The sequence below is a fragment of the Erigeron canadensis genome, chromosome 1 (assembly GCF_010389155.1).
Source record: "Erigeron canadensis isolate Cc75 chromosome 1, C_canadensis_v1, whole genome shotgun sequence".
Taxonomy (NCBI): domain Eukaryota; kingdom Viridiplantae; phylum Streptophyta; class Magnoliopsida; order Asterales; family Asteraceae; genus Erigeron; species Erigeron canadensis.
The window spans coordinates 11,778,679-11,850,767 of record NC_057761.1 but is presented as its reverse complement, the minus strand read 5'-3'; the positions used below and the strand labels follow the sequence as shown (position 1 = coordinate 11,850,767).

General features: G+C 34.8%; 3 protein-coding genes and 1 long non-coding RNA gene across 4 annotated transcripts; 2 read left to right on the top strand and 2 right to left on the bottom strand.

The window, feature by feature from the left end:
- The first annotated feature begins 27,010 nt into the window (after nucleotides 1–27,010).
- On the top strand, nucleotides 27,011–27,544 carry LOC122598787. Its single transcript, XR_006323724.1, has 3 exons — nucleotides 27,011–27,075; nucleotides 27,171–27,249; nucleotides 27,455–27,544. It is a non-coding gene; the product is annotated as an uncharacterized LOC122598787 (long non-coding RNA).
- Nucleotides 27,545–28,459: 915 nt separating this feature from the next.
- Nucleotides 28,460–37,646, bottom strand: LOC122585589 (uncharacterized protein At1g03900). The gene is made up of 8 exons (XM_043757713.1): nucleotides 37,403–37,646; nucleotides 36,806–36,837; nucleotides 32,105–32,205; nucleotides 31,593–31,665; nucleotides 31,271–31,302; nucleotides 30,491–30,581; nucleotides 30,237–30,348; nucleotides 28,460–28,867 (listed from the first exon to the last, which is right to left on the bottom strand). The coding sequence occupies exons 1-8, from the start codon at nucleotides 37,499–37,501 to the stop codon at nucleotides 28,559–28,561; spliced, it is 849 nt and encodes a 282-aa protein (XP_043613648.1). The 5' UTR covers nucleotides 37,502–37,646; the 3' UTR covers nucleotides 28,460–28,558.
- Nucleotides 37,647–40,329: 2,683 nt separating this feature from the next.
- On the top strand, nucleotides 40,330–43,816 carry LOC122600593 ((E)-beta-ocimene synthase, chloroplastic-like). Its single transcript, XM_043773343.1, has 7 exons — nucleotides 40,330–40,682; nucleotides 41,245–41,536; nucleotides 41,791–42,166; nucleotides 42,278–42,496; nucleotides 42,585–42,723; nucleotides 42,855–43,103; nucleotides 43,198–43,816. The coding sequence occupies exons 1-7, from the start codon at nucleotides 40,470–40,472 to the stop codon at nucleotides 43,492–43,494; spliced, it is 1,785 nt and encodes a 594-aa protein (XP_043629278.1). The 5' UTR covers nucleotides 40,330–40,469; the 3' UTR covers nucleotides 43,495–43,816.
- A 1,012-nt stretch (nucleotides 43,817–44,828) lies between these two features.
- On the bottom strand, nucleotides 44,829–46,622 carry LOC122590772 (ABC transporter G family member 10-like). The gene has a single exon (XM_043762947.1). The coding sequence runs from the start codon at nucleotides 46,620–46,622 to the stop codon at nucleotides 44,829–44,831; it is 1,794 nt and encodes a 597-aa protein (XP_043618882.1).
- Nucleotides 46,623–72,089: the final 25,467 nt, after the last annotated feature.

Here is a 72,089-nt window from a genome sequence, read left to right as displayed (position 1 = left end):
GGGTTTGACGAAGTATGAGACTCAATTCCTGAAGATCCGTTGATTGAAGAGAATAGGGTGATGGATCAGCAAAGATCAGATGTTAGAGAAAGAATGCTTCAAGTCCCATTCAGCAGCCTAACTCAAGTTCTACATTTTGTTGTGTATGCTAAGAATGGTGATGTGTCGATTCCATCTGAATATGAGATTAATGTGACAAGACCATTCAATTCAAATGATTTTCCAGTTCCTCTCAGAGATGATGATTCATTACATATTGTTGATCGACGTGTTCCCGAGAAAAGAGTAAATGATTGGATAGTACATAGGGAAACGTGGAAACCGAATTTGTATTGGACTCATATCTCAGATAAAGATGCTGCAAAGTACAAGACAATCATCTGGAGTTGGTTTTATGATGATGAATTGAAGTTGTTTGTGCTTAAAAGACCAGAAGGTTGTCAGTACTTAGCATGGTGTGAGAGACATTTCAGAAGTTTGTGTGAAGAAGATTTACATGAGCTTGGAAATAACTGGATTATCAATCCAAGCGATGATGGCTTAGCTGATGTTGTTGGTAAGAATCTCAGAAAAGATTTCTGGTTAAGGAAGAACATGAAAGATTCTGATAAACCACAATTTAAGATTGAGCCAAGATCGAAGAAAAGAGTGGTTAAGCCAGATAAAACAGTTGAGTTTGTTCAACATAATATTAAATGCATGATCAAGGTTCCTGCCAAGAAATGGGCACAAGATGTCTTGGACAAGATGGATAATTGGGAAATTGATCGAAATTCTGGTGAAGCCAAGATGTATGCAGATTCAAAGAAGCAGATTTTGTTGAGAAGAGTTTATGATCCGATGCAGCTGGTGAACTTCTCAAGAAATGATCTGAGAAAGCTGTACGATACAGAGTGTTCGTTTTTGCCATTTTGGAAGCATGAAGAAAGTAGATATCGTAAGATACTTCAGCTCTGCTTACATGAAGATATTCATGCAAATAGCAAAAGATTGTTGTTTGATGAATGATCAGATTTTGAAGACTAAGAAATCGAAGGTGTTGCTGTCAAGGGGGAGTTTGTTGATGCATGTTGATGTGACAACAGCAACTTAGATTTGATATGTCGTTTAGATTGACACATTATGTTAATTTATGTTGTCTCTATATATGTAATTGATAGATTATGGACTTTATGTTTTAGTAATGATCGATTACATGTTTTGGTGTTATATATATGTGTGTTATGTATGATGTTTGTTGTGTGATATACAAGTACAAACATAATATGTGTTAGGATTCCTTAATATGAAATACTTAGGAATATAACTAAGTCCTGTATCTAACGAAGATAAGGTATATCTTCGTTAGAGGCAAACGAAGATAAACTTTGTTTGGTACAAACGAAGATTAACTTCGTTACATGGGCTGGGCAGCTAAGTTCGTAAGAACAAAGCCCAGCAAGCCCAGTTCGACTCTAAACATATATATACGAATGAATACTCTAAAATAAGTAACACATTCGACATACAAGTACACCAGACACCTAAGTTCGTTCTATATCTTATAGAAACGAAGATAGCATAATACGGCTGATTATTTACTTGATAATTAGCGATATACCCATTTACTAATCAAACTAGTTATCTCGTGAGGATTCCGCACTCACGATATAATCATAGACGCTCTCGAGAGCGATCTGTAGCTATCGAGGGATTCACACTTGATAATTCTAAGTTAATGTGGGAAGAATTGCTAACACAGTTTGAAGGAACAAAGGAAACTGTCACCACTAGAAAAGTTTCTTTAAATAAAAATATGAAGCATTTTTTGCATTACCAAATGAGTCTTTAACTGAAACATATCTAAGATTTACAAATTTGGTCAATCAATTAAAAGCTCTTGGTGTCACAAAAGACAAAGAAATTTTGCTTGAAAAATTTTGTGACATTTTACCTTCAAAATGGGAAAATTTGATTATGGTGTTAAGACAAGGCAACACCCTTCACAGCCACACTCTGGCCTCTCTGTACGGTACATTTAGATTTACTGAGGAAAACAAAGCAGAGAGAGCTGTGGCTGAGCAAGATGCAAAAAATCATTCATCTACCAAGACAGCTCTGGTTCATTATTCTGAACCTCAAGACACTACCCTACTATCTTCTGAGAATGATCAGTCTGACTCTGTGACGAAGATAGTAGCTGAATTGATGAAAGTTGATATTTCTGATTATGCATCACATGAATGTGATGAGGATGATGATGATGATCTGATTGTTATGATTGCCAAAACCTTTAATCGTTTTAAATTTAAAACCAAAAGAAATGGCAAACAATTTTCTTCAAACAATACTGTTGATAAGTCCAATCTTGAATGTTTTAAATGTGGAAAGAAAGGACATTTTATGAAGGAATGCAGATCATCACAACCTTCCTCATCACACACTGCCCCTAACCACTCTATCTTTCAAAAGCCAGATGATGGGTACAAGGCTAAGTACAAGAAGCTAAAAGCCCATATGGCAATGATGGCACAAGAAGAATCCAACAAAAATAGCTGCATGGTAGCTGATACTGAAAAATGGGAAGATTCTGACGAGTCATCTGATGATGAAGAAGAACCGAACTACAATTGATTGAAAATCATTGGAATATCATCAAATGTGTGTATGAAAATGTTTAAAACACATTTTAAGTTTTAGAAGTTTTTGAAATCACAAACTCCTCCTTAATTTATACAAGAATAGATCAAAATGTTTTCCATATAAAGGTGGAGCAAAAATCGGTTTTTTTTGTGAAATCAAAAGGAATAAAATCTTTGTTGTGATATTTTCGGAAAACTTGAGAGTCTATTGTGAACAAGATTTTTCAATTGAGGAGCACAAAGTTTTGCTTCAACAACAATGTTCATAGTAAGACTGCTAGGGAGTACAACAAGGCGTTCAATCCATCACATCTTACATCAACAAGTTTGAGGTAATAAAACAGTTAAGCAAACTTTAACTCAATCAATTGTTCAAAATGAGACAATTAGGGAGTACACAAAGGCGTTCGATTTTTCGCTTCTCATATCAACAATTGAGAGTTCGAAAAAACTTTATTTGAAAGCAATTAACTGCTATTACACATATCATCACGATCACCGCAAAGAATGTCAACTCCATCTAGAGTTTGGACTTTACAATGAGATTGTCGAAAAAGAACTTGAAGATTATTGTCAAAGAATTGTCCAACACTGAACAAGTTATGACTTAATCCTTCAACATAATGAACTTTCTTGATGACAATTCCATTTCTTTCAATGTCTCCATAACCTAAGATAGGAGCGAAATTGTTGTTTCCAAAGTGAACTGTTCCCATGAATCGTTCAACAAAATTCTTGAGCAAAACTTTATTTCCAGTCATCTGCTTCGAACACCCGGAATTGAGTATCCAAACACATATGGTTATTTCCTGCAATCAAAGATATTTAACCGACTTTAGGTACGCACTTGAAGACGGGTCCTTGATGGTTAGTTAAAACAGGCAGGGTAGATAACTTAGGAAATGCATTCAAACATGCTTTTGAATCAACATAAACATTAACAAGCACATCATCAATAAGCACATTTGGATAAAAAGTACGAACATTCACATGAGAATTAAAGGTAACATGTCTACCAGCATTCACATCAACCACACGAGTACAGGAATTAAAATTGTTTACAAGCTCACAAGGCCTTGCCTTGGCACTTTTAACATTGTTCAACAAAGATGAATTGTTTGAATTAATAGGAACACCCTTCTTCCTATTACCAGCCTTTCTCCTTCGTCTTTTCTTTTTTTTCTCCACATGCTTTTGATTACTAGTGAACTTAGGTACTAATGTGTTAGCAACCCATTTAGCACCACTATTTATGCTATTTCCACCTGTTGAATTGAAACTAAGAAGATTAGAACGAGGGGTTTTAAACACTTTCATCCTTTTAGGATCTTTTGGAGGTGAGGAAACTCCTTGCTTCTTTGGTTTATCATGCGAGAACCATCCATATCTATCCCTATATCTAGTTGTACTATTAGATGTTTCCTTAATTAGCAAAACTGAGCTAGATTTAGACACCTTAGGTAAAGAACTAGATTGAGAGTTAGATGAAGAAGCATTAGGATAGTCTTTTGGAAGTTTCACTTTGATGTACTTTGATCTGGGTGTAGTCTCAGCTTGTTCCTTTTTGACATGTTTAACCGAGTAGGAATCTTTGGTTCTAACTTAATGGTCTTTGGTTCAGTCTTGACGAGTTTGGACTTAACTCGTTCCTTTGAGTAATATGAAGTTGGAGCTTTGGACAATGGATTTTGAGATTCCTCTTTTGTTTCAACTTTGATTTTGGTAGATTCAATCTTTTTTTCAGTTTCTGAATCAAAAACATATTATCCCTCGGAAATTAGGTCAACTTGAACTGACACATCTTTGGTCTCACAAGAAAATTGAGTAGAAGTATCAACACCTATACTAGCACTAAGCTTAAGGTTAACAACTAACCCATCATTAGTATTGCATGTGAAAAACCTAGAGAAGTACCATATCAAAACTAAACTATGCGCAAGTTCTTCATCAGATAAATCAGATTGCACATAATAATTAGCTCTAAAGGTAGCAGTATTTTGACAAGTACATTCAAGAGAATCAGTCAAGGTCTGAGTGGAGGTATTGGTAGATGAATCACAAGTAGTCTGGGTAGAATGGTCTACTAAATTACTTAGGTCAGTTTGAGTAGAAACATTCACACAAGCTTTCTTAATATCAACAACACTAAATTTATCCTCTGAATTCGGACTTTGAGACTTTAGGTGATTAATAACTTTTTGTTGAGATTCCACCTTTTATTGTAAACCTTCTATTTGTTTTTCTAAAAATGTGGTTGGAACATACATTTTAGTTGGTTTAGGTGGAGTACCGACAGACTCTTGGTTTAGAAAATTTGATGCAATCTCTTCCAATTTAAAACTTGAAGATTCTTTATTTTTGTATGAAGCATTTAGAGCATCATAATTAACCAGAAATTCATCTTTTGGTATTTTCTCAACTTCATCAGTCTCAAATTCGTCATCCAATGGACGAATAAATTATTGTATCATACCAAGTCGAAGGAATTTTTCATCATACAAAGGTTCAATTTCTTCTTTGGCTTTTTGTAATGGTGTGATATTCTCAAATCTCAACCTAAAAAGAAGATCCTTTTTGTCAATTTTTGACTTGTTGAAATAGGCAGTGAAATCCAAGAGAGGATTTTGTTCAACTTTGAAATCCAAGATAGAAAAGTATATTCTTTATAAATTCCTCAACTTGTTTTTCAAGATTCTCAATGTAAAACCTTGATATAATTCGTGTTATGATGCGGAAGATAGGTGTTCAACTATGGTGAAATGCGTGTGTTAGTGTATGTTCTTGAGAGAGAAAGGTGTGTATGTGTGGAAAATCTGATTTCATTCCATGAGGAAATGTTACAGAAAGGTTTCAAAAGCTACAGCAGGTGTTTAAGGAATGAAGGCTTGAGGGGTATATATACTCTAAGTATATTACATAAGCTCCCCCTCAACCTTACAAAAATACATTGTTTTTTTTTTTAAATACAACTAAGCACTATTTCCTATTTCTAACATTTTTCCCCTTAGTGCTTGGTTGTCCATCATCACTTCCTTTGTTGTCTTCTTCTTTTGTTTGCTCGTTTTTGCTTGTTCTTTTTCTTCTTGTATCTTTGAGCAGCATTTGATGTTGTGGGCTTGTCAATCTTTGAACTCCAGAAGACTCTCTTCTTGTAACTATTCCATGTGTCTTTCCAATACTTCTTGGGAATGAAATGCCAGTTATCACCTTCAGGACGTTTATCTGGCAACCTGATGTTATCTTGGAAATTCACAGGAGGAATGTTATGAGGAACAAGTTTATGGCTAGGATTCCAAAGAACCCATGAACCTGTCTCAGTATAAATAATTCCTTCTTGAGCCTTGGGAGTTCTTGCAATGATAAGATCTCTAATCCTTTGACGCATCTCAAGAGTAGTTTTGATACGTCTTATATGTTCTCCTCTTTGAGACTTGATGTTATCATCTTCTTCATTGTCAGAATCTTTAGCTAATGCACTCAGAATAGATAGACAATAATTCAAAGTACCATCTGAATACTTGGGAAAATCAGAAGCACGAATTAAGATCTTCCTCTTGAGTCGATTAATGAAGACAAACCCATCCAAGTCTTCAATCGAATCTCCAATCTGAAATGAATCTTTGATTTGGTCTTATGAGATTAATCTTGCTAGTTCTTCTTTCTAAGCCAATTTGAAAGTCATTGAACTCATAAAATCTGATCAAGGCTTGAATATGGCTTTTCAAAGCTTCATAGGCTTGGAGTTGATTGGGAGTCTTGATTATCAGATAAGCATATCGATTGTAGAGGAAAAGAATGTCTGCGATCATCATATGTTGAAAGGATTCTTCTCGAACAACATAGATCTTGCCATCAGCACGACGAACTTTGAATCGAACAAGTCTGAGATTGTTGGATATAAGAGGAACAAATAACTCAATAACTTCAGTGGTCTTTCAAATTGCTGGTACCACCATTCAGCTCTCACAGTATTATCAGCATTCATCAACTCCATTTATGCATCTCTTTGACCTTGATGTCTGAACATAAAGAATGCTCTTAGTCGGTTCAAGTTCATATTGAGTCTTTCATTTGGTGAGCAATAAATCTGAAAGGCTCTTTCTTCAAGGTATCTTGCTTTACACACAATCTCTTCAGGTTTAGTACTCAAATCCAAAATCTGTTCATAATTCTCAATAAAATAACCCACATTGATCTGCCAAATCTTATCTTTTGAGATCCTCGGGTGTCTAACTCCTTGTGCAAGCTCACTGGGAGTCTCAAGATTGTCTGTGTCTCTCAGATGATAGACTATCTCTTCAAAGATATCTTTTCCATATACTTCTTGAGATTGATGCTAAGATTGAGGAATAACATAATCAGGATCATCCGAATCAAATTCATCATTAGTTGCATCTTCTGGTAAAAATGGATCAGGATCACTTGACTAATCAGAACTTGATGTTGTAGAATAATAGTGAGAAATGTGTCTAACAAGCGGAGGTAAGTCATCCGAATCTGATTCATGAATGTGAGATGATGAAGCTTGGGTTTGATTTTGGATGGTCTGATCTTGAACAATTTCTTGAACAGTTTTTTCTTGACCACTTTGATCTTGTGTTTCATGACCCTCTCTAATATCCCTAATATTCTCCCCCTCGGGATGATCATCAGGATCTTGATCATCCCGACTCCTTGAGATATTAGCCAGTCTACATTGTTGGTCAAGTTCTCGGATTCATTTCTAAAGAGCTTCAACTTCAGCTTGATTTTCTTGTTGAGTACCCTTAGGTACTAGACACATGTGCAGAAACGAAATTGAAGAGAGGGGCAGATGTCACTTGTGATTCAACATTCACAGACTCTGAAGGACAATGGAATGGAGTACGTGGTTTTTGCCCGTGCAAAAATGAGACGTTAGTCTGTTGAGAGACTTTCGAATGGCTTGCGGAGGTTTGTGCATGTGAGAGTTGGGAGCTCTCGTCTTCTACCCTACGGCAAACCCGGCGTTGAAAGACGTTTGATACTAAATGGAGGCCAACGTGTACTTTTTGCCTTTCACCTAGCCCTGACCTCTCAACCTCTCTGGTATTTTCAACCCCTCCCTCATTCCTTCCTTGTTCCTCCGGGATGTCCATGACATCATCAGCAAACTGATTTGCATCATCAGAATCAGATGCATCATCATCTGAATTAATCACATCTTCTGGTCTGGTTTCTTGAAATCTATCATACTCAAAGCGAGATTTCTTGAATGTTTTTCGAATATTTACAGGAATAGATTTCTTTCAGCCTTGAGTATATGTTGGTTAAGGAGATCGAAGAAAAGATGATGATGAAGGTACGGTTGAAGATGGAATTTGAGATGAAACTGATTGAGGTTGTGGTTGTTCCATGGTTGGGGGTACAAGAGAAATTATTTCTGGAAGTGGTGAAGATTGATGAATTGGTGTTTGAGGTGTTTGAGGCAATTTAGGTGAAGATGGAGATGACGGTCTTTGAGGTGATGGTGTTCTGGGTGATGGTGATCGTCTTAAGTTGGTTGTTTTGGGAGGTGGTGATAAGATTGGCTTTGGAGACCCAGAAACAGATATCGTCTCCTCAGAAGATGTTGGAGAAGAAAGTTCAGCTGGAGCTTTTCTTTTCAGTTTCTTTGACGAACTCCCCTTCTTCTTCTTGTTATACACTTGTTTACTTAATTTCAACACAAACATTGTACCCTTCAGTTTCTTTCTTTTTGGCTCACTGGAACTGGATACACCCTCACGCTCTTTTCTTTTTCTCTTTGACCCCTCACTTGGTGTCCTATGTACAACTTAGGTAGGAACCGGGAGGCTTTCCGGTCCCAGAGTTGTTCTAATCCAGTCCAGATAAGCAATCTTATCCTCATTAGAATCAGAAACCATATCAAGCAAATGTGATGGAATCAGAAATGTATAGCTTGCAATTCTGGAATCTCTGACATACTTGTACTGATAGATGGAAACTTGGGTATCATCTTGAAGTCTTGGAATGCTTCTTACATGTCTGACTGCATTGTAGATAATTGTTGTGAGAAATCTGATGAATGGAATATACTTCTTGGGAGCAGAGGCTTTGCCATTAACCAATACAATCAATTGGTCCCACGGAAGTTGAGCAATGTCATAAGTCTATCAAAGACAACACAATAGAAAATGTGCAGCATAGGCTGAGTCTGATTATCCATTCCTCTTGTGTATGGAGTCAAGCAGTTGCTGGGATGGAATACACATAATACCAAATCTTTGGTAGATTCTTCAACTTGAAGTCTTTTGTCTTGGTTAAAGGACCTTCATAACCAAGAGAAATCAAAGCAGCAAACATTACATCATTGGACTCAAAAGTATCATAATCAGCATGTCCATTGAAGTTTGCTTCATGAAGCATCAGAATTCTTCTGAAGTCATCAAGATTGAACTCAAAATCATATGTTCTATCTCCGGAAGTTAATTGGTATTGGAAGTAGCCTTGGCGACGAAGTTCAGGTGATTTATATTTGGCTTTGGCTTTTGGAACAGTTGGATCTTGAGGTTGAATGAAATTAATGGTTCTCCACATCTCAAAGAGATAGACTTCAGCTAAATCTCAATCAACGGTAAGTACATATGAGAGTGGGTGATTATGAAGTATTCTTGGTACAATTAGAAACCCAGGAGCAACAAAAGGATCAAATAAAGCTCGGTTATTTCTCATGTTTCTTGAGTTACTGGGTACAAGAATTTCTTCAATCGACTCATTTAGAGCAATTTCTTCGTCATGTACGATTTCTTCTTAATGTTCCATTTTTTTTGTTATTTTTCTGATTTTAAGACATAAAACAGTTTAACCACACATAAAAAATTGTTTAAGCAGCAAAATCCAAGTTTCACACAAGTGATTTATATAAGATACAAAAAGGTTCACAAAGGCGATCAACTCAGTGTATTCTATATAAATAACTTGATATGAGACAATAAACACAGAATAGTTAAACATATATTTCCATATATAAAATTATATAAAAGTTCACAAAGGTGATCAATTCTCTGCACTTTTATATATTTTCATATGTAAATAACTTTGAAAATAAGGTAGAATCATATAAATACAAGATATTCGAGAATAGTAAGGAAGTACACAAAGGCGTTCAATTCCTCATATTTCAAATATATTGCAATTATATGACAATACAAAGCACTTTCTCACACCACACAAAAAAAATTTGGAAAAATTTGAAGAATTTTCTAAGTATAGAAAGCTAGGACAATCTTGTTGAGATCGTCCTGAGGTTGAACTCAGGTATTGAAAATAAGACGACTTAGAAGAAGATCATCTTTTACTTTGGTGTGATAAAAAAGTTTTAGGAAAGATGAGTGGGACGATCTTGTTAAGATCGTCTTAAAGTTTATGTTGAAAAGGTTTAAGTCTTGAAAGAGTAGTGAGACGATCTTGTTAAGATCGTCTTAAAGTTTGATATCATGAAAACTTTTGAAGTAAAGGAAAGAACTTGAGACGATCTTGATGAGATCGTCTTGGAAACAAAGTGATAAAAACTTCACTTCCGTTTTTGAAAAATTTCTAACCCTTAGAAATATAATTTGAGATTAAGTCAATTTCTGGAAAAAATTGGAGCATAACCTCCCCTTATATTGGTAAGTATTAGTTTTGAGCAAAACCGATCTCTTACGAGTTCAGTTACCCATGCAATTGTTTTTCTCAAAATCTCATCAATCACACAGCGTACAGACCCTAGGACGATCCTGACAAGATCGTCTTGGTCTCGGTCTCATGGGTTATAAGGAAAACACATATGAGAAACTAAGACGGTCTTGGCAAGATCGTCTTATTTCCATGTCGTTTTGGAACCAAGACAATCTTAGACAAGATCTTAGACAAGATCGTCTCAGAACCAAACCATCTTTAATCTAAAAAGACTTTGCCAGAATCGTCTTAAATCCAATCGGTTAACACAAATCACAAAAACATATCAACACAAAACGATCCATATCAACTTCAAAGCTTAACACAAACACTTATTTAAATCATTGTAAGCAATATTTCACTACTCAAATCACATAAATCAACAAAAATAACCTAGATAAATTCGAAGATCGTCCTAGGTCATCTTCTTCACAAGAACAGGGGTTGCATTTTTGAATTTTCAAAATCACAATTTTAGACATTTAAACATGTAAAAATCATATACACATATCCTAATCATGCTTCTAAATCATTCCAATAACATATAATCATCAACAGACGTAAGAATTTCGAGAAATAAAGAAAAATAAGATCTTCATTCAAGTTCGAATTCTTACTTGAAGACGTGATTGGATGACAATGATGTAATGGAATGAAATGCTCAGCGATTAAACGGCTACAAAACCCTTATCTTGTTTCAATGATCAACACTAATGCGATTTGAAGTGATTGTGTGAGTGAGTGTTTATGGAAAAACGGAATGGAAAGAAAGATAAAGAAAAGAAATTCCCTCCACCTTATAGGAGAAGAAACCAGATCGGGTCGGGTGGGTGTTTGACCTGGTTTAAAGGTATTGGACTCAAATATTAGAAATTGGGCTTTTAACATGGGCTAGCGGATTTTCTAATAACAATATAACAAAACAAAATTAAAAAAAAAATTTATTAAGAGAGAAAAAAAACTTTTTGTTTTGAATTTTTGATTTTATCATTTTTATGGATTTTTCATCTTTTCAAATTTTTATTTATTTTTCTAAAATTAGCAATAAGTTTCTCTTCAAATATTGCAAATACACAAACTTCCCCTAGATTCATGAATTATCATTTTTCTCCCCCTCAAACATTGCATGATATTTAAGCACATTGCACATAAACATAGCATCAATATTTGACAGATAATTAATGAAAGAGAAAGAGATGAAGGATTTGTACAAAACATGCAGAGGCAAGTAAGTGCATTGGTAATAAGCACTTATTCGAGATTGTATCTTGAAAAGAAACTTATTCCAGGATCATGTGTTGAACAGCATCCAAGGTTGGAATACTAAATACAGACCTTTATTACCTGCAAAACACAATTAAGTCTTCGAGGTACCCACCTTTGAATGGGTCCTTTTGGGTTAGTGGAATCAATCAAGGTATACAAATGAGGTATACGAACAAGAGGTTTATTCTTAAGATTCATCACAATCCCATTAGAATCAACAATCAAAGGTTTAGAAATCACAGTAGAAGATTTAGAATTTATTACAGACCATGGTTTAGCTAAATTACACAAATTTGAATCAAATTTCCTATCCGGAACTTTCTTCTTGTAATCATTAGCTATCCAACTTCTTCTAACTGGTGATTTAGCATACACTTATGTTTTATCATAGCTAGTAGATTTTATCAATGATGAGTTAGAAATCCACTTATGGTTACTAGATAAGCTCTTCTCTCCTGTATCAAATAAATTCTTAGAATTAGTTCGAGGAGTTAAAAACACATTTTGATTTTTGCTTTGCTTGGTTGAATGTTTGATATTCTGTTTCTTTGGAGTTGTAGCAGTGAACCAACCATACTGATCTCTATATCTAGTTATACCATTAGATGTATCTTTTGTTAGAAAAGTTTGGCTAGACTTAGACATCTTAGATAAAGAACTAGATTGAGAGATAGCTTTAGGAGCAAAGGTTCTAGAAACAGATGAAATATCAACCTTGCACTTTGAGGTAGAAATGGTCTTTTTACCTTTGACAGCTGGTGCAGGCTGACCTTTGGGTGAATAAAATGAAGTTGGAGCAATCTTAGATTTAGATTCCTTCTTTGGTTCAACTTGAGACTTCTTGGGTGAAAGTTTTTCAAGTTCTTTTTCAACTTCTGGTGCAAAAACATGATCAGTTTCCAAAAAATTATCAAACTCTTTAACAGAAAAATCTGGATAAGTAAAATGACACTTATTAGTTGAGAAAGAAAACTGTAAATCTTTTATTTGAACTTCTGGTTTAGAAACAGTTTTGTTAGTCAATTTTTCAACTAATGCTTTTGCTTTAGCTTTAAGATCTTTAGGAATCTCAATCTTGTGCTCTAAGTTCAATTTATTTTGGTCATCAGAGGTGATCACAGGGGTATCAAAAGAAAGTATCTATTTAACAGAAGCAAGATTTTTTGCTTTCAAAGCTTGAACTTTCTCTTCAATCTGGAAGAATGATGATAACATTGTGGTAGACATATCATGAATCTCTTGAGAAGAGATGCTATCACCCTACATATCTTTGTTAGCATTCTCACACTCATTGGATTGAGTGGAGCAATCAGAAGAAGTAAAAACATGCACCATTTGGGTAGGGGTGGTCTCACTTACCTTTGGAGAATGATCTTGAGTTTTCAGATGTTCAATGACTTTTTGTTGAGACTCAATCTTTTGTTTTAAACATTCAATTTCTTTTTCCAATATGGTAGTTGGTATATAAACTCTTTGTGAAATTGGTTTTGAACAATCTTTTTGAGAATCATTTTCAGGAATTGAAATGATGTCTATTTCTTCTAACTCATAGATGGATCTTTTATGAGTTTTCTTGTATGTATCATTTAGAGCAACATAATCAATACCAATCTGATTTGTTTTTGGTCTTTCAACATCATCTGACTCAAAGTCATCCTCAGATGGTATGATGAAATTTTGAATCATGCCAAGTCTAAGAAACTTTTCATCATAAAGTGGACCAAGGTCTTCTTTTTGAATTTTTTCCAAGTGTGCTGGATTCTCATAACCCAACCCAAGAAGAAGTTTGCTTTCAAATCCTCAACTTGTTTTTGAAGAGTCTCAATTTCAACTCCTTTGAGAAAACAAGTACTATTTAAATCAGAAATTTGTCTTTCATGTTTTTCACAGTTGGGTCTGAAATCTTTCATTTTGTTTGTGAAAAACTCAACATCAGCTTGTCTTTCATTTGCTCTTATCCACTCATTGGTTTTCTCAAGCTTTAAAGTCTCAATGGTTTGCTTGAGTGAATAGACAGTCTTTTGAAGATCTTGACATTTGTTAGTCAAATGAGCATTGGGTGAGACAACTTGAGAACTGTTACTTGACAAATGCATTTCTTTTAAAGAATCATAATTCACTTTGAGAGCTTCATGAGCTATTGAGAGTTCTGAAAAAATTTCATTAATTTTATCAAACTCTTGTTTAGCCATTTTCAAATTGTTTTTCAAAGTAAGATTTTGCTTTGTCAAAGTATCAGCAGTTGTTTGGATAGACAAGAAATCATCTTTGGAAATGCATTCTACCACACTTGTGTTTCTTGTGAAGTAGTTTGTGAAGAAGTGGTTGTTGATGTCATCAAGCATGTGAGATCTTCAGAATCAGCAAACTTTGTTAATTCATCCCATATTTCCTTGACATTATGATCATAATTAACAGCAGAGAAAATCTCATCAAGAAGAGATTGATAGATATAGGATTTAGCTTGCTTGTCAGCTTGAACTCTTTCTTTTTGAGCATCAGTCAGTTGCTCATTTGGAAGAAGAACTCCATTGGGATCTTTGAACTGAATTGGACCTTCAAGAATTGATTCTCTAATGAAGACACCATTTGGTTTGGTATCAAGAAAATCCATGAATTCATTTTGCCACTTGGCATAAGAATTTTTATGAAGAATTGGAGGTCTGATGATTGACATCATTGGATCAATGTTGATTGTTGTCATTGAAATGAATGAACAATGATTTGGAATCTGTTTTTGTTGTTTTTGGATTTTGGAAGACAAAAACGATCTTGGTTAGATCGTCTTAAGAAATGGAAGACGATTTTGTATTTTTGGAATTAGAATGATCTGGAGGAGATCGTCCTAGAAATTGAATTGAATCCTAAGTATTGATGAAAGAAAGGTAGGAAGGTCTTGTAAAGATTGTATTGAAAATTGACTTGAAAATTTTCTAAGTATGAGGAAAGAAAGGTAAGACGGTCTTTGGGAAGATCGTCCTGGAAAACTTGGGTGAAAAATATTCTAAGTATAGAAAATCTTGGAAATTTGGACAGAATGACTGTATGATTTCAGAAATGTTGAGCAAAACCAATCTCAAAGAGATTAGTTACCCAAGGAAGTGTGTGATTCCCAATCACAACAACTTCAAATGATCAAACCACAACACACAGTTCACACATAACCAAAAATGTTAGTACGATCTTGGGAAGATCATCTTAACACCAAAGTCAAATAAGCACTAGGACGATCTTGAGGAGATCATCTTAGGGACAGTATACAAGAAGTTCTTGTGAAGATCGTTTCAAGGCAAATTCTTCAAGAACAACTAGAAAATGACAAAATAGTCAAGAAAAACACTATTTTGCTTGTATCTCACTCAATTTTGAGAGTGAGAACTTGATTCAAACACAGAAATGATCAGTATTCAATCGCGCACAACCCTAACAACAATTTCATAGCTCAAATCAACTCAAAATTGAAAATCAAAATTTCATCAACTTTCCAAAAATTTCAGAAAATGATCAATACTGTGAATTGGATTCTGAAACTTAACTGGATGTTTTTAGAGGTGATTTAGAATGTATTTGTGAACAAAAACAGGAAAATTGAGTGAAAATTGATGGTGAAATGGTGAAGAATAAAAACGGTTATGATGATAAACACGAACTCTCAATTTTGAACCAAATTTACACAAATCTGTATGAAATTTGTTCTGGATCATCAACAGATTGTTGTTTGGCTCTGATACCACATGTAAAACCTTGATATAACTCGTGTTATGATGCGGAAGACAGGTGTTCAACAATGGTGAAATGTGTGTGTTAGTGTGTGTTCTTGAGAGAGAAAGGTGTGTGTGTGTGGAAAATCTGATTTCATTCCATGAGGAAATGTTACAGAAAGGTTTCAAAAGCTACAGCAGGAGTTTAAGGAATGAAGGCTTGAGGGGTATATATACTCTAAGTACATTACATAAGCTCCCCCTCAACCTTACAAAAATACATTGTTTTTTTTTAAAAATACAACTAAGCGCTATTTTCTATTTCTAACACTCAATCTCAATGCCTTTTAGAAAACAATTATGATTTAAGTCGGAAATCTTTCTTTCGAGTTCAACATTGTTTGGTTTAGCTTTTTGGAGCTTTTTATTAAGAATATCAACATCCATTTGTCTAGCATTTGCCCGAAGCCATTCATTGGTCTTTTGAGTTTCAAGATCTTGATTGGATTTTTCAAGATCATGAATGGTCTTTTCAAGATTGTGACATTTTTGTAAAAACTTAGAAACATGAGAGGCATTCAACTCACATTCTTTAACCAAAATTTTATCTTTATATGATTGAAAATCTTGTTTAATACATCATGTTCAAAAAGTAATTTTGAATGTTCTTCAAGAAGTTTTGAAAATTCACTTTTAGAAAATGAAATGCTACTTTTTAACTTTTTGTTTGTTTTGGCTAAAGATTTGATATGAGTTGTCAAGTTTGACAAAGCTAATCTACATGACTCTTTATCTTTAATTAATGAAAAAGTAGAGTTAAGATTTACCTCATCATCTGGGTATTCATCATCAGTGCTTTCTGCTTCAAAGACTTTATCCTTGGCCAACCTCGCCATAAAGCAAACATTAGCAGAGAGATCTTCATCCTCGTCATCTGAGAGTAATAGCCATTTGTCATCTTCAGCGAGCAATGCATGTCCTGCTTCAACTTGTTTGGCTAACAGCGTCTTTTGCTTGTAATACCCGTAGTTCTGCTTTCGAGGTTGCTTGCAATCAATAGCAAAATAACCAGTAACACCACAATTGTAGCTCTTTTTGTCTGATGCCTTACCCTTCTCAACAACTTGTTTGTCATTACCTTCCTTCTTTTCACCGTGCTTTGATCCACTTGCTTCACTTCGCTCATAACTCTTCGGATGATAGTGTTCCTTCTTGGGAAATGCACATGTAGAAGAAGTGCGGAGATTGTTGTTTGTTGGCCTTGCTTTATAAAATTTTCTCTTGAAATGTTTTGTTACCGCGGCAAGAGCTTGATATAGATCATCTGAGACACCATCTCTTGTAGCCAGCATATCATCTCCATCCTCATCTGATGAAGAAACAACTACCGTTTGCTTCTTAAGAGCTTTAGAAACCTTCCTCTCAACAATCAATGCCAAAGGATCAAGAGATACAACTTCTGTCATTTTGCTTGATGAAGCTTTGTTTAGAACTTGGTTTTCATTGAGTTTGAAGGATTCATAAAGAGTATGAATGGTGAACTTGGTCAGATTTTGGTGTTGCTTAATCTGTGTGGCAAAATCATCCCATTCTGGACCAAGAGCTTTGATGAATTTGATGTTTAACTCAATCTCTGTTTTCTTAACATTGTTCTTCCTCAGTTCATTTATGACATTGCAGAACCTATAGTAAACAGCCTCAAGAGATTCATTTGGCAATTTGTTGAAGTTGTCAAACTCAGTCAAAACATTGGTCAATCTTATTGTCGAAGTCATGTCAGCTCCTTCCATCTGTCTGGCCACCTCATCCCATATCTCCTTGGCTGTATCATAAGAATCAACTGAGCCATAGATTTCATCTGGTAGTGCTTGGTATAAGCATGATCTAGCTTTGTTATCTACAGATGTTCGATCTTTTTGTTCAGCATTCAAAAGATCAAGAGTGAGTATTGCACCAGTAGTTGGATGACGATGAACTGCAAGTCCATTAAGGATGGAATCTTTAAGCATGTGACCATTTGTTTGACGTTCCACATAGTCCAAAAATCTTTTCTTCCAGAGTCCATAGGAACCACGGTAGAGAACTGCAGGTCTTGTATCTGGACCCAATGCCAATGCTTCATGAGAAGCCATCTGAAATTGATTTGATTTGAAAATAGAATTGAATTAAGAGTTGAAGGAAAACAGGAATTGAAATGATCTAAAGAAGATCGTCTTAAAAGAGATCGTCCTGAAGGAGATCGTCTTAGAATTAAGGAAAGGTGAGACGATTTGAAAGTGATCATCTTGGAGAATTTAGGGGAATTTGGCTACGTAAGAAATGAAACTGAAACTGAAACTGAATATTGTTTTTGGATTTTGAGAAATGAGACGATCTTGAGAAGATCGTCTTGGGGATTGTTGATTTGAAGAATTTTCTAAGTATTTTGGAAAGAATCGGACAGAGTAACAGTATGTAATGGAAGGAATGAAATTTGAGCAAAACCAATCTATAAGATCAGTTACCCAAGAAGTGTGTGATTCCCAATCACAACAAATTCAAATGAACAACCAAACACACCAATTATCAAAAAAAACTGAGACGATCTTGAGAGGATCGTCCTAAGGTCAACGATCTGAGACGATCTTAAAGAGATCGTCCTAGCTTTCTGTCACAAAACTTTCAAGTGTAAAATACTTTCCAAGTATTTGAATTGACCAAACCAATCCTTACGGATTAGTTAGCCACAGTGAATTTGGTTCCCAACCAAAATTCTCAAACAAACACTTCACCACACACAATCTCACTTGTTAGAGCGATCTTGAGAAGATCGTCCTACAAGCTACAAAGCACAAGTATGTAACTTAAGCTTTCAAAGACTGAGACGATCTAAAAGAGATCGTCCTAGTCCAAATCATTCTGAGATCATCTTCTTCATCAGCAAAGCAGATTTATACAAAAACTCCATTAACGACTTCAAAAGGCTTCAATAACTTTCGAATTACTAGGAGTTAGAACTTGAAAGTAATTGCAAACTGCTCGTTTTCACTTCAGCTACACATCTACGAACAAAATTCAACACAAAATACAACATATTCGAATCCCAAATTTCGCGCTAAAAAGCCAAAATTCAAACTCGAGATTTATATCGAATTAGAACTTGAGACTTGACAGGATTATGTTATTAACTACTACGAATCTATTGGTGAACAAATAACTGTGATTTTATGTGATATGAAAGGTGAAAATTGAAGAAAGATGAAGATCGTTTTATGAATAGAAATTTTTTTTTTTAATTTTGATGAATCTGTGATTGAATTCAGTAATGGATCGATATCAGAATGATATTATTCTCTGATACCACATGTCATATCACGATTTCTGCACCGAATTCACGTCATCAATGGCCGATTTGAGGTGTGTGTGTTCTTGGTGTGAGTGTGTGTTTTGAGAGAGAAAGTGTGTGTGTGATTGGAAATTGGCTGATTGGAATTAATGTATATTAAAAGTTTTCCAAGGTTCTGATCTCTAAGGTGTGAGGAGGTATTTATAGTCTAAATACTCACATATGCTAAATATCACATTTAGCCTCTCAACCTTAGTGATCATTTATCTATGACTTAACTACAAGTAAGTCCGCTATTCTAAATTACGATTTATCACTACTTTTGGATTTTTAACACTTTTTATTTCCTAATACGCCTCCGTGACTCTGCCCCTTTCTTTCACAGACCAAAAATTTATCCCCCTTTCTTCCAAGATCCCCCTTTCTATTATCAATCGATTCATTATATTATTAATCATCAATCGATTCCACTCAGTAACTTCTTTACTTTTATATTATTGTTTTCTAATCAATTATCTTATACTGTATTTCTTTTATTTGCACAGCCAACAAGAGATTTCAATATACCTTTTATTTCATGTAATCGATATTAACTAACACGAATTCAGTATTTTTTTTATTTTATCAAATCTGTATGACTATATTAAGTAACACGAAATTGTTCTTAACATATTGTAGATGGATTCTGAACTTGGCTCTCAAAATAATGAGAGGATATACAAGTTGAAGAGGTCGAGTCCATGGATACGGAAGTAGGAGGAGGCAAGAGAAAACGTATGGAACGGTCAGTTGTATGGAAATACTTTGAAAAAGATAAGAATAGTATAGTAAAACGTAGAACCAAACTGAAATGTACATGCAACAAGTGTAATACTGTTTTCGTATATGATAGTATTCAAGGTACGGGTAATCTTCTTCGGCACAAAGATAGATGTTATGGTAAAAATTATCGTGATGTTGGTCAAATGTTATTTAATAGAGACATGGCGTTACGGTCACGTAAATTTAATCAAAAGACTTTGCGTGAGTTGCTTGTAGCTTGTACCGTTAGGCATGAATTACCTTTGTCATTTGTTGAATATAAGGGTGTTAGAGATGTGATTGAATACTTGGAACCTGAAGCTGATTCCATGACTAGGAATACTTTAAAAGCTGATTTAATTGACATGTTTAAGGTAGAAAAGGAAAAACTTAAAAGTATGCTTATGGAATCACCAGGAATGTTATGTTTAACTTTAGATTTGTGGTCTTCAATTAATACGGATGGTTATTTGGCAATTACAGTGCATTTTATTGATAAAGAATGGGTTTTGCAAAAAAGAGTCTTGTCATTTTCTCATATGCCACCACCTCATTCTGGTGTTGCTCTAGATTTTAAAAAGTTTTCGATTCTAGAAGAATGGGGATTAGAAAAAAAGATATTTTGTATCACTATGGATAATGCGTCTTCTAATGACAGTTTTGTTCAACTATTACGTGATCAATTAGATACAAAATCTCCACTTGTTTCTAATGATAGGTTTTTTCATATGAGATGTTGTGCACATATTGTAAACTTGATTGTGCAAGACGGACTTAAGGAAATTGACAAGGCTATTGTTAAGGTTAGAGAGAGTATCAAGTATGTTAAAGGATCAAAATCACAAGTAAGAAAACAAAAGTTTTTGGATTGCGTTAAGTTACTTTCTTTGAGTTCTACAAGGAGGTTAAGGCAAGATTGTCCTACTAGGTGGAATTCTACATTCCTAATGCTTGATAGTGCCATTTATTACCGAAAGGCATTTGCCCATTTAGAAATAAGTGATTCTAATTATACAAGTTGTCCAAGTGTTTATGAGTGGGAGACCATTGAAAAGATGTGTGCTTTCCTTGCTGTTTTTTATGATGTGACTAATGTTTTCTCGGGTACCAAATATCCTACTACAAACTTGTACTATTCTCACATTTTTTAGGGTGTATTTTACTTTGCATGATAGTATGAGTTCAAAGGATAAGTATATGAGACGTATGGGAGCGTCTATGATGGAAAAATTTAAGAAGTATTGGTCTGATTTTAGTTTCACTTTAGCCATAGCAGTGGTATCTGATCCAAGATATAAGTTGCATTTTATTGAATGGAGTTATGAAAAGATTTATTGAAAGGACAACTGTCAATATAGTGATGTGGATTTGTTATTGAGTAACACTTTTGATGAATATGTGTTATATTTTGGTAATGCTTCCTCGACAACATCAAATCATGCAAGTACTTCAAGTAACAAGGCTGATGAAGAAACAAGCAATGATACAAGACGTCTCTTTGGAGTTAGAGCAAAACTTTTGGTAATTTTCATTTGTTTGTTATATATATCTATAAAATATAAATTTTATAGTTTTTATGTTTTTTCTTCTAATAATGATTGAATTACTATTTATGTGTTATACTTTATAGGATTTCGGTGAGTTTCAAAGCCAAGAGACTACAACCAACAAAAAGTCAGAATTACAATTATATTTGGAAGAGCCAAGAATGAAGAGAACATCGAAACTCGATGTGTTGGCTTTCTGGAAATCCAATGAGTTTAGATATCCCGTACTTGTGAGGATGGCTCGAGACTTTTTGACCATTCCAAAATATACTGTCGCATCAGAGTGTACATTTAGTGAGAACAGAAGAGTACTTAATAAACATCGAAGTTCACTTGCAAAGATACCGTTGAGGCTCTTATTTGCACAAAAGATTGGTTGTTTGGAGGTTGCAATGAAACTAATCCTGATGATCTCGCCGAAGATATATTGTCATTGTCGCTTGAAGTTAGTCCTGAATCGGGTGCTTCAAACTCAGTCAACAATTCTAGCTCGTTTACAAAGGTATTGTTGTGTCTTTTTGTTTACAAAGGTCTTGTTGTGTCTTTTTGTTTACAAAGGTATTGCTGTTTATTTGCTGTTGTGAGTCATTAGGAGGGCTTGCTGTTTGTTTGCATCATGTTATGAGAATTGTGTTGTTTGTTTGCTGCTGTGAATTCCAGAAATTGGGATGAAACCTGTTTCACTGTTTGTTTGCATCATGTTATAGTTGCTGGTCCTATTTGGATATAGCTACTTAATATAGTTATTTTAGATGTATAATATCCCATTGATTCAAATATGAACTCACATAGTCATATAAAACGGTCAAATCCCCATGTAAGTCAATTGCATTGTTTCAATTCAATTCCATATAATCTGCTAATAAGTTTGTTGAACATTTTGCTCACCTTTTCTAATATTTATCCTTGACTTTTCAAGTTTGATTTGTTTAAATTTGAAGATATATGAGCAAGCATACAAGGTCGTCGGAATTGGGCTTATGCTTATTTATGAACTTTTGTGTCATTTTGGATTATTATGGTTATGTATATTTAAGACTTAAATGAACTTTGGTATTAGTGTTCTCTGTTTAAGTATCCAGCCTTGTGGACTTTTGATGTTGCAAGTTTTACCCTATTTTTAGTAAATTATACAAAATTAGTGATAACAGGTCCTTAACAGGTGCACATGTTAAGTTTCATGTCGTGTTGGTATCCAGGAAAAATGACACGAATTCTAAACAGGTCGTGTTCGTATATACCCTTAATAGGTTAATGTTTTAACTGGTTTCATGTGACCTGTTATGCCACCCTTACCCGTACCTTATCTACCCGAAAACGAACCTGATTTTCACCGGAAAGTTAACTTACACATGAGTAAGTCTCGCCGAAGATGGTCGCCGTCGCCGCAGGATCATGGTGGTGGTCGGAGATGATCATCGTGGTGGTGGTGGTGGTCGGAGATGGAAGGTAGAAGGAAGAAGGAGGAAAAACCTTATACTTTTTTAGATGATTGTACTATAAATAACATATATATGTATATATATATATATCATGTTATCTATAAACATTCATATATAACCAGAAAGATCGCACCATCAGATGATTTCATAAGCTTTCAATATATCTATACTATATATATTAATGCTTCTTTCATCAGATCCAACATCAATTTTTGTTTGTTTTTGATATTTGGGATGATAAATTTTGTTTTGTGTTTAGAAAATCATGTTTATTTGGAATGTGGGTTTTTTTGGAATACTGGTTGGTCACAGACTTGTCGGAAATGATTGTTTTTTCTCATTGTTCGCCACTTTCTTAATATTATAATGGGCGGTTAAAAAAAACCAAATAGGTCAACCGGTATCGTTTAACCCGTTATTATTAATTGAAATCGGTTAGATAGGTTCTAGTTTTAAAACCTAGAAACTGGTTAATAACCTGTACAAGCTAACCGTAGCCGGTTATTACTGTTTCAAAAAATAACTGAAATCGGTTATTAAAATTAATAACCAAAATTAGTTAACCGCCTCTTGCACCTCTACTCATATATTATATCATTAAACATCTAGGTCCACGTATGTTATAAACAAGTGGTAGGTTTTAGTTTATAACTCATGATATACAGGAGGAGAAGGAAAAGGATATTGCCTCCTCGTGACATCCACTACTCGAGAAGAGCTCTCTCCCTCATGACATATCATCTCATGACATCTACTACTCGAGCATAACATAACTCTAGCAAACATGAGCATGAGGATCATTAATTACTAGAGCAATCATATGGTCATTACTCGGGTATCATCTATTACTCGAGCGCAGTTCCTTCTGGGTCATTCGGGCATCATCTATTACTCGAGCATGTATCATCTACTACTCGAGCATTCCCCTTTGCAACTCATCCTTGTTCGAGCAAACCTCAAGTGAACCTATTACTAGAGCAACATAACTCGAGCCATATCCTTGAAAGGTTATTTTGGCCGATTAATCAAGGTTCGAGTACTATTACATATCTCGAGACATCCTTTATAATTCGAGCTTTTTGAGATACCCTTTTAGGGGTTTGAGACATTACTTTGCTTGATATTATCCACTAGTTTTATTGTCGTGGATATCTATACACGATCAAGGACAATATTGTAAAGTTACAAAAATATTTTCCTATCTTTTCCATTCAATCTAACTTAAAAATGTAATTAACTCTTTCTTTTCTTTTGTTTTCTTTTAACTTGAGAATGCCTTTTAACTATGTAATTTCTTTTCTTCTCTTTCCCTATCCTATCCTATATATCATTTCTTTTCATTTAGATATAATCTCAAGAATGCAGTGTTAGGGTTTACGATGAGAGGAAAAATATAATCAGATTAAATAATATATATATATATATAATATATATATATGTGAGAAAATGGAATATAAAGTTGTCTGGCACCTAAGCTTAGGTGTGTAACCCCTCACATACTAATATTTTATTTTTTTTTGTTTAATGAAAAAATGCATGGGCCCCCATCGTTTTATGGATTAAAAAAAGAATATGTGAGTGTTCCACACCTAAGCTTAGATACCCGACATCCTTATATTCTCATTCCCTATATATATATATACATATATAGAGGTTAGTTATTAAGAAATAACTATTAATGTAAAATAGGTAAGACATAATATGGACCATTAGATCATTTTGATAAACAAATTTAAGTTTTCCAATTGAAATTAGTTTTTAATCGGGAATAAATAAAGTTAAGGGGCATAATAGTAATTGTGCATCATAAATCAAATCAATTATGTTTAAGCAGGCTTAAATCACGGCTCGGTTGGTAATATCAATCAGATAATATTGATTTCAAAAACCATAAAAACGAATTTGTTGGGATTTTCCGTATTAATGAGATATGATATATTAATATTTTAGGGTTCTTGTAGAGATATTTGTAGCAAACGAAAAATATATGCTAAGAAGATGAGTAACGAAGGAGATGCGCAAGATAGTGATGCAAAAGATTTAACAATGCGTGAGTCATCAAAAACTATCTGAAAAATTATATCATGCATGCTTAAGAATTAAATTGTTTATGATCTAAATATTAATTTTTATTAATAGCTACTAGCTAGAAGAAAAGGGAGGCTGTTGAATTTTTGAAGAAAGGAATATTCAGATTTCAGAGAAACCTTCTATACCCGCAAAAAGTGATCGAAAATAAAAATCGGATGCATGTACGATCGATATTTTACTGGGTCTTTTTTTAGCTATTACAATATATAAGAATAATAGATTGGTTCGTTGTGAATCCTTTTAAATTGAATGCGATATTTTTTTCCATATATAAGATTATGTTTGTGAATCAAAAAGTAGCCTAATTGTGTGTTATATAATTCAGTTTCAAATAGAATGTTGTGAAGCATAATATATCATGGAATTGAAATAGCTTAATTAAGTGTAATCAGAGTAGTGATGTTTGTGCATCATATAATTGCTTAAGTGTAATCAAAGTAATGATGATTGTGAATCAAAAAGTAGCCGAAGCATGATATAGATGATTGTGAATCAAAATATAGCCTAATTCAAAAGTGAAGTTTGTGCATTAAAAAGTAGCTTAATTGTGAGTAGGAGCATATGGTTTTAATTAGAGTGTTGTGAAGCATAATATATCATGAAAATCGATGATACATCAGCAGAGTATCGATATATTTGCATCATAACATAGCTTTAGTGTAATCAGAGTAGATGGTTTTATATGGAGTACGTCTTTTTCTTTCCAAACACTCAACAGCATCAAAGGTATATTAACTGATAGTGGATATTTAGTTGTAAATGGACGGTTGTGAAGCGTAATATTATCATGAAATGCGTATGTTGTTGGTGCGTAATAGCTTTTGTATTTGTAAAGTTAAATGTAATATTGTGTTGATATGTTGGTTATGAACATAGGGAAGATGTGATTGTTAATGCCAAAGGAGAAAGAAGACACTGACAATGAGAAGACAAGGTTGAAAATTTATAAAGCTGCAAAAGTAAATCGGATGGGGCAGGGGCAAAAGTAAAAACATAGCTTGTGGCGTCATGCAAATTTGTAGAGATTATGGAACAACTTTTGGCAACTACATATGAAGGTTTGAAGAAAACTTATTCGAGTATTCATTAATGGAGAAAATGATATGATGAAGAATCTGCTTTTAATTTTGAAAATAGAGAGGATGTCGAGAAAAAAGTGGGTGTAACAACCCAGATCCGAAACTAATATGTTGTTCCAAAAATACCCTTGTAATTAAAGGGTAATTTGTAGATTTCTTATTGCCACATGTCACTTCCACATGGTGTCTTACTTGTTTTATTTTAATAGTTATTTTATTTTACCCTTAACCTACATATATATAATAATGAAAATTGGAGAGAGTGGTAAAAAAATAATAAAAAATATAAAAAAAATAGGAGAGGCGCTTTGGAGGGAGTTTTAGGGGAAAAAGGGAGATTAGGAGTAGTGTACCACCAACCTCTGCTTTTAGTTATATTATAGATACTCTTAATGATATAATTTACAACATAAATCCATCAATATTTAAAATAACTATACTACCTCCTTTAACATCAATTACTTTTACAAACACCACCATTGTCGCCCCCACCACGCAACATCACCACCGCTGTCACTCGTCGCCGCCACCACCCCGCGCCACTACCACTATTGCCGCTGCATTGTTTGGGCATATGAGTATGACTCGTGATTTTGTAAAAGATAAATAAAGAGATGTTAACCCATGATTATAATGTCTTACAAAGTTCAATTAATGAAGTAGGGAGGGAATCTTCAAACAACATTCTTAGGTAAATCTTAAAATCAAGGGTCAGGATATAAAAATAATCTTCAAAATTTTGACCTTTGTTTTTAATTTAATAGTCAAAATGTTTTTAACTTGACCCCGCAAGTTGAAAACAACTTGAGAAAATCCCATCTCGATGAGGTAAACTTGGGGTAAGCTCCCTACCGGGGTATTTTTGATGCCGTTTCCAACTATTTTCCACGCTACCCCTTAGGATAATGTAGAAGAAAAAGCATAACACCCCACTGAACAAATTGACGTATCTACAACTATGGTCAATCTCCATGGTGACTTAGTTATTATGAGAAAGCCATATAGACCAACATGTTATCACTACGAAGCCTTAAAGCCGTATAAATAGTAATACCCGAAGAATGAAAACAGAAGTCTCACAGGCAAACAACTAACCAGCTAAGAGCCATCTCCAAAACTCTCCCTTATTCACAAAATGAGAGGGATTTCTTGCAATTAGCATATAAGAATTCATGTCCTAGATCGCATTTCTAACTTGAGCACCTAGGCATTTCAGTTTTTAGGATCTTACGAAGATAAGGAGCGCCAAAGCAGAAAGCAAGTCCAAAAGCACTCACAGAGTACATGTTCGATTGATTCAACAAGAATGCTACAAAATATGGCAAGTTGAACTATAAATGAAATTTTTTTCATATAGTTTCTTGGGTTTTATTTTTCTTTTCTTATTCTTTGTCGCAGCAAACAAAAATCTTTCCTAAAAATAACTTGACTTTTGTTGCAGGAGATGCTCTAAACTCCAAAAAGCAAAGACAGATTACGCTCGCTTTAACAATGCTGTCTAGGTGCCAAATGAGCTCATTAGGTCAGCTTGTTTGTAAAACGGGAATCTGCATGATAAAGATAGCTTCCATTGATGATGAAATATGCTCACATAACATCCTAACACTCTGTTCCCAGGTTTGGATGAAATGGAGAGGAATATTGCAGATATGGAATGGACCATTTGCAAGACGAATGTAAACATCAGTAGAGAAAGGTACTTTGGAATGAGTATGGATCAAGTAAGTAAATCAACAACCACTTTTAAAAAAAAATAAAAAATCAATAACCACCTTTAATTATGTTTTATTCGCAAGGATCACGGCTCGAAAAATAACAAGAACATATACCATTAGCTTATTCGTTAACGACATTATATAAGCAAAAAGCACTGTATAGCATAACTTGATTTTTGGTTGCAGGGATGCTCTAAACACTAGAAATGTAAAAGACAGATTGAGGGCCAATTTAACAGTGTTGAAAATTTAGGCTTCTATTTGCAGCTAATTATATCAAGCATATTTAGGGTATGTTTGGCAACTTGTAGTTGTAATTTAAGCATATTTAGGGTATGTTTGGCAACTTATAGTTGTAATTTTTAGAAGCTGTAAGCAGTAACTTTTAAACAAAGTTGTTAGCTAGAGCTTTTATTTTTTTAAAGGGTTTGACATGATAACTGTAACTTCAAGAGGTATTTGTGTACTTTTTAAGAGTAAAAGCTTATCGAAAAGTTAAAGTTCCTGTTTTAGAGTTTTTTCTTTCAAACAAAATATAAAAGCTAGTTGCATCCAACTAAAACTTTTGACACTTTACGAGCTTTTAGTTTAAAATAAAAATTGAAAAGCTCTTGAAAAGTTTGCGTCAAACATAGCCTCAGTATTCGAGCTCCGCGGGTGTTAGGGCCCAAGTTAGAACGAAGGTTTTAGCCATCGGTATGAATTCCAACTAGTCACCACACCAAGCACAAATGTGAAGTAATATGGAGATCTTTTCACCAAAAAAAAAAAAACTAAGATACAGTTGTATTATAAGGATAAGTATCATAGAATGTAAAAAATAACTAAAATTGTGTTCATTCTATGTAATAATTTTCAAATCTTGTCTATAGAAATAACTAAAATTGTGTTCATTCTATGTAATAACTTTCAAATCTTGCCTATAGTATATATATTTGATAACCCAAAACTTAAAAGTGACAGCTTATATGGTTGCCACATATACCCAAATACATACAATAGACATGATTTGAAGGTAATTTACATACAATGAGCACAACTTTAGTTATTTCTCATATAGACATTCGTCCAAAGTTTTTTACATTCATGATACTTAACCCTTGAATTATACCCCCACATATGTCTCTTAAATCAAGTACAATTCACGGAGTACAATATAGAACTAGGTGATGGGTGTATTATAAGTAAAGAGGAAAAAAAACTTAAATGATGATATATAATAGACAACTCATATTTACCAACTGTTCCATGATAAGATAATAAGAAAATCATTGAGAACCTTACATAGCACTATGCTGCTTGAAAATCACCAAAATCATCGTCAGGTACATCTTGAGCAGCCTGTTTTTCAACAGAAAGAGGTTCACGTGACAGCTTGTCAAAAGTGCTTGGGGAGTTCTGTTTTGGACTTCCATCAAGGGACAACTTTGAGGGCGATTCTAGAGGGCTGTTCACGGCATTTACTGGTGGTGAAAGTGGCGATGGAGGCGGAGGTGGGAGTATACTAGTAATTGCAACATCCTTACCCTTCTCTTTTTGATCTGTGGGATTATTCAATCCCTGCTCGAAGATCTTGGATCTCACGCTCCGATTGCCTCTCTATAATCGAAATACAGAAGAGGCAGCATTAGAAACTACTAAATAAATGGAAAGAGTAATGATGTTCTTCACTTTGATTTTTCTTATACATAGCAAGTGTGTCAAAAATAATTACAAATAGATTCTTAATATTCTTTTGAACCAATTGACTACTCTGTTTCTTAAAACACTTTAGATTCTAAATACACTTAAGATTTCTTTTGAACCAATTGACTAGCCTGTTTCTTTTCAGCTAATGTTTTTAATTTCACCCGTTTGACCAGTTAAAGAATTAAAACTGTCACCCCTAATTACATCTTAAAAACAAAGAAGGCAAAGCTCAACTATGATATAGGACTAGTTGCTACTCTCACTTCATTTTCAAATCAATCACTAGATTTTCAATATGGTTATTTACTTAAACGTCTAAATGTTTCAGATTCCTAAAGTCAAAGTTATTTATCAGGGTATTCTGACTTATAATAAAAATAAAAAGAAAGTGAATGTCCAATTGTACACTGCTAAATGCAGCAGCAATTAACTAGCCTATAAATATATCAAATGAATATGCCTATACTTATAAAATAAGAGCCATATTCTTCCATTAAATACACTCTATTAAAAGTATCACCTATTTTCCGTAATTGTTGTAACAGTTGTCTTGCAAAAAGTAGAAACAAATGGTGATGGTATTTGTCAAATTTTATAATAATTCATTTAATGAAAACAAAATAAAAAGATCTTCTAATAAAACCAATACAGTTCACTTGTAATCATGATTTATGACAACAAATGAAAATATTATTTGCACATGGAAAGGTATGAAAACAGACAATGTTGGAAGTTTCATGGAACATTCCGAAAATTCTGAATAGAGTGATAAACCATGAAATTCAGAGAGAATTTATGTCAGCTTTGAATTCAAATTAGTCAACTTGATACCAGACATAGCCATTTCGACCCATTGGCCAATGATTTCAGGTTATGTTTTATGTGCAATAATAATAGATTAGTTTATAACCAAATGGACAGATTAGGTGAAACCGGTCTAAAAGTCAGCCAAAGTGTACTTTAATGCTACAAACCTCCAAAAAGAGATTACTAACCTATTTAAACTATTATTTAGATAGGATAATAATTTTAATCACATACTCCGTATGACAAAACTTTTATTAAAGAGAAATACTTAGGAGAAAAAGTGTTATGGGTCAACCCGACCTGACCACTTACTGATCTCTACCCAAATTATTTATTTCACTTGAACCCATTTTAATTTGTTATCCTACCAGCCCGACCTGTTCATTTTTCCACCTTTACTTGAAATTCTAGAACTGAAAGCATTATTAAGAACAGTTCAAACTTTAATTATGGAAGGTTGAAGTCAGCATACGTTTTTTAGTTGAAGCACTAAAGTCTCTCCATCTTTTAAACTGTAATCAACAGAAGAAGTTTGCTGGAACTGCTGGTCCATCTCTTCGGCAGTTTTCTTCTTATTAAGGTACCTATAGGCATATATAAAGTTTCTATAAGTAAACGATCAATGCATTGAACACTGTGTGGTAAACTAGAGCATCTTATAGAAATTAAAATGAAAAGAATATATATAGAAAAGGACAAGCGCTTTATTAAGGACTAGATTAATACTTCATATGATCATGAAGAGCAGCTTGGAAATCATAAGCTTGAGGTCTTTCTCGAAATCCTATACCAATAAAAGCATGGCGAAGACGACCACCTGCAGCATTTTCATATAATTTATCCCGTTGTTCAGGAATCATAATTTACAGGAAGTGAATGAAAGAGAAGAACTGATGAGGGGCTCAGAAGGGTACAGGGGTTCATGACTTCATGTAAATCAGCTCCAATAAATTATATGTTCTGATTAACTTAGACATACTTATTAAAAATGAAAGTATATAATGTTTGACCCTTGCTTGTAAAGTTCAAAACATCTGACCACCTCATTGCATATTCGGGATGGCAAACTGGGCAGGTTGGGTTGAGAAGGACCTGAGCCATAAATAATTCCACCTTTCTTTTTTCTGTTTTATAAGTAACTTATTAGTTATAAATTAATTACAAGGGATTTGCTAACCACATATTTTAATATTTTAAGAAAATTTGAGTTCATTAAATAGATACTAACCAATGCCCCCCGGGCCTTGCTTAAGCAAATCCCTTATTACAATTGCTATCAAAACCTTGTTTTTTATTATAGAGCAAAATACATTTCAATTGACATCCGCATTCAAACTCCTTACCCTTTAGAGTTAAAATAATTTAGCTCAATTCATTTGATCCATTTGAAAAATACATAACCCAAATCCACCGATTAATGGGTAAATGGGTTACAAAGTTGCCACCTTTAATTACATATCATATTGTTTGAAATGGAAAACTATTCATTACAGTTAATAGGCTTACCGATGTTCTCTTCAACACGTAGAACAAAATACCTGGAAAAAAAATATAGTAATTCCTTAGATATAGATATTAATTTTGAGTATGAATGCATATGCAAAACAAGTTTGGAAAGTAACTATTTAGGACATTGATGTCATGGCTTGATTAGTTATTAATAACAGGTTAACAAACATTTTACAAACATGTGGCATGTGAAGTGGTCCAATCAAAAAAGAGAGAATAAATAAGCATTATTTAATTGGTGGAAGTTATGTTTGTAAAACTAGAATTACTTTACTATGAACGGATACTTTCAAAAGTCAAAAATTGGAGAATGCTTTACCGGCTGCTATCAATTACAGGCTCCACAGGATGAGGCTCTCCATCTCTTAGAAATGCCCGGGCATAGAGTTCACCTGCATATTAATTCAAGTAACTATATAATCCGTAAAGGTGGAAATTTTGTGTTTTTGACCCATTTAATAATATTTGGGATGTGTTTTATATAATAAAAACTCAAATGTGCAAAATTATAATTCTAGGCTAGCCAGAAGAGAAAGGGGTTTCAAGCAAAACAAAAAAAAAAAATCATACAACCTTTTATATGATTTCATTCTAACATCTAAATTAAAGATGTACAAAAATACTTGATGTATTCATTACTAGCATAGATACAAACAGCTTAAACACTCCCCAAATACGAGCTTGCGGGTCAACCCAACCCTTTCTAACATGTACTAAAATATTATCCACTTTAACCGGCAACCCATTTTAGCCAGTTACCCATCGTATCTGACCGCCCATCTGGCTACCACCATAAATGTAGTAAAAGTTGAACAGAGGAAATATTGTTACCTGTTGTCTTATCTAAAAGTCTGATAATACACTCTTCACCCTTGCTCACTACTTTCATTGTTCCCTCCCAATTCCATTTGTTTATATCCCACTCATCAGCCCTATAACAAATTATAGACTGATCAGTCCCACATCTCCAACAATCGCAAACCATAGGTCTAAAATGTTTATGATACTACCTCAGTTACATATAGATGCAAGGATGTTTTTTCATCTATTACAGTATAGCAATTAACTAGAAGACAAATGAGAAACATACCCTTACACTTTGAGTGGTTTGCGTTATAACCATGTCGGTGAAATCACAAAGTCGGAAAAAATTTAGAATGCTTAAACACATATACATGTAAAAGTCTGTTTACAGAAAATAAAACACTCAAGAGTCAAAATGAGAACAATATCTGGTTCGGTCTAAGAAGGACCTACATCAACAATTGAAGTAGCTGAGTCAATCATATTAATCTAATATTAAAGGTTTACCCATCAAGGAGTTACACTTATGAGTAAAGGCCAAAGGGCCTTTGACCTAAGAGGTATTTATGGTGGCCCATCAACCAATAGGTTGTGGGTTCTAGTGGACAAACTGTAAATAATATGTCTGGATTCATGTGAGTAATTAAATTAGACAAAAAAATATAAGAAAAATGATATATTCATGAGTTAAGAACCAGGCCGAAACACCCATATCGGATAAGCTGATCTGAATATTCCTTGATTGACCTTGGGTCAACATCAGAAGAAGCAACTGGTTACCTAAGATTCTTAGTCTTATAAGCATGTTAAAAGCAATGAATTCCTTGAAGGGGCCAATTCATAATGATATGGATTATTGGACAATTCCACAAGGTCATGGAAAAAATTAGAATTGTTTAATAGAGTTCAATGCTACTCAGCCTATGTGAATTTAGATGAAATACAATAGGGGAGAACCTACATGAGCAAAAAGCTTTATAGAGGCAATCTTCGCACCAGTTTGGTATATGTCTTAGTTGTTCGTGGAGGATTTGATCATAGGGTGATAAGAATCGAAGGAGGAAGTTAAATACTACCTTACTATACAACACTACTATGGTTTGAGATAGTAGCATCAAAATTACACATCACTCCATTCGCAGTAGCTCTTAATTCAAACCAAAGCAAGATAGTGGACCCCAAAATAAGTTGGTGATATGCATTTGAAAAGAAGATATGATACTTGAATCCGTAATTGAAAACAACGAAAAATAATTTAAAATATGCAAGCAAAACTTTTTATCCAATATAGGCAAAACATGACTGAACTGGAGCAAAGTCACAGACTATGGTTCTGCTCAAGTAATACATTGTGCCACTGCTATTATAACATTTGATGCATATACAAGGGAAAATGACCATGCTTCTTTCAGGAATCAAGTGGGCATAATTTATATGCAGTTCTACTAAGTTGTAAATGATGCCCAGGATTGAAATGAAATCGAAGAACAAGGTTCATATAATTGAATCACTCAATTAACATTGAATCAAACTATACAATCGTTGTACAATTTTGATTACGTAAATATGAAACTAAACATCCCTATATATACTAGTCTAATATGGCGGTTATTTCCTAACCATCACGATGCTTCACGAGCAAGTGTGTCTTCTCCGAATAGTCACATCGGTTGGCTGTGAGAGAACAAACCGCTGGCCTCTCTTCCTTCAATAGACACATCGTTTCCTTTTTTTCTATTTACACTTTGCATCCCTTAAGTCTTAAAACTAACTACAGATTCCAACATTCTCCCCCTAATTGTTTAAGACTCGCTCTTCTGATCTTTAGATAGCCATATGTCCTTGGCATCAAGCCGATTCTCTTGCTTCACCCAAATCTTCTCGACTTGCAGTACAAACATCGTCTTTCATAAATCTTTGATGACGTCACACCATCTTTTGTTCGTCACGAACTTTTCTTCACGTGAATTTGCTTCACACAAATTTGCTTCACACGAGTTTACTTCACACAAACTTGCTTTGTAGTTTCTTCGCACTTGGCATCACACCATATGCATTTTGATCAATCGTTGATCTTGTTCTTCACGAACCATCCTTCATGGTAAACTTGGTTATTTCACACAACCTTTAATTCTCTCACAGAATTTGATCCTTCACGGATTGAAACCGCATCGCACGTATTTCCTTACAATTCAATCACTGAATTAATCCACCCTTCACAAGTTATTCCCCGCATCACACGGTCTTTACTTTGACTTGATTCAATCACTGAATCTTGTTAATCCACCCTTCACAGATTATTCCCCGCATCACACGGTCTTTACTTTGACTTGATTCAATCACTGAATCTTGTCAATCCACCCTTCACAGATTATTCCCCGCATCACACAGTCTTTACTTTCACTTGATCCAATCACTGGATCTAGTCAATTCACCTTTCGCAGGTTATTTCCCGCATCACATGGTCTTTGTTTTGATCCATTCTCCGAATCCTTGATTGTACCCATCACAGGTTACTTTTCCGCTTCACACGGCTTTGTCTTGATCGCGTCACACGATCTTGTATCTTTGGTTCATATCACACGAACCTCTTGATTGTTTGGCTTCACATACACCAATCTTCTTTTCGCTTTGGACACGCCTTCGCGGGTTGATCACATCACATAATCAGTTGTCTTTACAAGAACGTCTCGCACGTTAGACTCCTATTCGGTTGCTTCTCACAACACGCCTTTCAACTTTGTATCCATTACGGGTCATTTTGTATCACAAGAATTTCTGAAAATGCACAATCATTGTTGTACGTTCCCTTTTTATTCTTGATCTTCTCGATCTTGATTTCACCGTAAAATCAATTCATCTCAAGTCCGCTGGTTTATGTCACACTAATAAAAACTTCTCGTTTTTTTCTCTCAAAAGAACTTCTCATTCTGTATTTTAAAAAAAAACTTGTAATGATCACCAAACATCTTTTCCTTCTTTTTGTTTAAATCCCACGTGAATCACTGATAATGTAAGAACAAAACTTTGACTTTTGTTCCTTTCTCACCAATCACCAAATTGTCGTCTTTTTTCCTTCTTCCCTTTCGCTTCTTCTTGTCGTAATTCACGGCAATAAAAATGGTAATCTTCGTGATTTACTTTGTTTTCTTTGTCGTCCGTAACCACAAAGGAAAAATTCTCGATCATCTTGATCTCCTTCTGTAGCGGCTATCCGATTGTTGTTTATCACAAACAAACAATCCTTCCAAACGATTTCCTTCTCAGAAGTCACCAAATCTGTGTTTTGGGTCTCTTCGAACGAAAAATCCCAATAACTCACTGTTCTTCTTCGGAAAATCACTTCCTCGTTCTTGGCTTCGCACCGCAAGTCACTCGATCATCTTCTCTCTTGACCGCTTTCTTCTACACAACAAAAAACAATCCCTGTTTTTCTGTTCTTATTCGCGAATGGAACCGCCCCTGTTTTCCTTGTGCTTCATAATCGAATCACTCGATTTTCTCTTTCGTTTCTGGTTGTTGTTCATCACAATCGAACAACCTTCTTCACCGATTCTTCATCCTGCTCTGATACCAATGATGCCCAGGATTGAAACGAAATCGAAAAACAAGGTTTGTATAATTGAATCACTCAATTAACATTGAATCAAACTATACAATTGTTGTACAATTTTGATTACGTAAATATGAAACTAAACATCCCTGTATATACTAGTCTAATATGGCGGTTATTTCCTAACCATCACGATGCTTCACGAGCAAGTGTGTCTTCTCCGAATAGTCACATCAGTTGGCTGTGAGAGGGCAAACCGCTGGCCTCTCTTCCTTCAATAGACACATCGTTTCCTTTTTTTCTATTTACACTTTGCATCCCTCAAGTCTTAAACTAAATACAAATTCCAACAGTAAAAGCCTCCCAAATCTATCAGATTGCACCAAGAGATACAGCTGAGTTCTTATCAGCTTGCTTTAGTGTAGATGAACCGTCTGAAAGGCACAATGATATACCAGGGCATATGTTTTATGCTGATAATAATGAGTTCTTGAAGATATCAGTCAAATTAGTAAGGCAAAGTGCGAACTATGGAGAAACATCTTGGACACTGTAAATTGAGACTGCCACTTTACATTGCATGGGGAGATTTGAGTCGTGCTGATTTGGAAGCAGATAAAGTGGAAAGCATTTTATAAAAGAAGTTAAAAATGACAAATTTCATTATTTTTAAGAATCTATCATACGAAAGAATGACATTAACAACCATAGAGGGATTTGATGGAATACAAGTGGAATAAGTGAAAAAGTGAACACAAATTACAAGTGTCGTGCGAGTTGAAAGGTAAGTTCATACCACAGAATGACATGCTTGAAGGCAACAAAAGATGTACGAGAGCCATTTGTTTTGAACAATTAATGGTTGTAGCTCATTTGTTTAACATTTTATTAGCCTACCAAAACTAGAGTGTGAATATGCGTGCATCATATACAAAGGGACAATAGTAAACATGACCATTTAACACCATCAGCTTACTTGATAAAACTAGTAACCTCAAACATTTTAGCTATCCGATATGCTAGTAACGGAAAAACTGAAGTAGACTCAACAAAGCAAAAATCACAGTTTATTATAGCATAGACATATATCACAAGTAAATAACATATTAGAAATAAGATTCATATGAAATAAAGATAGGTTTCATATGTATAATTTAAAATGGAATAAAAGAAACCTGTAAGATGCGGCAGTCTTCCTAGGAGGTATCTGCTCGAAAAACAAGAGTATGCAAATAGTTAAAAATACAATCATCTATGTAAAAAATCAAAAGTTGAATGTAGACATAAATTTAGAATCAAAGTGGCAGCAACAAAGTAATAATAACGATGTTAATATGAAGATGAATCCAAACTACATGGGGAAATAGCAATCAAAAAGCCTTGGATGTTCAGTACTAGTATTTCAATTGAATTATCCACAATCAAATGGAAGTAACAATGTAGGCCTAACCAGACGTATATATATTGTTCTATTACCCAAAAAAAATTATTTCAGCAAATTACAAAACAATAATCCCCTAATTCTTTTTTTGAACCATTCAAATAAGCCCCTAATTCAACCACAAATAATTCATTCACTTAATAATTATAATCTACTGCAGGAAGTCCTTTCCTCTACCCTTGGCAGATGTATCACATCCCCGTACCTCCCCTTTGACGAAATTGGACATTGTGGTTAGTAATAATCTAATATATTAATTTGTGAAGTAAGATCTGGTGGAAGTTGTTAATGAAAGAGAGATTAAAATAAAAAAAAAAGTTTAATTAATTACCAAATAAACGTAACATTCAGAAACTTGAAAGATAATGAGCTCAGCAGAAGGTTGAATGTCGTCTTCTAAACTGTTTGTGGTACTTAATTGCTCCTCCATGATTTGATTTGATTTGATTTGATCTCACAAAATGATACTGGTATTAGGATTAGTACTAGAGGTTTAATTAATTAATCTTAGGGTTTGTTCATCTGAGACAACCATCCCCTCTTTGGTTGCTTTAATGGAATCATTTCATTTTAGGGATCCACCACCAATTTCTCTAAAAATAAAGAAAAAGAGAAAGATTGGATTGGATTGGATTGGATGGGGAAAGAAAAGATAGATATTTACATTAAAAAAATAAGCATTCTCGAGTTGAAAGAAAACAAAGTTGATAGTTAAATGTATTAATGAGTTAGAAGGGAAGGAAAATAAAAGATAAAAAGACACAATTTTTACATTTATAGTCTTGTAGTAATTAAAACCTTTATATAAGTTTGAGGGGTATAATAATAATTTCATTACTTTTCCTTTCAAATCTTGTCAAAAATGGCAAGAAAGTTTTGGGATCAAAACATCTTATTTATCCTTTTCTTTCCCTTCCCTTTCTTTTAAAACAAAAACTCAAAAATATAAAAACTAAAAGTTTTTTACCTTTTCTTTTCTTATCTCTTCAAAATAAAACTTAAGAATGCATTCTAAAAATATTTTGTTTTACTTTTAAATATTATAATTTACATACGATTTTTAAAATATTACTATTGCAAAATTTGTAAATCTCTTTATAATTTTTCTCTTTCACTATATTGTTAAAAAAAATTTAATAAAGAAAAGAAACGAATGGGAAGAGAAATTATATAAAATGCAATCTAAAGATTGTTTAATTGGGATGATTTGTTCCCCTCCACTTTCTTTTCCTTTCTTCATTAACAAAATTATTTTGCGACTTCCGTGTGTATTGTGTGAAAATAATTGTTAGACGTCTCCTTATAATGCATACTTCTTCCTTCACTTCTTTCACTATTTATTAGTTTTCTCTCTTAGAACACCCAAAAAACACCCTCTTCCTTATGCTACTCACTTATTCCCTACATCTTTCACTATTTATCCATTATTTTATTATTTTATTTTTTTCACAAAATTAAACAAACACTTTTTATTATTAAACAAACACATTTTATTATTAAACACAAACATTACAATATTTTCATAAATTAATAAAATATAAATCAAAAAGAAAAAAAAAAAGAAAATCTCAAGGGCTGAATTAACAAACTTTCAAAACTAATATAATTCTTCCGAAAATGTCGTAACATTTCAAGGGTTATTGAAAATATAACTTTAATTACATAACACCCCACCTACCAAACACTCCATCTTCTTCAACATCAAAAAAACCCAGAAGATGATTCGCGAAAAAAATACCAGCAACAAAAAAAAAAAATACAGCAAAATTTTGTATATATATACATATACACATATATGAAAATCCAACTTAAACCCATGTAAAGAAAAAAGAAAACGAAATAAAAAGAAAGAAAGATTTTTTACAGTTATTTATAACTTTACACTACAGTTGATAATTTTAAACTTCAGATTAAAAAAAGGTCAAGATTCATATAATTTTTGAATCTTAATCATTGATTTTCATCCAAATATCAAGTCACTTATAATTTACCAATAAAGTTGTAAACAATTTTTAAAGATTATTATCCTATTTATTTACCCTTACAAGGAAAACTTTATCTATTATATCTCTATACATTTATTTACTAGTGTTAATACCCGTGCGTCGCGTATGGTTTGATATAATTTATACTACATAATATTGGTTGTGTAATTTAGTTAAAACTTATATTCAACTAATATTGTAAAGAGTTTTCTTGAATATACCGGGTTCTTTTTGAAATTGAAATTTGATATGTAAAGAGGCAATGCCAAAAAAAGAAAATTAGGATCAGCCATTAAATGAGTATTGTTGTATTTACTTTAAATCCACAATAAATAAATATGGGGAAAAAAATAACAAACTTACTTTATACTGTCAAAGAATTCACCTTTAAAACATGATACTTAACATAATAATGAGTTGGACTTTTGACAAAAACTGAAAAACTTCATACCCAAAAATCGTTTACAATCTCCTTGTTATATACATAGACCTTTGACATCTATCATTAAATCAAATCAATTGTTAGATAAATATAAGAATCATATCAATATCATACCGTCGAAGTAAAAATAATCACCAATATACACAAGAAAAGATGAACATGCATGTGATGTGGCATCATGCCAATATATTGATATCAAAATTGAGATTGAAAGCAAATTATCATGAGAAAGAAAAATAGAATGAAGAAACATAAAATTGATTACCTATAAATAAAACATTATTGTATAGATCGGTGTCTTGTGTTTATATCGAATACCAAAACCAATATAATGATATAATTAATATTTAATTATAATTTAATGATGACGATATATACAAATTAATATAAAATCTAAATTAAAATTTTATTGATTTAAAATCAAATATGACACGTGTCGTTGTGCCATATGTCGTCTCAAAAGATGCTCAATCCTATTTTAGTATATTGATAAATACGAAAGTTAAGTTTCAGGATATTTTAATTTCATTATAAACTGTTTAGGTTTGACTAATGAAAATAATTTTTAGTCGTGACAAAAATGATAACTTATATGTACATGAATTTAGTACCAATCGATTTTGACATTTCTTATTTTTTAGCTCTAAAACTTACTAACTTTCGACTAAACTATCTATTCTTATATTATAGGACTTTGTAATTATGTGGTCAAATATCTATTGGTGCTCTGTCTAGCAGATAAGGTTTTGAAAATGCGGATAACGATTAACAAGTGTAAGTCATGCCACCAACGTTACTTCAAATTTCAAAACACAGAACTTCTTTGACATACATTTCTAAACCCCTTTCCATTTATACTCTCGATGATATATAAATAGCATATGGGTTCTCTTTGGAACTTCAAATTATGAAAGTCCCTTTAAACTCTATCTGATAAAACCGGTGTCCTAATTAGTAATTACATAGTTAGAATGGCCCTTACACTTTGTCATATTACCTCTAATCCCAAAAGTTTCTTTGACTTATCCATTCAAAAAAACAATTTCACACAAATCCTAAGACAAAAGAGTTCACAACATTATGCAATAAAATGTGAAGCCAAAAACAATGCGATGCAAACAACAAATTACAAGCAAAGTGTTTGGAGTCATGAGTTTATCAATGGCCTGGACACCAATGTCTCTGTAAGTGATCCTCATAGCATTCATGATGCAAAAATTTATATTGAATTATGTCATTATTGCAATAAATTAAGATGGTAAAATTAATTAGTTGGGTTGTAAGAATATAAAAATTATTGGTCATAGCTTGAGAGAATTGATGCAATGTTATTCGGGCTTCATATGTGAACGAATTTATTCGCATCTATATTCACACAAAAATATTAAGTTATAATTTAAAAGTTTTCATAAATTTTCTAATTTAAATGGTTGTTACTTGAAATTTTTTTTTTAGGTATAAGTATAAATATATACAAGTAGTATATAATAATACTTTATATAAAGCAACAAAACGTACATGTACACTTCCTTCAAAAATATTGCACCTATACATTATGTCGTATATTTTCGCCTTTTCGGCCTTTATTATCGATTATCAATAATCGTATGCGATGCATAGTTTAACTACTTAATACTAATATAATTCATAATCTCTATCATTTGCACCAAATATATATATATATATATATATATATATTGTACTCAACTGATCTTTACCCGGCCTTAATTTTCACTTGTGAATTAGATGAACTGGAATGAGAAGATGGCCAAAGTTGAGAAGCTAGAGGATGATGTGATGAAAATGATTATGGATTATGAAAATGATGGTTCGAGTACTTTAACACTACTCCTGGAGCTCGTAGATAACATTGAAAGGTTGGGGCTTGGCTATCGGTTTCAAACCAATATAATGAGAGCACTCAACAAAGTAGCCTCTCTAAATGATCAACACGACTTGCGACTTGAAGAAGACAATCTGCATGCAGTGTCTCTTAAATTCAGGCTTCTTAGACAACATGGTTATAGTGTGTGCGAAGGTACTCCTAACTTCTTAGACAAAGGATTATTTTAAGAAACTTAAAATCATGAACAATCTCTTAATTAGTGATCGAACGTATATACAGATCAACACATTGACTATATATATATATATATACTGCACCATCGAATTGAAGTTATGTGTTATATATAAGATGCTAGTAGTTGTAGCATTTTATTTGTTACTGTACATACTACTAGCTAATCGTGTGATTAAATTGGCCATTGATTCAATAATGGAACTTATAAGCAGATTTTCTTGAGAGATTCAAGGACATCGATGGTGGTTTGAGAGGATTTCTAGGTAAGGCGGACGTCAAATCTTTGTTAAGTCTTTATGAAGCTTCATATCTTGCACTTGAAGGGGAAACAAGTTTGCATGAAGCCAAGTTAATGGCGACTGAGATTTTGCTGAAACTAAATCGTCTTGAAAACGAAGCAATGTATGACCAAGTAAATCATGCATTGGAAACCCCATTGTATCGCAGAATGCTTAGGCTAGAAGCTAGATGGTACATTGATGCATATGGTAAACAAGAAGATGCAAACAAACTTTTACTTGAGCTTGCAATATTGGATTTCAATATGGTTCAAACAACACACAAGAAAGACCTACAAGAAGTCTCAAAGTAAAAGTTATCTTATCTTGTCAATGCTACACACAAGTAAAAAATCAAATATTATCTTTTTCAAATAATAGAGTTCATAACAAGTTTTCTTTCTCTATTAACTTGAAATAGATGGTGGAAAGATATAGGCCTAGCAAGAAAGTTGAGCTTCATCAGAGACAGAATCATGGAATGCTTCTTTGGTAGTGTTGGAGGGACATTTGAACCTCAATACAGTTCTTGCCGTCTTGGAATAACAAAAGTTTTCGCGTTGATAAATACGATTGATGACATTTTTGATCACTATGGATCTCTAGATGAACTCAAGGTCTTTAACAGCGCTGTCAAGAGGTTTGGAATTTATAATTAACGTAAATCAAGTTCCATAATAACTTTACAGTAGTATTCAAAACTATAATGTGATTATCCTCTGTTTTAGGTGGGACATTAACGCAATTGAAGCTATGCCAGAGTATCTACAAGTTGGCTTCTTAGCGCTTTTCAACACTGTTAACGAAATTGGTTATGACACATTGATTGCACAAGGAAGAAACCCCATACCAATCCTTGCAAAAGTGGTATATATAAAGATTTCTAGCTTCTTCTTATAGTAATTAATCAAAAGTAAAAAAGAAAGACATTTTGTTATATATGACGGCATATATATATATTGGTTACAACTGCTATGTCATTACATTTTAATATATAGTGGGGAGACTTATTTGAAGCATTCATGGTGGAAGCAAGGTGGAGTGGTAGCAACCACATGCCAACACTTGCAGAATACCTAGACAACGCATGGCGATCAGTTGCAGGGATGGTTACACTTACACATGGCTACTTCTTAATTAATCAAGAGGTCAACAAAGATGCAACCAAGTCGTTGGACAAGTGCCACGATCTTTATAAGTGGTCGTCAATGATTGCTCGGCTATACAATGATTTGGCTGCTTCATCGGTATGGTTTGCCTAGTTAGTTTAATTAATTTCAAGCAATGGATTAACTATCCTTCAATTCTTTGTTTGATTTTTCATTTCATTTCTTTGGTTAGGACGAGATAGAAAAAGGCGTAAATGCAATATCATGTTACATGAATGATCAATCTGTTAGTGAAGAAGTCGCGCGTGAACATATAGAAAGTCTAGTCGACAAAGCATGGATGAAAATGATCGAGGCTCGAATTTCTTGTTCTGGAGAATTGGCAGATCCGGTAATTGAAACGGCCATTAATCAAGCAAGAGTTGTGCAGTGTATATATCAGTATGGTGACAAAGTAAAATCTCCTGACGCTACAACTAAGGCTGGAATCTTGTCTATGCTTATTCAGCCGATTACCATTAGAAAATAAGTGCACCAATTCATGTCCTGCACACGTACAGCCACTACATCCCACATTTTTGTTTTTGTTGAAAGATACTCGTACTATTTTATAAACTCCCCGGTCGGATCAATAACCAAAAAGTCTTTTCCCACAATTATTTTGGAAAAACCTCGGGTTTTGTTAAGAATATTTTGAAGGTTGGAGATTGAAGATCGACAGTCTCATCCATCCACTCATCAATTTATTAATTAATTGTTTAATTTCTTCACTTTTGTCATTTTAAACATTATAATTATTTTCATGTCTATATATAATATATTTATAGATAAAGTACTTGTGTTTATTTTAATTTTATGGACCAATTTTATTTTTTTTACTCGGATAATATGTTTTCACCTTTTTAATGATGATATCTTGTGATTTGTGATTGATGAACACCCAAATGTGGATCTTATTTTTTAATTTCAGATTTACCTATTTAATAGTTGGGTCTATGCTTCTGAACATTAACACTAGAAAGGTAACCATGAAGTGTTGTTAAGGTTATTAATGGATAGGTATTTGGGTAATTGGTAATCCGGAAAGTGTTAGACTTAGAAATGAAAGCCGAAACTTGATTATCACTTTTAAAAATTGGGTTTTTCATCTAACTAGATAATTATCTCGTGTAATTAGTGTATATTTAACACGAAATTTGTGTATATAACACGAAATTAAATCAAATTATAATCTATAGTTTATCATTGGTTTTCGTCCTAGTGTTTTTAAATGATAAAATTATGAGATGTTTTTGATTGGTCGAATACATCCGAAACTTTATTACATACAATAAATATATATCTAAGTAGTTTATTACATAACATAAATGTTAGTGTATAATTCATTATATTTTCAGGTACTTATCCTTTAAATTTAAGACTGATTGTAATAATTTTACCCTGGATGCCATTATTGAGTTGTGTAATTGGTGAATACAGCTGAGATTCATGATAGTATCAAAGTCAAACTGAACAGAGTTCACTTTGTAATTCCAGGTGGTTACCGAGTACTATACTCACCCAATGGATCCATATAATGAGTTTTTCTGGGAACATGGAATTATGCAATATTGAAAATTAGTATACAAGCTGTTTGGGTCTCGAAATCTACTTATAGAAACACCATAAGCAGAACCTCAGAGATACAATGCGATATGCTGGCACAAAACTCAGCAAAACGATAATAGTCCAATATTAATTTCAAGTGCTCTTAGGATTTTAAGCAACATGTTAAAAGAAATATTGATGATGAAGGTGAAACAAAAGAACAAAATGAAATTCTGAAGTCCAACTCTTTCTGTTTTCTTTCTTTCTTTACCTTAATTAATTTCTAGTCTTATAAGATCTATAACATAATATCAGTAGTGAAAGTAACCTGTAACCAAAGATGAACACTAACATCACCCCCAAATTATGCCATTTTTGTATCTCCTTTATATTCTGCTTCTTCAAGAACTCTTCACCATACACTAAACACTCATCTTCAAATCTTTCGAGACACCTCCATCTTCCCTTCGACCCCCCAAACTCATTTAGCAAAAAACACTCAAATGGGTACCTAAAAAGACTTAAATAGTGCATGAAAATCCAATATCTTGGTATATCATTGTATGATATAAAGTAGCCCGAGAACAGAAAAAATGATCCCATTAGTCCCCCTACCAACGAGATCCCCATTATAAAGTTTGGGACAAGTGCACTCAAACAGGCAACGAAAGAATTCGACATTAGTAAAACTAACCAAACCACCAGTGAGAAATAGAGAAACCCGTCTAGATTGTTTCTTAACCCAACTAGCCAGTAGATTGGAGTGGCATAAAGAAGAGCCACTATCAAGAGAAATGGGATGAAAACGAGAGTGTTGGCTAAAGTGTAGGATGAAACCCGATAGGCACCAATCGAGGTATCTCTCATTAAAATTCTTCGTTCTTGCAAGAATATAGGCAAAGCTTCGGATGATGAATAGAGCAAAAACGTTAAGTGAAATGCAAAAAACCCAATTTGAGTTTGCATTTGAAACCGATTAATTTTGTTGAATATCGTTCCTAAAAGAACCCCAACTAGCATGGCCAGAATCATCTTTGCAACGAAAAGCTCCTTGCTCCTGAATATGTTGTAACAAAATCTCTGGCTCAGTATCATCACCTCGGTAAATGGTGAATTTGCATACATCAAACAACAATCTACTTTTGCAGCTTCTTTAAGATCCAAGGTTGGGTCTATTTTGACATCTGTGATAAGAGTATCGATCATTTCGATAGAAAACTCTAACAAGTTTACCTGACGTGGAATGAAATGGCCAGCAGATTTGAGTCGATGGTGGAGCCTATCAAGTGAGCCATGGTGAGCCACGGTCCCATCAACTAATAACACAAGTTGATCAAATAATTCAAGAATCCGAAACCCGGGTTGATGAATTGTTAGAACAATGGTTTTTCTATGATCATCAGTGGCCATTGATTTAAGCATTAACATGACTTGAAGAGCTGAAGCTGAGTCCAATCCTGTAGTCGGTTCATCCATTAGAATAACCGAAGGATCATGGACTAGATCAACACCAATGGACACCCTTCGTTTTTCTCCACCCGAAATCCCTCGGTGATTTCCATCACCAATTCTTTCTCCGGAAACATGACATAACCCAAGCTCCACCAGCAATTCTCTCACTCTACTTTTTGCGTTTTCAAGCCCGCCATGGAGCCTTAACCGTGCGCTATAAAGGAGCGTTTCCTCAACTGTAAGAAGAGGATATAGTAGCTCCTCTTGGGTGACGTATCCCGACACTCTCCTGAAAACACTCGGGTTGATTGGACGGTCATTGACTAGCACCTGACCCGAGACTCTGCAAGGTGGTATAACGCCGGCAAGAATCTCGAGCAACGTTGTTTTACCGGCACCACTTGGACCAGCAACTGCTGTGATCTCCCCTGGTTTGATTTCACAATTAACATCCCTTAATATTTGCTTCTTCTTTAAACTTGGATTTACCTTTTTATAGCAAATCCATTCAATTCCATGGTAGTTATTAGTAATTGTTGGAGATACACTATAAGAAACACTCTTTGTTTTGATTGTATATTGATTGTTCCTGTGACCAAACTCCACAGGATTTGCCATATACCTATGATAGTAATTTATATTTTAAAAGAAAGCAAATGAGCAAAGGGCTACTTATAGATTTGAATGCATATAACTGTACATATATATAGAGTTGGAGTTTGAATGAAAATGATTATCATAAGGTTGTACTAATATATTTTTTTGAATTTTCATGATCTGATAATATTCTATTTACTAAAAATAAACATGTATGAGATACATGTGATCAAGTAGTCTTGATTGCTTGGGTGTTTAAAAAGTTTAGTTATTTCGGGGATTTGCTTATTCTTTCGTGACATACATTTTGAATTTTAATTGTCATGTATTCCCTTTTACCATAAAGAACATGTGAGTAACGACGTAACGTCTTCATTTTGGTTATATATTTGGTGAAAAAACAGCAGTAATGCTTTGCATGTGAGGAAAGACGATCGATCATGACGTTATGGCTGCTGCTCACATAAGATCTAAAGCCGTGTTTTGATAAACTAGACTTATGCTCGCGCAACGGTGGGGTAGTAATGGCGGAGCATGTGGACGTGAACGGGGTGGAGGCGGCAGTGGGGACGACAGTAGGGACGGTGATGGAGACGACGATGGTGGTGAATGTAAAAGTAATTGATATTAAAGGTGGTGTAGTAATTATTTTAAGAGTATATTAGATGAATATGTTTAAATTTGTGAATAAAAGAGAAAGGGTATTTTTGATTTTTTAAAGGCAGAGAGTTTGATAGAAAAAAAAGATGGTTTGTTTTATAAGATAGTATAGATATACGATGCGAGAATATATATTACTGTCTTAATCATTGCATCAAAGCCATCACATCATTTTATTACTCACAATAAAACTTCTTAATTAGACTTAATCATTGCATCAAAGACATCACATCATTTTATTACTCACAATAAAACTTCTTAGAATCAGTGTCGTTTTTGAAAATGTAAAAAGTTCTTAGGGCCTGGCTCAAGGAAAAAATATGGGGCTCTAAAATAACGAGTCAATAGTAAAATACAATAGCATAATATTAAGACGATAATCGTTTTCAATAATAAAATAATTTATGAAAAAAACATATTCCAACATTATTAACATCAACATCTTCAACATTATCATCAACATTATGTTGTTCATTAACATTAGAGCAATGTGGATGAGCATTTTTTTTGATAAACTTATCTAAAGCCTGATTTTAGATTTTATAAACTCTTCTTCCATCAGTTTTTCTCTATTATTAATATTTTTGATATTAGATAAATAATTTATTAAGCATATATATTTATTAAATATAAATAAATGTATGAAAAAATCAATCAATAAAAACTAAGTGAACTATAGCTAGGTTTTGTAAGTCCTAGCAATTTAAAAAAACTATTATAGGTTCTCTTAAAGAATTTGTGAAGTTTGAAAGATAAAGTTTTCGAAACGGATGTTTCTCAAGGGTGTTTTGTCAAAAAAATTTTGAAATTTTTTTTTATTAAACATGGTAAACCTGTGTTGGGAGTACCGGTTTCAAATATTTGTCCTGAACCCGGTATTCACAAAACCGGGTTCAGAAAAAGTAACTTCACCCCAGTTTTGGCATTACCGGTTTCGAAGGACACACTAGCTTTTCAGAACCAACATTAAACATGTAGGTTGGAAGCGACATATCACTGCAAACCCAGTATTTGGAAACCGGGTTCGAGGGTCACGACAAAATGGCAGCAAGCATCTATTATTCAAAGTTTACACAAACATGAATATATATATATATATATATACACATATATGCAAGGTTGGGTGGCTGGAACTAACCATTCACCATTTTACTCATGTCGATACCTCAATAACGCATACCATTGAGAACGCGGAATTTTGGCGAAACGAGGATCTGGTGCCGCATTGTAACATTGGTAGTCGGCATGAAGGTTATGTGACTGATCCGGGAGAGGAATACGTTAAAGACCCCTAAACAGCAGAACCTGACTTTCAACGGTATGAATAAATTCACCGTGATGATGGTGAAAGTGATGTGTCGTCTTCTGATTCTCGATTTGGTTCGACTTATAGAGGTTAAAATAATGATTGTAATTTTAATTATTAGGATTTTTGTAATTTGTTTAAGTTTTAAATAAAGTATCTCGTTTTATTAGTTTTTAATGCCGGTTTTATTTATTTTATTATAAGGTGAAAAGAACATCTAATAAGAAAAAAAAAAACTGAAAATTGATATTAAAATGTGCCACATTACAAACACATACAAATTCAGTTTAAAACAAATTAAAAAAACAAACAATAAGTGAAACAGATAACGCGACAAGATTATTGAAGTTCTTGAGTACATGTTTTGCGATTATGACCTAATCCGTTGCAAAGGCCACATCTAGCTTGTTATCTTGAGGTTGTAGATCTGCTGGTAGAATTCTCATCCATCTCGTTTCGGTACCGTCTGGTGCGTCTCCTACCCCTATGCATGACCATTTTTTGACACGCCTGTTCTTGAAGTACGAGTTGACATTGCTACAAACGTTCCTCAGACAATACCGATGCCACCCGTCAATTTGGTTCACTACATTAATTATGCCTTGGTGACGGTCTGAAACAATACACAAATCACCCTGCCGCTGCGATCCGAGGTGCTTTTGAAAGAGATTTATAAACCATCCCTAACTTTCATTAGACTCTTCATCAACCAAGGCAAAAGCGATAGGCAATAATTGTCCATTGGCGTTCTTCGTCACTACAGTTAGCAACTTACCATTGTAGTTGCCTTTCAAATGAGTGTCATCGACAAAGATTACAGGAATACAACGTTGGAATGCTCTAAGTGCTGGTTTAAATGTCCAAAATACAAACTTGAATGTTTTTATATAGCTTGAACTAGTTAGCGAATGAAGCCATTCCACAACAGTGTTTGGATTAACACATTGTAGTTCAACAATATACTTGGGCAATGCATCAAAGTTACTCGGAAAAGTTCCATACAACCTTTCAATTGCAATCCTTCATGCATTCCACGTCTTGGCGTAGCTCACATCGACAATGAAAGTTGTTTTAACTTGCGCCTAGATGTGTTTCACTTGATAAGTAATATTCACCTTCACCTGGGCAAATCTTCAAAAGATATTGTAACATCCCAAACTTTTCAAGATTGACTTATTGACTTGACCGTTAGTCAACGTTAAGTTTCGTCAAGTTTATATGCCTTAATTGGTTTATGTGTGATGAAGGTTCTATAGGTGTAAGGCTTTAATGCCTTAATGGTTGATGTGAATAAGTGTTAAAGGTATAGTTTAATGCCTTTAAAGGTGTTTAAAGTGTTTAATGAGTTGTAAGTATTCCCAAAGGGAGTTTTGAGCTAAATATGAGCTCTATAGAAGTTTAAGGACGAGTTTTGACATAGGGTGAAACTTAAAAACGGGATTAGGGGTTAAGTAGACCCTAATTAGCATCACAAATCAGTTTCTTCTCTTTCTTATTCAAACCCTAGCCGCTCCCTTGTTCTCTTGAGCAATCCTAGTGCGTTTATTGCGATTTCGGGTGGATTTATAATCAATCGATGCACGTATTCGATCCGTTAATCATCCTCCAAGGTATAGATGGTAATCCTTGCTTATTATCACTCATTTTCATCCATATAATTCGTTCATAGCTGGATCTATTGAGTAATGGTTGATTTCAATCGTTTTGTGGTTAGATTTGACAATTTCGGGTGAATCGATGATTGTTATTGCAATCATTTAGTATCTAGAGATTTCCTATAGTTATGAAATCATTTTTAATGTTATTTTAATGTTCAAATATGACCAACATAGGGTTCACACCTGGTCTAGAGGCTTGATTTAGATTTGATTATGTTTATGAGTCGATTTAGGTCAAAAAACGGGTGTCAAATCAATTGTCGGATGTGTTTAAGGAATCCATGAATCCATATACGATTTCCTAGTGTCAAATGTTCATATTTTGGTATATATGAAATGTAGAGGTCGTGGGTATCAGCCATGTATGTTTGATGATCGAAATTGCTTTCAAAACGATAAGGATTTCAAGGCCTGATTCTGTTGTCATATTGCAAAATCATATCTTTTTGATATGAATGATATAAGAGATGAATCTTATATTTTTGAAAAGGTCTATGTGTCCCCTAAATTCGTTATGAACAAAGTTTCCTGGGATTTTGCCCAGAGATATGCGAAAAATGTCGATTTCCAGAAGTGGTCAGGTTTCGGACGAATTCTGCAGATCTGTCTTGCAAGCGTCATAAATCATTCATTCGAAAACTTCAAGAGTCAAGCTTTATATCCCTGGAAAGGTCTTTGAATTTCCTGCATTTTATAAGAACTAAGTTTTCTACCATTTGGTCGTCTTGTATGCCAAAAGTAGTCTACAAAACTTAATACAGTCAAGAGACGAAAGTAGTCTACAGAATATGAAAGTAGACTACAGAATACGAAAGTAGTCTACAGAATATGAAAGTAGTCTACAAAAAGAGTATAGTAGTCTACAAAGGATTTAAGAAGTCAGAAATAGACTAGTAGTCTACAAATAGAGGAAGTAGTCAACAAAGACTATTATTTGACATATATATATATAGATGTAGGTCGTATAGTCTCGTTTACACTCGTTGATTTGTCCTATGTTTGTTATAGGTAGTCGGGAATACTTGATTGCTCGGTAACTTTAGTTATCGTTTGCGTACGCTTCTACGAGGTAAGATGCACTACTTTGACACGCTGAGGGTTCAACAAAAACATAGTTTTCATATAATAACTTCCCCTAATGATATCTTGGTTTCTTATGGGTATTTGGGATTATACGGGAGGTGATATGGGGTATGTATATGCATATTGAAGCCTGAAATGCTACCCCAAAGATATGTGACATTATGATATGATATGAAATGCTTTGAGTTATTATGAAATACGTTATGTGATGAACTATGTTATGAAATGAAAGATGATATGAAATGATGTACGATCTAAGATGATTAATGATATTCCATGTTGTAATGATATACGATAAGCAATGATATATGATGATGTACGTGATGTAACAATGTATGCGATGTAATGATATGCTATGAAATGCTATGTAATGTCTTGAGATGAATTGAGATGTGATATATGTTGATGATATGTAAAATGTGCATGACTACATGGCTTGTTCATCTAGTTCACTAGACTTGTTAAGTTGCCATGACACGTGCACGTTTAAGGGCCCAAACGTTAAGATGTATATGTGATAATGTTTAGGTAATATAAACACCTAAACTATATGAGATGTGAAATCAAGCTCGTAATTTAGATGTGAAAGTGTTAAGCTTAACCCGTACTTGCCCTTGCCCGGCTAAGTGCGTAGATGTGGTTGCTCGGGTGGCTCCTTGCAACATGGTCAAAGATGTGAAGAGTAATACGGGAGGTCTAACCCGCCCCACTTGTCTTGAACATACGGATTACTCCGGGATTGACTTGCCATTCCTTAACGACAATGATGTACAGCCGTAAGGTTTGTCCATCCAGTCGGATGTGACTTATGTCACACTTATAAAGATGCATATGTTATATGAGATGCGTGACTTATGTCACAATTATAAAGATGTTTAGATATGATATGTGGAGATGCAAAAGATGACTAGGCACATTTAGGATGACCCATCCTAATATGAAAGATGTTGATGCTATAATTTGTATGTGAGATGATATGTGCCTTAACGACTTAATATGACTTTTATATAATATTTTAAATGGACAAACGTTTTATAAACTATGTGTTATCTTACTTGGCTAATTCGTTAGCTAACACTTGCTCTTTTAAAATGTGTTGTGCCCTCAGGTCCAACAATAGTGAGCAGGTAGATGTAAAAGATGTGAGGCATGGGTAGATGTAAAAGATGTGAGGCATGGGTAGATGATCTTGAAGCTGACTATAGTTTACCCATAGTGGCTGCTCGCTTTAGACATTTGCTTATTGTTTAGATATTAATGACTTGTATTGATAATGTACTCGGTTGTTTAATGTTGGGCAACCGATGGATTTCCATTTAGACATATTTTGATGATATGGCTAGTAACACCGTTTAATGAATAAGCCAAACAGATTTTGCTGGTTTGGACTTTTAAAGTTAATTCCGCATTCTTTTAACGCCGTTAGGCAAAAGTTTTTGGAAATCCTTATTTTTAAACAACGGGTGTTACGGCTATAATACTTGCTGTCATACATCGGTTGTTGTTATCTATCACCTCTCCATAGAAATTGTGACTTTCGGCCCACTTTGTGATACGAAACAATCCTGAACTGTTTCTGCTAGATCCAACTGCATCCCACTTACTTGGAACCCGGTCCATAACTCCATGATAATTCTTCCCCTTGGTCATGCACTGTGCTTTCCAAAATCGTGGCCTTGTATGTTGAACAATAAGTTCTTTGTTTTCTCTTATGTTCCAAAGCCTAACGGCGTATACAAGTTCCGCCTTACTTTGAAAAACTGTTCCTTTTCTATAACATTCCTTTCTTTCGACCAAAATACCACATCTTCTTCAACTTCACTGAATAGCATAAGACAATCATCATCATCATCTTCAAGATTAAGATGTTGTTGCTGATCTAAGGGACCTTGTACATGTGCGCCTTCACCATCTTCATCTCCAGATACGTCCCCATCAACGCTGTATCTTTTGATAGTATCATCACTTGTATAAGGTGCCTCATCACCAGATTATTGGTGACCAGTAGAGGAGTTCAAACCAAATGTGCCTCCAGTGAACGATGTTTATATGTCAGCTTCTTATCACTGATTGAACCGAAGAAGATTGACGAGGCAATGAATGACCCAAGCTGGGTGATAGTTATGCAAGAAGAGCTTCACCAGTTCGAAAGAAATAAAGTTTGGAATCTGGTTCCTCAAGTTGGCAAGAAAGAACCAATTGGAACCAGATGGGTGTTCAGGAATAAGGTTGATGAAGATGGACATGTGATCAGAATTAAGGCCAGATTAGTGTCACAAGGTCGTCCAGACAGACCTTGACTTTGAAGAATCATTTGCACTAGTAGCAAGGTTAGAAGCCATCAGAATGTTTCTAGCCTTTGCTGCTCATCCTAAGTTCAAGGTCTACCAGATGGACATAAAGAGTGCATTTTTGAATGGAGAATTAGAAGAAGAAGTTTATGTCAAGCAACCTCCAGGCTTCATTGATGAAAAGCATCCACATTGGGTATACCGTCTGGACAGGGCACTGTATGGCCTCAGACAAGCCCCTCGAGCCTGGTTTGATACTCAGACCAAACACTTGTCTGAAAACGGTTTCAAAAGATGTGCAATTGACAATACCTTATTCATTCTTCGTGAAAGAGGTAATCTTCTGTTGGTACAAGTTTATGTTGACGAGATTATTTTTGGTTCTACTGATGAATCTTTATGCAAGAAATTTTCGAAAATCATGTCTTCAAAATTTGAAATGAGTTTGATGGGTGAATTAACACTTTTTCTTGTACTCCAGATTAAACAAACCAGTGATGGTATTTTTATTAATCAAGAAAAATATGTTAGAGATTTTTTAAGAAAATTCTATATGAATTCTTCACCTTCAAAACCAACTCCAATTTCTGCACCATTAACAATAGATTCAAACCCTGATGGGAAGCCAGTGAACACTACTGCCTATAGAGGCATGATTGGTTCACTAATGTATTTAACTGCCAGTAGACCAGATATAATGTTTGCAGCATGTCTTTGTGCCAGATATCAGTCTAACCCAAAAGAATCTCATCTGGCGGCTGTAAAGCGCATTTTGAAGTACCTTAAGGGTACTCCTAGTTTGGGTCTTTGGTATCCCAAAGGCTCAGGCTTAGATCTAATGGGTTATTCAGATTAAGATCATGCATGTTGTAAGATAGACAGGAAATCCACTACTGGTGGATGTTATTTCCTTGGTGGCAAACTGGACCAGTAAGAAGCAAACTTCAGTCTCTTTATCCACTGCTGAAGTAGAATATGTGTCTGCAGCTAGTTGTTGTGCTCAGATACTCTGGATGAAGCACCAGTTGCTTGATTATGGTATTAAGTATTCAAAGACCCTTATTTTTTGTGATAATGCCAGTGCCATTGCTATCTCAAACAATCTTGTTAGAAATATAAAATAGTGCTTAGTTGTATTTCTAAACATTGTAATTTGTGTACTTATTGAAAGGTTGAGGGGGAGCTTTGTAATATACTTAGAGTATAAATACCCCTCAAGCCTTAACATTTTCTAAGCTGGTAACACTTTCCCTGAGTAATCAAACAAGCTTTTCACACACACACTCCCTTCTTTCTCAAAAACACACACTAACACACACACTTCCACCATTATTGATCACCTTAATTCCGCATCGTAACACGAATCAAAGCTCAATTCTACAAGTGGTATCAAAGCAAAACAACAATCTGTTGACGATCCAGAATAAATTTCATACAGATTGATGTAAATTTTGTTCAAATTTGAGAATTCGTGTTATTCAATATAACCATCTCTGTTCTTAACCAATTCAACATCAATTTTCACTCAATTTTCCTGTTTTTGTTCATAGATACATTCTAAACCACCTCTAAAGACATCCTGTTAAGTTTCAGAATCCAATTCATAGTATTGATCAGAATCCAAAATTTTTGGAAAGTTGATGAGATTTTAAATTTTCAGTTTGAGTTGATTTGAGCTATAGAATTGTTGCTAGTGTTGTGCATGATCAAATTATGAGCATTTCTGTGTTTGGATCGAGTTCTAACTCTCAAAATTGAGTGAGATACAAGCAAATTAGTGTGTTACTCGACTATTTTGTCTGTTTCTGCTGTTCTTGCAAATTGACCTTAAGACGATCTTGCTAAGGCGATCTTCTTCAAGATCGTCCTAGTGTTTTTCAAGCATTGGTGCTGAGACGATCTTGCCAAGATCGTCCTAGCATTTTTTGGTTCTTTATGAACTGTGTGTTGTGGATTAATTGTTTGAAGTTGTTGTGATTGGGAATCACACACTTTCTTGGGTAACTAATCTCTTTGAGATTGGTTTTGCTCAACAATTCTAAGAACATAACCTCATTCTGTCCAAAATTCCTAAATTTTCTATACTTAGAAAATTTTTCACCCAATTTTACTAAGACGATCTTCCTCCAAGACCGTCCCATTTTTTCCGAGGACGATCTCCTTTCAAGACCGTCCTACCTTCCTATTTTCCATACTTAGAAATTTCATACCAATTTCTATGACGATCTTCATCAAGATCGTCCTAGTTACAAAAAATTCAAAACCAATTTTTTTTCATTTTCATTCAAGATCATTTTGTCTTCCATAAATCAAAAACAACAAAAACAATTACAAATCATTGTTCATTCATTTCAATGACAACAATTAACATTGATCCAATGATGTCAATCATCAGACCTCCAATTCTTTATAAAGATTCTTATGCCAAATGGCAAATTGAATTTATGAATTTTCTTAAAATCAAACCAAATGGTGTCTTCATTAAAGGATCAATTCTTGAAGGTCCAGCCCAATTCAAAGATACCAATGGAGTTCTTCTTACAAATGAACAACTGACTGATGATCAAAAAGCAAGAGTCCATGCTGACAAGCAAGCAAAAGCCTATATCTATCAATCTCTTCCTGATGAGATTTTCACAACTGTTGATCATGATCATAATGCCAAGGAGATATGGGATGAATTCACAAAGTTTATTGTGTTTGAGACTCTTCAGGTTCTAGAAAAGACCACTGACACTTTAAGTCAAGTTCCTTTAGTCAAAAGATGTTCAAGATGCAAACTCCAAGGACATGAAGTTGATGAATGTGTTGTCCCAACAATGAAGAATTCAGAGTTTGAGATCAGAAAGCATTTCTTAGCCAAACAATAAAACTTGAAACCATGGCTATTTGGAGATATTGATACTGGTTCTGAAGATCTCACATGTTTGATGACATCTGATACTTCAACAACCATTCCTTCACAAACTACTTCACAGGAAACAACAAGTGAGGTAGAATTCATTTCCAAAGATGATTACCTGTCTGTCCAAACAACTGCTGCTACTTTGACAAAGCAAAATCTTACTTTGAAAAACAATTTGAAAATGGCTAAACAAGAGTTTGATAAAACTAATGAAGATTTTTCAGAACTCTCAATAGCTCATGAAGCTCTCAAAGTAAACTATGATTCTTTAAAAGAAATGCATTTGCCAAGTAACACAGTTCTCAAGTGGTTTCACCCAATGCTCTTTTGACAAACAAATGTCAAGACCTTGAAAAGACTGTCCATTCACTCAAGCAAACCATTGAGACTTTAAGGCTTGAGAAAACCAATGAATGGATAAGAGCAAATGCAAGACAAGCTAATGTTGAGTTTCTCACAAATAAAATGAAAGCTTTTAGACCCAACTGTGAAAAACATGAAAGACAGATTTCTGATCTAAACAGTACTTGTTTTCTCAAAGGAGTTGAAATTGAAACTCTTCAAAAACAAGTTGAGGATTTGAAAGCAAATGTTTTGTTTTATCAAGAAAAAATCTATAAAATTGAACAAAATCCTCTTCTGAATTTCACTGATTATTACAATAAATCAAAGATTGATAGATCAGAACTTCTTCTTCGTTTGGCTTATGAGAACCCAACACACTTGGAAAAAATCCAAAAAGAAGACCTTGGTCCACTGTATGATGAAAAATGTTTTAGACTTGGCATGATTCAAGAGTTCATCAGACCATCTGAGGATGACTTTGAGTCAGATGATGTTGAAAGACCAAAACCAATTCAGATTGATTATGTTGCTATTAATGACACATACAAGAAAACTCATAAAAGATCCATCTATGAGTTAGAAGAAATAGACAGCATTTCAATTCCTGAAAATGATTCTCAAAAAGATTGTTTAGAACCAGTTTCACAAAAAATTTATATTCCAACTACCGTATTGGAAAAAGAAATTGAAGGTTTAAAACAAAAGATTGAGTCTCAACAAAGAGTCATTGGACATCTGAAAACTCAAGATCATTCTCCAAAAGTAAGTGAGACCACCCCTATCAAAAAGTTGCATGATCTAACCTTTGTTGATTGCTCCACTCCATCCCATGTGAGTGAGAATTCAAACAAAGATCTGCAGGGTGATAGCATCTCTCCTCAAGAGATTCATGATATGTCTACCTCAATGCTATCGTCATTCTTCCAAATTAAAGAGAAAGTTCAAGCTTTGAAAGCTAAACATCTTGCCTCTGTCAAGAAGATACTTTCTTTTGATACCTCTGTGACTACCCCTGTTGACCAAAATAAAGTGAAATTAGAGCAAAAGATTGAGATTCCTACTGATCTTAAGGCTAAAGCAAAAGCATTGATTGAAAAGTTAACTAACAAAACTATTTTAAAACCTGAAGTTCAAACAAAAGATTTACAGTTTACTTATCCAGATCTTTCTGTTGAAGAATTTGATAAGTTTTTGGAAACTGATCATGTTTTTGCACCTGAAGTTGAAAAAGAACTTGAAAAACTTTCACCCAAAAAGCCTAAAGTTGAACCAAAGAAGGAATCTAAATCTAAAACTGCTCCGACTTCATTTTATTCTCCCAAAGGTCAGCCTGCTTCAGCTGTCAAAGGTAAAAAGACCATTCCTCCTACCTCAAAGCTCAAAGTTGATATTTCATCCGTTTCTAGAACCTCTGCTTCTAAAGCTATCTCTCCATCTAGTTCTTTACCTAAGATGTCTAAGTCTAGCCAAGCCTTGCTAAGAAAAGATACATCTAATGGTATAACTAGTTTAGAGATCAGTATGGTTGGTTCACTGTTGCTACACCAAAGAAACAGTATATCAAATCTTCCACCAAACAAAACAAAAATAAGAATGTGTTTTTAACTCCTCGAACTAATTCTAAGAATTTATCTGTAACAGGAGAGAAGAACTTAGCTAGTAACCATAAGTAGATTTCTAAATCATCAGTGATAAAATCTACTAGCTATGCTAAAACACAACTGTATGATAAGTCACCAGTTAGAAGAAGTTGGATAGCTAATGATTACAAGAAGAAAGTTTCTGATAGGAAATCTGATTCAAATTTGAGTAATTTAGCTAAACCGTTGTCTGTAACAAATTCTAAATCTTCTACTGTGATTTCCAAACCTTTGATTGTTGATTCCAATGGGATTGTGATGAATCTAAAGAATAAACCTCTTGTTCGTAAACCTCATTTGTATACTTTGACTGATTCCACTAACCCAAAAGGACCCATTCAAAGGTGGGTACCTAGAAAAACTTGATTGTGTTTTGCAGGTGATAAGGGTCTGTGTTTAGTATTCCTATCTCGGATGCTAATCAACACATGATCCTAGAATGAGTTTCTTTTCAAAGAAACAATCTCAAATAAGTGCTCATTACCAATGCACTGACTTGCCTCTGCGTGTTTTGTACAAATCCTTCATTCATTATCTGTCAAACATTGATGCTATGCTTATGTGCAATGTGCTTAAATATCATGCAATGTTTGAGGGGGAGAAAAAGGATAATTCTTAAATCAAGGGGGAGTTTGTGTATTTGCACTATTTGAAGAGAAACTCATTGTTAATTTTAGAAAAACAAATATAAAATTTGAAAAATTCATAAAAATAATAAAAAAATAACAAATTATAAACAAAAATATTTTTTTTCTTTTAATAAAGTTTTTTTAAATTTTTTTGTTATTTTTTTAAGAATTAAGTCCATTATTTTAAATCCAAGCCCATATTCAAAAGCCCATTTAAAATTTGAAGCCCAAGACCAATTTCAAACCGGGTCAATACCCATTGACCCTCAACCCGACCCAATATCATTTCTTCTTCTTTAAGAAGGAGGGAAAGCTTTCTTTTTCTTTCTTTTTCTAATTTCTTTTACCCATAAAAACACAAACATACACACAGTCTCTCACACAAATCACTTCAAAATAATTTTTGGCTGATCATTGAAACAAAAACAAGGGTTTTGTTGCTTCTTTCATTCTGATCATTTTATTTCATATCGACATTGTGATCTAATCACATCTACAAGTATGATTTCGAGTTTCAATGTGGATTTTATTTTTTCTCGAATTTCATGCGACTATTGATGATTTTATGATCTTGGAATGATTTAGAAGCATGATTATGTTACATGTGTTTGATTTTTACATGTTTAAATGCTTAAAGTTGTGTTTTCGAAAATTCAAAAATATAGCCTCTGTTCTTGTGGAGAAGACGACCTAAGACGGTTTTCAAATAGTTTTAGGATATTTTTGTTGATTTGTGTAGTGAAAGTTTGGTTACATTGATTCAATATCTTAGGTCCAGATTTACTGGACTCGCTCCAAACGTAACTACTGGAGCCCTCTGAAGATTTGTCCAGAAATTATGTGAAGACCAGTGAACAACTTACTTGTATAGAAATCTGGATTCCACCAGATTTGTTCACTGGACTTCACTCCAGTCAAGATCTTTCCACTGAAGAACATTTTCACTAAAGTCGAAGAGTAAAGTCTGAAGAAAGAAGTCTGACAAACAGCGGAGTTCACTGGAAGACTTACCAGATCTCCTGACTGGAGTCCTTGTCAATGTTCTAGACCTTACAAGTCTGAACACTGATTACGAGGATTTGACTTTATGCCTTTACATGCCTTTAACCGGACAATCCATTTGTCTTTTGTTAAAAGCCTTACACACATGTAAAGGTGGTTGGATAATTAGAAGACAAGTCAATATCATGTGACTTTATTCTTGTACTTTAATCAATGCTTTTAAGGAATTAATGTAATTTCCTTAAATGCATGTAACCATATTTGTACGGCAAAAAGAATATTATATTTATTCTTTTTGCCTATAGATACCAAGTCACTTCCTCTTCCAAATTACATACTTTTGCAATTTGGTGCCTTTGTTCAAATACTCTCGATCTAAACAGTCATACTTCATAACTTTAAGTATTTCGATCAAAGAGTTTATTTAGCAAAGTTTAGATCACTTGTAATTCATAGGTTGTTTAGATACTTACTTTGTAATATCTTGTTCCGCAACAACCTTGTATTTTATTTAACATCAATAAATAAAATACACTTGAAAATTACATTGTGTCTCACCATTTACTTATTTGCTTATCTTTATATTGCATAAGTACGTATTACGTTATATATTTTCTTGCATTTATATTAATCGTAATACTAGTCCAATCTAGTGCTTACTTGACATTTAATACTAGTCCTCTCTAGTGTTTACTTGACTTGTTATTCTACACTTGTGGGTTAAACCATCGAGTGAGGGACTTCACACAATAAATGTTTTGCCATGTTTAGATGTTAATTTGGATCATATTATGTTTTGTGATAAACCAGTTGGAATTAGAACGATTTTGGCTAAGTCTCTTTGTTTCAAGTTATTTTGGTTCTGAGACGATCTTGACCAAGATCGTCTTGGTTTCCAAAACGACTTGAAAATAGGACGATCTTGCCAAGACCGTCCTAGTTCCACTCATTTTTTTCCCTTATAACCCCTGAGACCAAGACCAGGACGATCTTGTCAGGATCGTCCTAGGGTCTGTTCGCTGTGTGGATGTTGAATGTTTTTGAAATTCAAATTGGATGGGTAACTGAACTCGTTAGAGATCAGTTTTGCTCAGGGAGGTGTGCAGGTTGATGGGGCACACAGAAATAGTGGATGAGAATGGTCAGCTGCTCAGGAAGGGCATTGTATATATGAGCAGGCTGACAGACTCATGGAGGTATTTCTTCACTCATCTTGTTGAGTGTTTGGGTGGCAGTTCTGGAGGTTTGGATCAGATTAACCAGACACAGCTCCAGATTGATTACTGCCTATGGAATGGATACAAGGTGGACTTTGCCCAGATCTTCTTTAATGATCTGGTGGACAGATTGAGGGTCAAGAGCAGAAGGCCTTCATTCCTTACATTCAATTTCTGTCCATCATATTCAAAAGGGCCCTGAAGAATGAGTACAATGTATATACAACCCATTTTTCAATGTGTGAATATCTGAGGGACCTCAACCAGTTGACCTCATCTCCTACTGAGGTCGACATTCCATCGGTGATGCTCTATCAATTCACAATTCAAGAAGATGCAATTGCATCATCACCTGATGAGGAGGTTGCTGGTGAGCCTCATAATGATGAGGAAATTGTTGATGATGTTACTGCTGAAAGGGTGCAAACTATTTCCCAGATCGCCCCAGATCTTCAGCAGCCTGGTGTGAATATTGTTGAAATTCCACCTAACCCCACCAGGCCAAGGAATAGAACTTGTCGTCTTAGAAGAGACGGAGTTCTGGTATCAACCCTTCCAGAATCTATTCATCAAGATTTTGGAGAACTGGGTCAGGAAATTGCCCAGTAACCACTTCCCCAGTACAAGTAGAAGGAAGTGGTGAAGAAGAAAGAGGATCTGGATCACCTCTTGTCATTCCAGTGGCAACTGCTGAAAGTGGGGACATCATGGCTGCTGATGGGTCCCTGATTGTTGAAGAGGTTGAGGGGGAACAAGTTAGGCAGGTTGAAGGAGAGAAACTGGAGCAGGTGGCTCAGATTGATTTGAATGTTGGGGTGGAGAATATACAAGTAGAGGACCAGGCAGGTGGAACCGACCCAGATTAGGATATGGTTGACTCTCCACTGTCTGAGGATAATGATTTTGATGTGAATATGAGTTTTCTGGGAGAAGAAGAAATTGATTGCACCATCCACTCTGTCTCCCAGTCAATTCTATCTGATATGCCTCCTCCACCCCCAGAAAATACACCAACACCCCTTCCAGATTAAACAACAACAATTCTTGAATCACCCTCTGCACCAGAAATTCAACATTCTGAACCACTGGTAGTCACCCAACCAACTGAAAATATCACAAGGGTGTTGCCAGTATCATAAATCACCAGAATCCACCAATCCTTCCAGTGGTCTCTCCTCTTCTACTTCAACCGAGGTCCAAGGCCTTTTTGATAAGGTGGCGGACCTGGAGAGATCACTTTAGGCTTCTTCTCAGGTTATTTCTGACTTCAAAACTATAATTTCCAATAATCTTAAGTCAGAAATGAACATTTTTGCTGGTAATGAGAAGATAGTCTTTGAGAAGCTGGATGAACTTGTCATGGCAACAAATAGAAATTCTGAATCAGTACAAGTTGCAGTCCAGGGAATCAAGGAGGATGTGGTAAGAAGTGTTCAGACTGCCATTCAAACTGAAGTTTCTCAACCTCTGGCAAGTCTGACTGGTGATGTTCAGAATTTGACCACCAGAATAAGCTCTCTGGAGAGCAGGCCAACCCTAGAGAAAAACTCAGTGGTCAGCACCCTCAGTGATGAAGTTGTTAGGAAGTTCAGAGGAAATATGTTGAAAGAAATCACTGAGGAGGTGTCTGAAACTCTTCTTAGAAATATCCGAGATGGGTTGTTGCCTGAAGTTATGAAGATGATTGACGCCCAGTTGCCTCGCCACTTTCCTTAGGATCTTGAGATAATCAAAAAGGAAGTGATGCAGTTGAGGAAAACTGTAAAAAACATTGCTCCAGTGTCTGGTCGAACATTTGACTCTGCTGACAAACACAAAACTGGATCAGGTGTGGAATCATCTTCAGTCTGGAGATGCTTCCAAGGGCGAAGGTTCTGGTTCTGAAACAGAGAAGGTTGATATTAGGAAGAAGATCGAAGTCTGGAAAAAGGTTATTGGTGAAGATGTCACTGGTATTGAAGCCAGTGGACAAGTTGAGGAAGAGGCTGCTGGTACTGATGCCAGTGAGCCAGTTTTTGAAGAGTTCCCAGATATCACTACAACAATGAAAAGTCTGAAAAGAAAGAAAGTGGTATCTGGGGAACCAACAAATGAAGCAGAAGAGTATGTGTTTGTTGATGAGGCCAAGGCAAAGAGACTGGAGCAAGAGTGCATCTTAAGTGAAATCTTCAAGAAAAACTTAAAAGATGACTTGATTGCTCACCAGTTGGATATGGCCAGGCATGGGACTCTGGAATCTTACAACGCTGGCAGGTTGGGCATACAAATTGAAGTTTACAAGAAGATGAAGGATGATCCCAGGCTGAAGAAGTGTCTGGATGCCTTGGATGACGTCGATATTCGATCCATGTATGCTTAGGATGAACAAGTATATGATTTTGAAATTTATGGTGTGAGCATACTGGATCTTATTGCCCAGTGAAGAGAAGAACTGAAAAATCTCCAGCAACAAGTAAGGAGCAATGCAACTGCTCTGGAGCATGAATATAGGAAGAAAGTTATGGGTTTGCCCAAGGCACCAGTCAGAAAATCCAAAGTTGCCAGAGATGCAGATCTTAGCACCTTCATTCCCTTGAACACAACTGAAAGGATCAATAAAGAAAAATTTCAACAAGTTGCTGAACAGAGAAAGGTGTACATGGAAGTGGATGAAATGGTAAAAAGGGCTCAGACAAAAGAAAAGTATGAAGATTTGTCACAATTTAGAGCTGATGTCCGACCTATACTGGGTGCTGAGATCCATCTGGCAGAAAATCATGATAACTTCTCTAAGTTCCATGTCAAACTCTTTAGAGAAGGGAACTTTACTGATGAAATAAAAGACACCTCAATCAGGGCTTTTGGGTGGTCAGAGTTAAGAGAGATTGGGCTTTCATTCAGGGGTAAAGATGTCTCCCAGGATGTGAAATACTTTATGAAGAGGATTGGCAAGGAATGGATGAGGAAGGAGTTGATGGAGATGGAGCTGGGCCTAAGGACTTCTCTTACTTCGTCTTCATCTCCAGGTGTAAAGAGGAAGGCCACTGAAGAGCCAGCTGGGCATGCTGAAAAGAAATAGGCTTGACTCTGATATTGTACTTATATTTATTTTAATGTTGATAAAATCGTAACTTTCCTCCAGTTGATGTCTGTAAATATAAGTTGCAATTCCTATTTTTTTTACAAGTAATTATCCAGATTAAGTCTAGAAATTAAAATGTACAAACTGGGAACACTGATGATCTATAAAGTGGCTCTCTAGAAAATCAAATTAGACTTAGTCAAATTTTTCAAGCATTCTTCATGCACAAACTTGTATAGATAAAAGCTTGAAAATCCTTGCATAATTTCTAAACAAATAGAGGGAATTTGTTAGGTCCAGATTTACTGGACTCGCTCCAGACGTGACTACTGGAGCCCTCTGAAGATTTGTCTAGAAATTATGTGAAGACCAGTGAACAACTTACTTGTACAGGAATCTGGATTCCACCAGATTTGTTCACTGGACTTCACTCCAGTCAAGATTTTTCCACTGAAGAACATTCTCACTGAAGTCGAAGACTGAAGTCTGAAGAAAGAAGTCTGACAAATAGCGGAGCTCACTGGAAGACTTACTAGATCTCCTGACTGGAGTCCTTGTCAGTGTTCTAGACTTACAAGTCTGAACACTGATTACGAGGATTTGACTTTATGCCTTTACATGCCTTTAACCGGAAAATCCATTTGTCTTTTGTTAAAAGCCTTACACACATGTAAAGGTGGTTGGTTAATTAGATGACTCTTGTACTTTAATCAATGCTTTTAAGGAATTAATGTAATTTCCTTAAATGCATGTAACCATATTTGTACGGCAAAAAGAATATTATATTTATTCTTTTTGCCTATAAATACCAAGTCACTTCCTCTTCCAAATTACATACTTTTGCAATTTGGTGCCTTTGCTCAAATACTCTCGATCTAAACAGTCATACTTCACAACTTTAAGTATTTCGATCAAAGAGTTTATTTAGCAAAGCTTAGATCACTTGTAATTCATAGGTTGTTTAGATACTTACTTTGTAATATCTTGTTCCGCAACAACCTTGTATTTTATTTAACATCAATAAATAAAATACACTTGAAAATTACATTGTGTCTCACCATTTACTTATTTGCTTATCTTTATATTGCATAAGTACGTATTACGTTATATATTTTCTTGCATTTATATTAATCGTAATACTAGTCCAATCTAGTGCTTACTTGACATTTAATACTAGTCCTCTCTAGTGTTTACTTGACTTGTTATTCTACACTTGTGGGTTAAACCATCGAGTGAGGGACTTCACACAATAAATGTTTTGCCATGTTTAGATGTTAATTTGGATCATATTATGTTTTGTGATAAACCAGTTGGAATTAGAACGATTTTGGCTAAGTCTCTTTGTTTCAAGTTATTTTGGTTCTGAGACGATCTTGACCAAGATCGTCTTGGTTTCCAAAACGACTTGAAAATAGGACGATCTTGCCAAGACCGTCCTAGTTCCACTCATTTTTTTCCCTTATAACCCCTGAGACCAAGACCAGGACGATCTTGTCAGGATCGTCCTAAGGTCTGTTCGCTGTGTGGATGTTGAATGTTTTTGAAATTCAAATTGGATGGGTAACTGAACTCGTTAGAGATCAGTTTTGCTCAAAATCTAGTACTTACAAATATAAGGGGAGATCATGCTCAATTTTCCAGAAATTGACATGATTTTACTTTATATTTTTAAGTATTAGAAATTTTTCCAACATGTGAAGTGAAGTTTTTCAACTTAGTTTCCAAGACGATCCTACCAAGATCGTCTCAATATCTTTCATTCACTTCAACATTTTTCAAGTTGATAAACTTTAAGACGATCTTGTCCAAGATTGTCCCACTTTCTTTTTCCCATACTTAAAATTTTTTTTACATGTTAAACGTTGAGACGATCTTGAACAAGATCGTCCCATTTTATTTCCTTAGCCTTTTTCCCAATAACAAATGTTGAGACGATCTTGAACAATATCGTCCAAATTTCCTTTTCTATACTTAATTTTTTTTTTCCATAATAACTGAGTTCAACCTCAGGACGATCTTGTCTAGATCGTCCTGATTGCCATACTTAGAAAAATTTTTCCAAAATTATTTTTCCTTTCAATTTTTTTTCTTTTAAATTTTGTGTGGTGTGACAAAGTGCTTTGTATTGTCATATAACTGCAACATATTTGAAATACGAGGAATCTAACGCCTTTGTTTACTTCCTTACTATTCTCAAATATCTTGTACTTATATGATTATACCTAATTTTCAAAGTTATGTACATATGAAAATATATAAAAGTGCAGAGAATTGATCGCCTTTGTGAACTTCTTTGTAAGTTTATATACGGAAATATGTATTTGACTTTTCTGTGTTCATTTTTCTCATTTCAAGTTATTTATATAGAATACACTGAGTTGATCACCTTTGTGAACCTCTTTGTATTTTATATAAATCATTTGAGTGAACCTTGTTATTTGCTATTCAAACTCTATTTTATGAGTGCGTTAAATTGTTTTATGTCTTAAAATCAGAAAAATAACAAAAATGGATCCTCAAGAAGTTATTGAACATGATGACGAGGTTGCTCTAAACAAATCGATTGAAGAAATACTTGTTGCCGAAAACACAAGTAATATGAGAAATAACACAGCACTGTTTGATCCTTTCGTTGCTCCTGGTTTTCCAATCGTTTCAAGAATATTCCACAATCATCCTCTCACATATGCACTCACTGTTGAATTAGACTTGGCTGAAGTCTATCTTTATGATATGTGGAGATCTATTACATTTGTTCAGCCTCAAGATCCAACACTTTCAAGATCCAAAGCCAAACATAAATCACCAGAACTTCGTCGCCAAGGCTATTTTCAATATCAATTGCATTCTGGTGATAGAACTTATGAGTTCGAGTTCAATCTTGATGATTTCCGAAGGATCTTAAGACTTCCTGAAGCAAACTCTAATGGACATGCTGATTTTGATACTTTTGAGACGAATGAAGAGATGTTTGCTGCTTTGATCTCTCTTGGTTATGAAGGTCTTTTAACCAAGATGAAAGATATCAAACTGAAGAATCTACCAAAGATTTGGTACTATGTATATTCCATCCTCAGCAATTGCCTGTCTCCATACACAAGAGGGATGGATAACCTGACACAACCAATGTTGTATACTCCCATTTCTGCACCACTTTCAATGGTCTCAGATCCTAATGGAAAACAAGTGGATTCCACACTTTATCGGGGTATGGTGGGATCCCTCATGTACTTAACTGCAAGTAGACCTGACATAATGTTTGCAACATGCCTTTGTGCAAGATTTCAGTCTGCTCCCAGAGATTCACACCTAAAAGCTGTGAATAGGATTTTTCAATACCTGAAAGGTGTCCCCAGACTTGGTCTTTGGTATCCCAAAGGCTCAAGTCTAGATCTAATGGGTAATTCAGATCTGACCATGCAGGTTGTAAGATAGATAGGAAAAGTACCACAGGTGGTTGTCATTTCCTTGGTGGCAAATTGGTTAGTTGGACAAGCAAGAAACAGACTACAGTATCACTATCCACTACAGAGGCTGAATACATTTCTGCAGCCAGTTGCTGTGCTCAGATTTTGTGGATGAAAAACCAACTAACTAATTATGGTGTTACTTACACAAAGACTCTAATCTTTTGTGATAACACAAGTGCCATTGCAATTTCTCACAATCCTGTCATGCACTCTAAGACCAAGCATATTGATCTCAGGTATCATTTCATCAGAGACCATATTATTAAAGGTGATATTGAGTTATATTTTATTCCCACTGACAAACAACTAGCTGATGTTTTTACAAACCTTTGGATGTTAAAACTTTTAGACATCTCATTAGCGAGTTAGGAATGCTCAATCCAGTGTAGCACTTGTTCAGGGGGAAGTGTCAAAAATGTTTTTGCACTTAAAAGAATCTCTCACTAAAAAGAAATTTTTCTTTTTCTCAGAAAAATATTTTGGACTAAAATGTCTCAGTTGTCTGAAGGACTTCAGAATTTTGTTTCAAATGAGATGGTTCAGATTGCACTAACTGACCATGCTCAGTTTTTATTAAGTTAAAACTGAAGTCCAACGGTCACTTCATATGTCTCATGGATACTTGGATGTTATATGTCCACATGTTTATTACTGTTCCAAGATGCTCTTTTTGCTGATATGACACCTAAGTGGCGCCGTAAATGAAAAATAATGATCACTTTTTCCTTGAAAATGGTGAAACTGTTTGAAAAATGGGGTATTAAACCGTCATTGCATTTAATGCGGACTTATACTCAAAAATTATTTTCGGATTCCAAAACCGATCAAAATTGATTTCAAATTAAATATATTACCATCGGTTTTGAGATTCAAAATATTTTATATTTATATTCTTTTTGGATTTACTTTTGAATTTCCACAATAAATATAAATACCACTTTTTCATTTACTCCCCAATCATCATTCTCTCTCTATAAATTCCCTCAAATTCCTTCATTCAATTCTCTATCTCTCCAAACCCAAAATTCACTTAAATCTACTTCATCTTCATTTTCATTCACAATATTCAAATGGCTAAACAATCAAAGGAACCCAAATCTCTTATAGCATTTGAATTCTCCCCTCCTAAACCGGGGGTGAAGGCAAGTTCATCGTGGCCGAAAAACTTTGAACCTAAAACCATCAGGTTCAATATGAATAACTTCAAGGCGGCTCTAAATGCCAAATCCAAAACTCTCATAGGCAGAATAAACAGATTTCTTGAATCATGCCCTTTACATTATGCCTTGACAGCAGACCCCCAAAATCTATATCATAGATATCTGCTAGAATTCTGGTACACTACGGAGATTAGTAAAGATGAAAAATCTATCTCCTTCACTCTTAAGAATGGAACTAAGAAGTGCAATATCACCTTTGATGGGTTCAGAGAGGCTCTACATCTGAACTACTTGCCTCCATCCTCTGCATATATGAAGAGAAAGAGAGGAACAAACTTCAGGGAAGTTTTGTTGGACATGGGCCATGATCAAATGCTTGATGGTGATGGAAATTTGAAGACCTCTGGACACATCTTTCTGTCTGGCTTTAAAAACTGTCGGAGGTACTTCTGGACTCAAATTGTTGAGTGCCTTGGTGGGAACCATGGTGGTTTGGATCAGATCTCTTTGATCCAAGTTGAGATGGGATATTAATAGTGGCATGGAATGAATGTTGATTTTGCCGAAATGTTGTTTTCCTAGTTGGTGTCAAAGTTGAAAGGGAAAACAAGTGTGCATATTACGTTCTAAAGGTTCCTAAGTAACTGTTTTATCAATATTCTGGGCGACGCATATGCTGATGATCTTTAGGAGAGCTTTGCAACTGATTTCTGCAAAGATCTCTCTAGACTCTCTACCTCTGACGAGGAACCTGAGCTATCTCCTGCGTGTCAGGTAATTGGTACAAATAAAACTGAAACAGCAACACCGACTGGCTCAGAAAGATCACTGGGCGGGTCACAAAAGAATGTGAGACCCACCAGTGCATCTAGTGGCAAAATGTTGAACTTATTTAAATCCAAATCAAGTTCTTCCACCCCGCCGCCTACTTCTTTCATTGACCAACCTGAGAATCTCCAAAAAGATCCCTCGGGATCACTAAAGGGCATTTTAAAATTGCGAAAATTTAAGCCATCGTCACAGCCCAAGGATATTAGTACCCAAGCTCAGCCTTCTGGATCTTCCCAACAAGATCCAGAAGAAGGTCAAAAGGGAAACCCATAAGCAACCATCTCCAAAACTTCTTTAGGAGGAGATGGTGAAGAAAATGTAAGTGTGTCAGCCCAACACACATTAGAAGTTGAGTCTGCATGAGCACCCCCTGAAACTTCACAAATCTTACACTCTCTCTGTGCACAAACTCTTGATGTTTCTCAGGTGATACCCAGGGAAACTGAAGTTTCAACCTCTACGGCAAATGAAGAGATTCTTGGAGACAGCACAAGAATTACTGAGGCAACTCCGGTATCGAATTTTGCAGGCTAAGATGCTTGGGCGGAGCCTATTCTGACTGGTGACGATGCAACTACTGCTGCAGATGTTGAACCAGGTGCTGGTTCAGATGCCAGTCATCTGGACCAGGGCATATCTGATCAGATAGTAGCTTCGACTAATATCTGGGATGAAGATGAGCCAACTCAGGAGAATCTTGATTCTCTTGCTGATTTTGAGTTCGATGAGGACTTATTGGAGGAGAATCATTCGGATTCTGAGCCAACCTTCAACCTCTTGAACGCCCCAATGCCTCCTCCCCCAAATAACCAAGAATTCAACAACTTCAACAAAATGATCCCCCATATCAACTACCTCCAATTTCACACCAACACCCCTACTTTCCACCAAATACAACTCCCGCATATGTCACTTCTCCCAGATTCACACCACAACTCTTACACTTTCACCCATAAATTCATGATGTACCATCAAGAAGGAATTACGATGCACCAAAAGAACAAGACAAGGAACTAGATTCCGAGACTAAATCTGAGGGTCCTTCAGATGCTATGTTGGATAAAACTCTGGCTGGTCTTCGTACACTTCCCTTTATTGCTTCTGTTTCTACTCAATCGCCTCCTCCTCTGAGCATGGAAGCACGGTTAGAGAAACAACATGCCAAAGTCCAAAACCTACTTCTTCAGGTTGAGGGCTTATCTACTCAAGGATTGGTGGCTGGGAAGCTAAATGAATTGGTGTATGCTTGTAATAACATCAGCAGGGCTATTGGTGAAGCCTTCACTGACCAAAAGGGATGTTCAGAATTCTGTTGTTGCAAATCTAACTTCCTCGGTTGAAATGATGAAACAAGATGTCTTGGCAGTCGGGAAGGAAGTCAATGAGTTGGTGAAGAAACCAAGTTTCGATGATAAAGCACTTAGGATTTCTGTTGGTGAAAATGTGGCTGAGAAACTGAAGTTTGTAATCTCTCAGGAATTAATCTCTCAGATTTCAGTTTCAGTGACAGAAAAGGTTACAGAGCAGGTTAGACTGATGGTCTCTGAAATTACAAAAGATACAAATGATAAGGTTGACAAAGTCGTTACTGAAGTCAAGAATTCTATGTCAAGCCTTGATCAAAAGATTCAGGACCAGTCAAAACAGTTGGATAAAATTCTGACCTTTCTCAAGAAACCACTAGTTGTTACCCCACCTCCATCTGCTTCATTCTCTGAAGAAGATCGAAAAATGCTCAAAGACGTGCAAGAACACGCGAAGTTGCTCCTTAACTTTAGGTTAAGGGCACAATTTTCAACAATGAGAAAAGGCATTTCTGATTGCCTAGAACAACAGAGTTAGGAACCTCTGAAGGTCATGAAGGCCACTATTGATGCTTATTCCAAAATGCCTGCAGAGGTCCCCAAAGGGGGAATTGGTCTACTGTCTAGCACTCAGGAAATGATTGAAAAGACAAAGAAGAGTGCTGGGACTGAAGCAAGTGCATCTGCACATGCTCAGGGGGAACAACAATCTGAGAAGAAAGATAAGGAAGCAGGAAAGAAAGATAAGGGCAAGGCCCAGATGGTTAAAGAACCCAAGTCCAAGGATTCTGGACTTGTGGTTGATGAACAAGGCTACCCTCTACATAATCTTGATGCAGACAACAAAAAGTTGGAGGCCTTGCAGAAACAAGTCTCTAACCAATTTGTTATGTGGAGGGATAATCGAAGACAAGAAAGGGAACAAC

Excerpts from the sequence above, each read along its gene's own strand:
- LOC122585589 (XM_043757713.1), bottom strand. The coding sequence starts at position 37,501 with ATGGAGGAGCAATTAAGTACCACAAACAGTTTAGAAGACGACATTCAA. Across the intron at positions 32,206-36,805 it reads AAGACTGCCGCATCTTACAG|GGCTGATGAGTGGGATATAA; the intron begins GTTTCTTTTATT and ends AATTTGTTATAG. Across the intron at positions 28,868-30,236 it reads TAGTGCTTCAACTAAAAAAC|AGAGGCAATCGGAGCGTGAG; the intron begins GTATGCTGACTT and ends TTTCGATTATAG.
- LOC122600593 (XM_043773343.1), top strand. The coding sequence starts at position 40,470 with ATGGCCCTTACACTTTGTCATATTACCTCTAATCCCAAAAGTTTCTTT. Across the intron at positions 42,497-42,584 it reads TTTAACAGCGCTGTCAAGAG|GTGGGACATTAACGCAATTG; the intron begins GTTTGGAATTTA and ends CCTCTGTTTTAG. Across the intron at positions 42,724-42,854 it reads TACCAATCCTTGCAAAAGTG|TGGGGAGACTTATTTGAAGC; the intron begins GTATATATAAAG and ends TTTAATATATAG.
- LOC122590772 (XM_043762947.1), bottom strand. The coding sequence starts at position 46,622 with ATGGCAAATCCTGTGGAGTTTGGTCACAGGAACAATCAATATACAATC.